This window comes from Populus trichocarpa, chromosome 12 (assembly GCF_000002775.5).
Source record: "Populus trichocarpa isolate Nisqually-1 chromosome 12, P.trichocarpa_v4.1, whole genome shotgun sequence".
Lineage (NCBI taxonomy): Eukaryota > Viridiplantae > Streptophyta > Magnoliopsida > Malpighiales > Salicaceae > Populus > Populus trichocarpa.
This window is the reverse complement of record NC_037296.2, coordinates 4,466,588-4,538,676: the sequence shown is the minus strand read 5'-3', so window position 1 is coordinate 4,538,676 and position 72,089 is coordinate 4,466,588. Positions and strand designations below refer to the sequence as shown.

At 32.1% G+C, this 72,089-nt stretch overlaps 4 protein-coding genes and 1 long non-coding RNA gene across 10 annotated transcripts; 3 read left to right on the top strand and 2 right to left on the bottom strand.

Annotated features, from left to right (window-relative positions):
- Positions 1-6,347: 6,347 nt before the first annotated feature.
- On the bottom strand, positions 6,348-13,047 carry LOC7493497 (mitogen-activated protein kinase 9). Its single transcript, XM_024582831.2, has 11 exons — positions 12,388-13,047; positions 10,907-11,315; positions 10,705-10,832; positions 10,126-10,185; positions 8,641-8,790; positions 8,256-8,411; positions 7,995-8,132; positions 7,832-7,905; positions 7,498-7,599; positions 7,002-7,251; positions 6,348-6,617 (listed from the first exon to the last, which is right to left on the bottom strand). Exons 1-11 carry the CDS (start codon positions 12,622-12,624, stop codon positions 6,549-6,551), a joined length of 1,773 nt encoding a protein of 590 aa, XP_024438599.1. The 5' UTR covers positions 12,625-13,047; the 3' UTR covers positions 6,348-6,548.
- Positions 13,048-27,011: 13,964 nt separating this feature from the next.
- LOC7493496 (uncharacterized) lies at positions 27,012-31,107 on the top strand. The gene is made up of 4 exons (XM_002318488.4): positions 27,012-27,327; positions 27,408-28,328; positions 30,272-30,364; positions 30,453-31,107. The coding sequence occupies exons 1-4, from the start codon at positions 27,169-27,171 to the stop codon at positions 30,699-30,701; spliced, it is 1,422 nt and encodes a 473-aa protein (XP_002318524.4). The 5' UTR covers positions 27,012-27,168; the 3' UTR covers positions 30,702-31,107.
- Positions 27,460-29,279, bottom strand: LOC112323636 (uncharacterized). Its single transcript, XR_002977123.2, has 2 exons — positions 29,149-29,279; positions 27,460-29,083 (listed from the first exon to the last, which is right to left on the bottom strand). It is a non-coding gene; the product is annotated as an uncharacterized LOC112323636 (long non-coding RNA).
- A 14,955-nt stretch (positions 31,108-46,062) lies between the features above and the next one.
- LOC7493495 (probable serine/threonine-protein kinase SIS8) lies at positions 46,063-58,317 on the top strand. 6 transcript variants are annotated; one of them, XM_024582249.2, is made up of 13 exons: positions 46,070-47,454; positions 48,744-49,200; positions 50,366-50,469; positions 50,679-52,000; positions 52,118-52,158; positions 52,708-52,776; positions 53,908-54,008; positions 54,791-54,869; positions 54,988-55,086; positions 55,205-55,273; positions 56,985-57,034; positions 57,119-57,295; positions 57,887-58,317. In XM_024582249.2, the coding sequence occupies exons 1-13, from the start codon at positions 46,985-46,987 to the stop codon at positions 58,002-58,004; spliced, it is 3,156 nt and encodes a 1,051-aa protein (XP_024438017.2). In that variant the 5' UTR covers positions 46,070-46,984; the 3' UTR covers positions 58,005-58,317. The 6 variants fall into 6 exon arrangements, with proteins under 6 accessions (XP_024438020.2, XP_024438021.2, XP_024438017.2 ...); XM_024582250.2 differs by having other exon boundaries at positions 46,071-47,461; positions 48,763-49,200; XM_024582255.2 differs by having other exon boundaries at positions 47,306-47,454; positions 48,763-49,200.
- A 2,550-nt stretch (positions 58,318-60,867) lies between these two features.
- Positions 60,868-62,554, top strand: LOC7486734 (peptidyl-prolyl cis-trans isomerase FKBP17-2, chloroplastic). The gene is made up of 3 exons (XM_002318485.4): positions 60,868-61,317; positions 62,017-62,061; positions 62,141-62,554. The coding sequence occupies exons 1-3, from the start codon at positions 60,941-60,943 to the stop codon at positions 62,493-62,495; spliced, it is 777 nt and encodes a 258-aa protein (XP_002318521.4). The 5' UTR covers positions 60,868-60,940; the 3' UTR covers positions 62,496-62,554.
- The last annotated feature ends 9,535 nt before the right edge of the window (positions 62,555-72,089 follow it).

Genomic DNA, 72,089 nt, shown 5'->3' with positions numbered 1-72,089 from the left:
ATCTGACTACTATTAACCCAAACTTTCAGGCCAAGTATCAAGATTCCTAAAAAGGTGTACTACCTATTAATGATCTAACGGTTCTTTAACCAATGTTGGATTGTATACTCCCTTGCTTGTACCTGATACTCCTTGGTTGGATGCTAGAATAGATTTTGTGTTAGGCTTGCCCTATATCCATTAGAACTATATACTCAGTCCTTGTCATATGTAGTAGATAGTTTTTTCAAGATGGCCCACTTAGTTATGTAATGAAAGCATTAAAACTACTTAGTCATCCCATCTATATTTTAAAGATATGGTTCATTTACATGGGGTTCCTAGGTTTATTACCTCTAAATAGGATACTAAGTTCATTAGCAACTTCTAGAAAAGTTTATGGAGTAAGTTGGAAACTTATTTGAACTTCAATACTTCCTATCATCTTCAAATACATAGGTAGATAAAAGTGGTGAATCATAGTTTAGGTAATTTATTGTTAAGCCTAGCAAGAAACTTGGATCAATGAGATATGGCCTTACCTTAAGAAAAATCTACCTATAATAGATCAAGGAATTGGACTACTCAATTGAGTCATTTTGATATTGTGTGTCGCACCCGACATCGCGGCGGCCCACAAAAAATACTTCTAGATTAAGGAAAAAGAACAGATTTCTGGCATCTTGTTCTTTTGGGGGAAAAGGTCTTGTTTAAGGAGTCGCCACCTAGTATTATGGTCACTAGGAACCCTAACTGGTCAACAGAGATTCTATGGTACGGGACTGGTTATGTAAAAGGAAAGATATTATCACCCCTTAAACGTTCTGCCTGAGGCAGACTGTATTGCTGGTTTTGTCTTAAATTGCTAAATATTTATTCTCTTATGCTATGATGATTTGTTTATAATATTCCTGACTCTGGCGCCAGTGAATATTCGACTACGGATACTTCCAACTCTGGCGTTGGTAAGTATTACGTAACCCAAAATAAAAATGAATAATGTTGCCAATAAAAATAAATTTAAATATATTCATGCATATTTTTTATTTTCTATTTTTTTAATTTTTTTAATTTTTTAATTTTTTATTGTTTTTAGGGCTGGGCCCAGCTCAACCCACATGGGCTGGGCTAAGCCCAGCCGGCCCAGCCTGGTCGCTGGCCCAAGCCAGTGACCCGGCTGGGCTACATGAGGCACGCGTGATCCAAATCACACGTACCTGGCCTTTGCTAATTAATTCAAAACAGGCGGCGAAAATGAGTTAGCAAAAACGCAAGGGAAAACAGAGCAGACTTACATGATTCTTTTACAGAGACTTTGTGCGAGGTTGCCGAAGATGACACTTCTGTTTTCGAACTGCCTCTTATTCCTTATGCTTGTATCTCACGTTGTATTTCTTTCCTGGGTCTCTGTTTCGTCTGCTCTCGTCTGAAAAATTATTCAAGTGCTCTGTTTTTTAAACTTTCTCTACTCTCTCTCGGTTTGTTTCTGTTTTTGTTGTTTTAAGGCCAGTATTGGTAAGGGAAGGGTTCACTTCTGGTATGGGGTTATAAGAACTTAAAAATTCGGCTGGTATCTTTGTGTTTCTCCCTTTTGGTTTCGTTCGTCCCTTCAACCTCTCTGTTTTTTTTTCCACCTCTCTGCTCTTCGGTGCTGCTCGGTTTATATAGGGCTCGGCGGGTTGATAACGGGCGGCAGGTTGAGGGTCGACCACCATTAAGGCGCCCATTACTGAAACCAACGGACGACGATTACTGTTGCAACGTTCGGCGTCCTTTACTGTAGAAAACGATCACTGGGTTAAAGGCGAAGAAGATGAACAGCGTCTTCAAAACGACGTTGTTCGGCCATTTGTCCTTTTGATCCATGCAGTTTTGAAAGTCTTGTAATTAAACCCCTGGTTTAAACTGTAATTGGCCCCCTGCATTTGCGCGCCTTTTTTAATGTAGTCCTTGGATTTTAATTTCGCAATTTGGACCCCCAATTAAACCCCAAACTTTGCTATTTCTTCAATTAAGTCCCTGATTTCACTAATTTAATTAAATCCAAAGTCCAATTAAGTCTAAAACTTATCAATTCTCTAATTAAGCCTCTGATTGGATTAATTAGATTATTTCCAAGCTTAATTAAGTCTCAAAACTTATCAATTCTCCAATTAAACCCTTGATTGGATGAATTAAATTAATTTCAAGCTTAATTAAGTCTCAAAACTTATCAATTCTCCAATTAAACTCTTAATTGGATTAATTAAATTAATTCCAAGCTTAATTGGATTAATTCCAAAGTTTAATTAAACCCCAAAACTTCCAATCATTTTGTCCTTAACCCAAATTTTAATTCATTCTTCATTTACTTGTTTTTCCAACATTATTATTTTTTTCATCATTTTTTTTTATTTTCAATAAATAAAATAATAATAATAATAATTAAAATAAAATGGTCAAAAATTGGGTTATGACATTGTGTATGGAAATGATTTATCAGGTATGCTTGAGTTATTACTTATCCTTTATGTCGGACATCTGAGTGTCCAAACTAAAAACATGGAAGTTTACTTTCATATAGTGGCATGTTCAGGTCAAGAAAAAAAATTACTGTAATGCATGGTAAAAAGCCCAAGCAAATTATCATTATAAGAATATCACTTTTGAAGTTGGTGACTTGGAACATGCAGCTTACTCATGATAAGTTTCTTGTGAGGGAGTATAGCAAGTTTAAAGAGAGAAAGATTGATCCTTGTGAGATGTTGCAGAAGATCAATGATAATGCATATCAACTTCATTTTCATAGTCATTTAAAGACCTTTAAAGTTTACAGTGTACAACTTTTATCTACATGTCTAATGGATTAGCAGAACTCGAGGTTTTGATACAAGAGAGATTAATTAGATACGGATTTATTATATTTGACTTGAGTGAAAAGCTTAGTAGATATATTTTTTGGACCAAATAGATAAGTTCAAACCCAAGAAAAGGCTTGATTACGCAATATGACAAGTCTAGTAGAAAAAGAGTATAACTTTTTATCCGACTACTGGATCGGACTCAAATGTTTTCAAGAGGTTTTACAAGCTTAGTTTTAACGTGGGTCGGCTCGTTATAACGAGCCGAGATCGGAAAGGCCTTCAAATTAGATCCAAAAGATATTGTTTTTGTTAATTGTATTATTTTTTGTTTAGTTTTTTATTTTCAACCTTAATTTTGGATTTTGTTTTTATTTCTCCTATTTGTTTAGGGATTCTTATTTTCCTTTCTTATAAAGGTTAGTTTCAAACCTATTTAAAAGTTGTAATCCTTTTTAGAGCAACAGACTATTAAAAAGAAATATTTCAACAATAAAACTATGAATAAGGTTTTTGTGTAAGATCTTTTTTCTAAAAATTCTATCTTCCTTGATCTTTGAATCCTAATCTCCTTAGATTCAGTTGCGTAACATCTTTTGCAATATAATTGGAGCTTTCTTTATCCCACCTTCCTAACTACTAACATTTACAGTTTGGCTACAAAGAAAGAATGTGAGGTTATAAAAGTAGTGTTTCATTATTATTTTTTTAAGAAATATTAATATTAATATTATTATAGAATTTACCTCCTATAAAATCTATGTGCTAATAAGCATCTCATGCATTGAATAAACAGATCAAGTATGATGATTAATACTAGTTCTCTACATGTACTATATTGTGGTTAGGAATTTAAGTTGATTTCTAATATAAAAAAAAGGAAGTGCTTGCGTTATGAATGTGTTTTCGAATATCATGAATTTTTTTAATTGACAAATAAAAATATATTATTTATGTTAACTAAAATAAATTTAAAAAATAGGAATATTAGGTTATAAAAGTAGTGTTTTAATTTTTTATTTTAAGCAATTCTAATCTTAATATTATTATATAATTCACCTACCAAAATATCTCATATGTTTAATAAGCTTCTTATGCATTGAATAAATTGATCTCAAATATGACAATTAATACTAGTTCCCTACCCATGCTATGTTGGGGTAGGAACTCAAGTTAATTTCTAATGAAAAAAAAAAATAAGTGCTTGTATTATGAATGTGTTTTTGAATATTATGAATTTTTTTAATTGAAAAATAAAAATATATTATTTATGCTTAATAAAATAAATAAAAAAATATATGAACCGATAAATAAAAAAAGTTATTAATGTTAATTAAATAACAAAGCAAGAAGCTAATCTCCCTTGTAAAAGAAAAACATAAATGCAAATGTAAATATTTTACACAAGTTTTCATTTTTATTTTATATTTTTCATTTGTTTTATCTTAGAGGTTAATTCTCATTGCTAATAACAAAAGTGTTTTTATAAATGTGTCATGCAAATACACCTTATTTATATAATATATAAGAGGAAAAAGTTGCTGATAATTTATTTGAAGTATCATAAAATTAAAAACAAAATAATCACCGTTTAAGAAAAAGTTCAACTCAACAATTTAAAAAATAAAAGAGAGGTTATTAATAAATATTTAAATAAAAAATATTAATTATAAAGAAAAGAAAAATATGTTAGGCGTTGTGAGCCTAGCAAGCTAAGCCCATTCACCTAAACAACATTCAAAAAGCCTAGGAGCTTCTAGTCCAGGCTTGTGCGCTTAGCAAGTGTTTTTTTGTCCAATTTTTATTTTTTTTAAATGGGTGACAGGTCATTTGTTGTGACAGATGACCTATCGTGTTTGAGTTTTTAGATTTAAAAAAGTTATTTTTTAACTTATTTTCACATAAAAATACATAAAAACCTCATAAGAGCCTTAATAAACTCATTTTCAAACCCAAAATACCCTTTAATCACTATAAAAAATGAAAATTAAATGCATCAAAAAAATATTATAGACCTCAATCTACTTTTTATAGCATGGCTATAAGAAAACACTATTTCTATTGAACTCCTCTCGAAAAAAACAAACTCATTCACATAAAAATCAATCTTTTTAAAAGTCAAAATACGGTCATTCGAGGACTTTCTCTCTCCTCGACATTTTCAAGAGACTTTCCAAAAAAAATAAGTTTGATATTGAAATGTTAATTTCTAAAACAACATGAACCAAATGATAGAAAAACCAAAACTCTAAGGATCAATTTGTAATTTTCCTATAAAAAATCTAAATGGATTTCGTTTTGTTGTTTTATGTTAAAGTTGGTTCTCTTTTTAATTTTTATTCTTAATTACAATTAAAGTTTGATCTAGCAAAATCAATTTTTAATTCATGTTTGAATATTTTTCAAAACTTCATGACAAAAAAAAACTATATTAATGTATCTTGAAAAGGCAAAATTATAAAAAATAAAAGCTCAATGATCGATATTAAAAGAAAAAAGAAATTGTAAACTATTCATATGTATACGGTACAACTTGCAAGTTATTTGGTGGACAATAAAATGGGCTTTAGTGAATTGCTCATGTAAGTTACATGGTATTAACAAAGTATAATGTGCGTTAGAAAAACATTGTTCATATTGAGTGAAAACATTGTTCATTAAAATAATATAATGATAGTTTTGTTTTTTCCTTGAAAAATTATTAAACTGACTATTAAGAACAATAAGATTGAACTGACTATTAGTGATAATAAGATCTTTTCATAAAATCCATTACTCATTACTAGGTTGAATAGGAACAAATATATCTTTTTGCATTTTAGAAATACAGTGAAATGACTACAATATCCTCAAAAGTGAAAATTCTAAACTTGATGTTTTTTATATTTTTCTACTGGTTTTTTGTTATAAACAAGTTGGCCGAAGGATAATTTGGTATTTGAATAAATATAAAATATAATTAAAAAATTGGCGGATGCGTGCAACACACAGTAGCATGTAGAAGGCGCTCATGCTTTTAGGCGTCACATGCAGTGCCTCCTACGACCAAAAATCCCCTTTCACTGTGTTTTTGAAATCATTGTGCTAAGATATTCCTAGTGGGGCAGCGTGTGACGGTGCGAGCGTGTGACGGTGCGACGCCAGTGATCTTTTTTCTTCTTATCCCCTCGAAAATCATGTTTTCCATGCAAAAGTTCAAAGTTATCCTCTTATTATTGATATTTCAACTCTAATCCTTATTCTTTTTATTTCTAATTATTGTTCTTGATACTTTTGTAAACTTTCGATTTGTTTTTAATTTCATACTTCATTTCTAATTTGTGACATGCTATTTTTTTTTTTTCAATTTGGTCCACATTTTGATTGTTTTATTATTTTATTTTTTGTTCTTTTGTTAAATTAATTTTTCTTTTTAATTTCACCTTTCAATAAAAAAAATTATAGTTGTCCTCTAATTTATTTATTTATTCATATCCTCTCCAGACCAAAACTCTTTTTTTTTTTTTCCAATCAAATAACACTAAGAAATGGTTTTCCCTATCAAATAACACTAAGAAATGGAATGGAGTACATTTTTGTATGAATGGAGTTACATTGACAAGAGGGGCAAGTATAACAATGGAGTCTAACAAGCTACTGCCTGATCTTCCGTGTAGGTCATTGCAAAGCACCCACTATCCACATAAAGCTGGAAAACAGGCAGGTCGCCAAAGGCAGCCATCTGAATCTCTACAAGGCTGCCACCTTTTCAGACAAGTCATTTACAACCTCATCATTGGCCTCAGTAATCGTTTCCTCCTGCCATAAGAAAAACTAGAATATGAAGAGGGGATGAAAACATGCCACAAGGCTTATAATATCCTCCTATGACTGCGTGCAATCACCCATTTAAGCAGCATTTTATCAAAAGAAAAGGTATGGGAAAATGAATATTTAAACAAAACTTCCACTACAGGCATGAAAATAAACCCTAAAATAATATAATAAGCATGGTAACCGAAAACTGCAAAACAAGTGATACCCATTTTAGGACTCTTATCAGTGTTAGCCGCACTAGTAGCAGCCAGTCTCCTAAGATTACTTGTCATAATTCCCTTTTCATGTTCATCACTTCTACTATGTAATGTACCTTCAACTCTTCCACAGATGGACAAACAGAGTACTTGTGTAAAATGATGTTACCTCTGTATCTCCTTCTGGTTTCACAACCACACATTTGGAGGCACTGATGCTAGCACTCTTCAATAAGCTTCGATTACTGTAATTTGGCTTGCTAGATCCATTTTGTGCTGCAGCTGTCGCATCCTCTGAACCATCTGGTTGCTGTGACCCTGGGAGGCTTTGAAGAGATGTTGCAACAGAAGCTGCAGTTCGCCCCTCAATATCAGTGTTTCGGGCTGCAGTCTCATCCTTAGGAGCAGGAACCCGCTCTCTGAAGAAGAGGTAACGTTTGTGGTTCATCAATATTCAGTAAAAATCGCACCATTAAATAGTTGAATCATTGGTGTTTTGCAAACGGAGAGCCATGATTCATTTGAAATTGGTCAAAATCAGGCGCACACAAACAATATATATATATATATATATGTAAAGATGGGGGAACCTTGCCTAATCATATGATCATATAGCATATAGCTTCAAATGAAAGAAAAAGAAAAAACTCATATCCAGCACTTACCTAGGCAAGGATGCGTGCTGTCTTTGGAGTGGAGTGTTTTTTTCCCCCTTACCATAGTGCTCCTCAAGATGCGCAAATTGTCGCTTGAATCGATCAACGCCACTATGGTAGACAGAAAGAATTAGTAAATAATTCATAAAATCAGGTGTTAATTTGCTAATGCGCATGCCAAATGCCAACTTTTAAACCTCTCTAAGGTCATGTTTCCTTGAGGAGAATTTTCCAGTTTCAATGAAGATTTTCTAAAATCAGGAAATTGTTAAAAAAAAAAATATTTACTAATAATTGTTTTCTTGAAAACATGTGTTTTCTAGGTTATAAACAACCATTCTACCTTGGATACATAAAGCTAGTCTGCTCTCCACCACGAAGGTACTCCTGCAGCATCTGTGGGTGATACTCTAATATCTGTTCACAGCAAACCAAAAGTTCATTTTAGTCGCCATGATGTGTGAAAGCCACAGTGCAAAAAAAGCAACAGATTATTACTGCCATACCTCTCTGTAGATCAGCTCTCTTACATCGTCTTTTGTTAATTTCCTCCTCTCGAACTCAAACTCCAATTTTGAAATAGGTTGAGTGGATGGCTCACGCTCAACATTTGACAAACCATTAAAGTAAGGATCAGCTAAAGCCTGGAAGCATTAGGCATGTTAGAATGTATCACGATTCAAAAACAACTTTCATAGAGACCTCTTTTATATTTTTATTTAATTTGAGTTTGAAATAATGATATCAAAATTACTGAATCTTAGTACCTCTTCAGCTGATGGACGATCTTTAGGATCAAATGCAAGCAGACGCTCCAGTAGGCGAAGAGCCAAGGGATCAACATTAGGGAACTTCTGAGAGAAAGGAACAGGTGGTTTCTTCCGCATGCTACTAAGATACCTCCTTGCCTTTTCATTTCGAATCTGCCAACATAATGGTAAGTAACATACAGGGAAAGCATGGATGAATGAAGGAACATAAGGAAACAACAAGCTACATAACATAAAAAGCAGAACAGCATCAAATTAGTGCACTTCCTTAAGACCAAGAAAGAGCAAATTACTGCAAAAGATTTATAACAATGACAGCATAAAAGTGTTTAATAGGTTTCTATTGACAAAAGAAAAGAAGTGACTAAAATGAGATACTAACCCTTGAAAGAGATTCAGGAGAAGGAGTGCCTAGCAAATCACTCATGAGATCCAATTGGTGAACCACATTTTTCCCAGGAAACAGTGGTTTTCCTGTAAGCATTTCGGCAAATATACATCCAATGCTCCAAGTATCAATTGCAGGAGTGTACTGAACAGATGAAACCACTTAGTCACTACATGTTTTCAACAGTTGAATGAAAATGAGGAGAGTAATTGCTTGTCAATAAAAGAATAAACTGAAATTGACCATTGAAATTGAGCAGGTAACATTTATCAATATGCGAGAAGAAAGAGAGAGAACATGCAAGTCGTCAAGAATGAAGAATGCACACAATCCCATACCTATCATGAGCACATGCATGTGAATGTGTGTGCATGCATATTATAAATAAAATACACTTTAGAATCAATATGACCATCTGGTCCATGTTGCAATATCTTAGCAATGGGCCTACAAATCCAGGCTCAATAACATCTTTTAGATCCAATGTACAACTAGCCAGTTAACCAAAGGTTGTGCTCCTAGTTTCCCAAGTATGGTGTGGATATCTGTCAGCCCCTTATATCTTGGCATCGAAAGGCAGAAAATCATGACAAAAACTTGGCTATGAGAATGTACATCCTAAGAGCTGTATATAGGTCGGGCTACAAGATATAAGAGTATTTTGTAATCTCTAGTAGACGAATAAACATTTACAAGTATCCAAGAAACATTAATACCAGTTCAATAAATATGCTATATTGGCTTGCTTCAACAGACATTCAAACAACTTTTCATGTACAAATACTTTGGTAACACCAAACTCTAGCATTGCCTTTGCAAGGTCTCACAGCAGGAAGGACTCAGATACGCTTGAATGAATTTCACTGGATGAAAATAATCAAAGGATTAAGAAAACAACGAAAGAAATGCCAAGATTCAGGCTTAAGATAGGATCCTATATACTTTAAATTGATAAAATACCAGCCACGATCCACTTGAAATGATATATTTATCATAAATGGCTGCCTGACAATATTGTTCAAGCAAGTTTTTCTCATTAAGGAGCAGTACCACTTGTTACTGACAGATTAAAATACTTGGCTGGTAGCATTTCAAACAGCTTAGATTGGCAAAACAGCAACTGAATTTCAACATATTTTAGGATGGATTAAGATCCTCATTGAAATCCAAAAGCAACTACAATGGGATAAAAGTTTATCTACATCAAGTAAATTGTTTAAAATTACCAAGGATAGGTCCAAAACGAGTGTCCTATTACATAATATGTTATTTGGGCATAACAAGGTGAAGTAACCAATGCCATTGATGCCCAGAGGAATAAATTGGAGAAAATGAAGAAAGTTGAAACCAACAAACAGGGTACCCTGATTTAGTTTCCCTGCACCACTCTTTCAGATACCTAAAGCTGTCGTAGCAACCAGAATAGAAAAGGAAAGTAATAAAAGGGGTTGAGACATCAAACAGTAAAAGGAAGCTTACTTTGGAGAAGAAAGAGCCACAGAGTTCAGGAGCACGATACCACCTAGTTGCTACATAGTCCTTCCAAAAAAAAAGGCATAAAAAGTTAGTATATTATAGACCTTACATATCCAACCATTTAAGGCACCAAAATCCACCTCCAAGAGCAACCAAATAAACATTTCACAAACCCACTTCCATGTCCAGCCAGTCAAGCATACGAGGAAAAACCCCTAGCCAGCAATAAAAACGTCAACATTCAAATGGTCACCTATCCATTAAGCCCATCTCTTCAATCTCATTACCGGGCTTGCAACAGCCAAACACCCAACACAACCAAACTTATTCCATCAAACTCATTACAAGTGAAAAAATCCGTGTAATAAAACTAAACCCAAATAGGACAGAACAGTGACAACAGGAAACAATTACAGCACCAAATCAAATACACAAACAGGCATTTATGGGAAAGCTTGAAAAATGAGCTAAAATGGAAAAACAAATGCATAATTACTTATTTTGTCATTTGAGGCCTAAAAAAGAACAGGAAAAAAAATAAAAAATAAAACAGAAGCTCGTGACTTGCATTAGAGAACATACTGTCCAAAAAATAGCTGATGGGGCATCATTGAAAGATACTCTAGCAAGACCAAAATCACATATCTTCAATTTGCAGTCAGCATTAGCAAGAATGTTTTTTGGCTTTAAATCTCGATGAAACACATTTGCTGCAAGAAGTGTAAAAAATGAATCAACTATCAAAAAAGGCATAAAAAGACAAAAGACAGTAAGTAACACATGCCTGTATGTATATATTTTAGACCACGAAGAAGCTGATACAAGAAAAACTGATAATGCTCAGGTGTAAGATCATCATTTGCCTTGATTACTTGATGAAGATCAGATTCCATCAACTCAAAAACAACATAGATGTCTCTGAATTCCCTACGCGAAGGAGGAAGCATAATGTGCTTTATTTCTACAATATCAGGATGACGAAGCAACCGAAGGAGTTTAATTTCTCTCAGAATACGTGTGGCATCAGAAACATGCTCAAAAACATCATTAATTTTCTTGATTGCAACCTTTTCTCCAGTATGAGTATCAATTGCTGAGCCAACAACACCATAACTACCTTTCCCGACGACTTCTTGTACTTGGTATCGATTACCTTCTCCATACTCGGTGAAGAAATCTGCCTCAGCCGAGCCCTGTTTAAAGAATCAAACTTACTTTTTATCAACATCAAACTGCAATTTACGTAGAGAGATACAGAGTAGAGGGTTGAAGTACATGTAAAAGGTATAGCATCACCTATCTCATGCAATCATGTCACTGGTAAAAATTGATCAAAGGAAGTTCTACAATGGGAGGTAATGTTAAAACCTATCTTTTATGGCTTATTAGTTCAAGTACAATGCAGCAAACGAATCTAAAACTAACACTCAGATAAAAATTGAAACTTCTTGATGAATTTCATAAAAGTATTTCAATTTCCATGAAACTCATGTGAGAACATCATAACTGTTGATTGAACTTCCAAAATCCACCAAATGGTCAGCTTTCCATTCTTACCATGTTATACAAAAGGAAATATGTCAGATGGTCAATAACATGCATCTACCACCATAATTTGAAAATTAAAAAATTGAATCATATCATAAGGAGCATTTTTAATAAAAAACTGTGTCACCTACAGATCCAGTCAAATAAAAGACTCTTTCACTAAAAGGAAGTAAGATTAACAAATGATTCCTAAGAACCAAATATGAGAAAGTGAAAAAGAGATTGAACTGCCGATTACGGTAATTGACTATGAGCATCAAATAACCATGCACAATAATAATTGTTAACACAATTGTGCAACTAATAAGCAAATCGACAATGACAACTGCCCACGCTTTAAAAAAACCACATTCTTCTGAACCCAAAAATGCAGATGAGTCCAATGAAGGAATAATACATTGTACCAAACGTGAAATCGATATCAAACACCATACAAGAACTCAATTTTCTCATTAAACCCGTTATATTTTTGCAATCAAAAGTTGAGAATTTAAGCACATTAAAACAGATTAACGGAGCAGCCAAACAAATCCCAGAAAACCCATTAAAAAAGAAAAGAAAAGAAAACATATTTAACCACATCATAAAAACAAAATGAAACAGTAGTTATCAAAGAAAACAAAGAAGAGATCAGGAACAAAACAAAGTAAAAAGAAAAACCCACAAGACAGAGATCTATCCATGTATATTCTTGAATGGGATTTGGATTTAGGTTACCTTCTTGTGAGGATCCATGGTAAAACCAGGAGGGAAATGGATGCGTTTAGGAACTCTAATAAGTTGGAGACCAGAAATATCAAAATCCTCAATCACAGTTAACTCCTGCTCCTCTGTCTCCTCTATTTCCTCCTTCACCTTTACCGATGATTGTGGAATACAACTACTATTATTATTGTTGCTTCGGCGTTGAAACCAGCGACGAACACCGTTCACGAGCGTTCCACTCCCACCCATATATATATATATATATATATATATATATATATATATATAAAATACTGGTGATTTCCCTTTCTTCTTTTACAGCCACCAACTTCCCAGCATTCCTCGCTCTCTCCCCCTATTTTCTCTCTCGGATTGCCATCTATTCATAAAAAACCTCTTGTCTTGTCACTCCTGGGATGATCTCTCTCTCTCTATATATATATATATATATATATATATATATATATATATATATATATATATATGTACGTGTGCGTGGTGTGTTTGGGTTTTTTTTCTCTCTCATTTATGTATGAAACATGGACTGGGAGACGCGTGCGGAGGAGAGGGAGAAAAACATGCGCCGTCCCTTGTCTGGTTGGCTACTCTTTAGGCTTGTGATTTTATGACATGACATCACATAATTAGCCTCATAGGACGGCCGGACGGACGGCCGGACGGACGGGGACATATTCTTGTGTCTTCAATTATATAACACAGTGGATAAATAAACTAGTACAAAAATAATATACGTGTTGCATTTTCATTTCCACAAGTTTTTGATTAACATTTGATTATCTTCACCCTTTAAAGAAAAAAAAATTAATGACGAGATTAGAATATAAAATTTGTACTTCAAAGAAATATTTTACCTAGTATGTGAACTAATTTCGTGGCACGTGTTTGTTTAGTTGTTAAGGTAAAAAGTAGAAAACCAAACTTTGATGGTCTAGTCTAGTTAGATGATGTAAACTCTTTTGGTCGTTTTGGGAAAGTTGTAGTAGCTTTTGAAAAACTATAAATCTTGTCTTCTCAAGATAATTCAAGGAAAAGTTGTCATTTTGCATTCAGAGTCTGTTCGTGAGTATAATTGCAGTTACTTTTTAAAATATTTTTTGTGTCAAAATGCATTAAAATAATATTTTTTTAATTTTTTAAAAATCATTTTTGATATTAGCACATCAAAACGATCCAAAACATACAAAAAAAATTAATTTTTTACAAAAAAACAAAAATTAATTTTTTTGGGAACGCGGTGCAAACCGCGTCCCCAAACATAAAAATATTACTAAACACTTAAAAGTTACAGTAATGGTTAAAAACAACAACCAAAGAATACTATTTGTATTTTAGGAAAGATAATTTTAATCTAAATTTTTATACTTTTAAAATAAAATGTATATAAAGGATATATATTTAAAGATAATACTTTTTATTTTTTATCTCTAAAATACCCATGTAAAATACATCTAATTCAAAATTATCCAACCAAAGTATGCAAGAATAAAAGTGACTCTTATCATAGTTTTATAACTCAACCTGAGACAAAATCAAGTTAACGAGACGAGAGGGTCCACCTTTGACCTAAATTAACCCTTTTTTTTTTTAAATGATCAAAATAATGTCGTTTTGATAAAAAAAAATCAGAAAAAAGTCAACAAGTTTTATCTTGGATTGCTAGTCAATCCAAGTTTTTTATTGAGTCTAGCCGAGTCAATTGTCACTATATTTTCTTTTAAGCCCGGATTAGTTTAGGCTCCTGGATTGTTGAGTCCCAGGTTAGCTAAGTCCTGCACTAACCCATCGAGTCGGTTCAGATTTTATAACTAGGATTATTATACTATTATTAACTCTAACATTTAGTATAAAACTATATATATATAAGTTTGATTGTAATATTGGGTTTCCCAAAACATATATATGCAGCGGGAAACGGTACATTTAAAAATTTTCAAGAGTCTTAAGAATCTTGTTAGAAAGATTTAGAGATGTTTAGGATTTATACGAAGATTACATGAAGATCAGATGTTCTTTTCGGCTTTGAATAATTGCTTTAAGGTTAGATTACCGCAAACCACAAGTCAATAAAGTATATAAAAAAATCTCTTAAATCATTTTAGGCAAGAGGAATTGGTATGCATTTGAGTTCAAGCTATTTTATTTCATATTTTTTAGGTGTTCTATAACTTATGTAGTTTTATGTATTATGTACTATATGAAAAATAAGATGCATAACATTTAATTTGTAGGGAAACCTGAAAACCCTATAAATAGCAAAATATTAATTTACCCCCTGAATAATATCACTTACATTATTTCAAGATAATTTTATAAATTATTCAATCAAGTCCCTACTTGATTTTTCTAGGTCTAGAATTGTTATTCCATGTATAAATTACACTCTAATCCTTAATTTCAAAACTTATTTATAATCAAGTCACACTTGATTAAGCATTCTATTTTAATTTCTAACCAATGATTCTTATGTGTGTTACTCATTAAGTTCCCTAATAAGTTGGCTCAAATATAAATTATAATCCTAAATAAAATAGGATTAAATAAATTAAAATTTTTAATTTATTATCAATTCAATAATTGATTGATTTATATTTGAAGATCAAGTACAATAGCAACCTACTAAATATTAGGAAAATCATAAGTGGTTTGACTTAACCTTTTAGTAACCAATTTCTCAGTGTAATCTTTATACCTTCATTAACAATGTTCTAATTTAAACATTATAGCATGGAGTATGCTTGCTATGTCAAATTATTTTTGTTCTTAACATCATAGTCATTAATTCTCTGAATAGAATTTGAAATTCTTTTCAAATCTCATTCTACCTTATGCAAGGATTTACAATCGATACTATTTGAGAATACATGTAACATTTTCTTTAAGTCACCTAGGGTGATGAATTCTCTCTTTATTACTTAAATATCTTCATATAGTTTATGTTATACCCAATATCTGCTAATTTGTTACCCTTGATTAGAACAATATATAGAGGGATCAAAACATAAACTCCCTATATAAGATAACTTAGTGATCTTAAGTTCAAGAATCACTTACACAACCATCACATGAGCCTTTTTATGGACACAAATGTTCTCTTCATATGAAATTATCATGTAAGTCAATTCAATTTATATGTCATCTGACAAGCACTTACATATTAGTTCTAGGTATCTCTCATTCATCAACTTATAAAAACAATTGCTTTTTTTCATAAAGGAAAGAACATAATATGTACCAATTTCAACTGCTCTAGTTAATATTCAGTACTAATAGAGCATTGATTGAAACATTTTCAGAACAATGCTTTGGTGCAATAAAAATCTCATAATTATAACAACTTCATAATTTTATTTGGAAAGCATTTTTATCCCAAGAACTTTATCTTTACTCTAAATTCATTAATCAAATATTAGATTCATTTATTAAATATTTGATGGATATTAAAGATAAATATGTCTATATTAATAAATTAAATATATTTACATGAACAAAATCAATGTTACATGTAACTAAATGATTGACTACAAGGCATATACACTTCCATGTAACACATATTAAGGGTTAAATAATTTTTTTATTTATTTTATTCATCATCAACTAATCAGGATACAAAGACATTTACAAAAGAGGATCTTTTATAGGTACTAGCCACAAGTCAACTTGACCTACCAAATATCAAGTACAAGTTATCAACCACCTTGCCTAAGAAGAATAGATGAGATTGCTAGGACCAATTGATTAATCGATTATCCAACCCGGGAGTCGTGTTCCTGAGCTACTTGGATTTTTAGGACTTCATTAGTGACGCCGTCTGTGGGAAACTAATAAAAAATCCATCGGTTTCTTCTTAAAACTTGTTTTTTGCATTTTCAAGTTATTTCATGGCACATAATCAATGCACACCTGGGCTAGGACGCGGGACAAGGCTACTCGTTGCCGCAAACACTCCTACCCACTAAGAGCTCTAACAACTCACTAGCCATGTGCAACTCCTCACCCTGATCGTGTTGGCAACCCGAGGGAAATGGAAAATCAAATTTGACATAGTAAATATTGGTGCATCATAATGAACATTTGTGCACAAAATAAAATATTTGTGCACCATAATAATCATTTGTGCATAATAAAGCCACGATGTTTTGTGGACAAATGCTCTTTTGTGGCCACTTCCAAATTAAAAGTGATATCCCGTTTTCATCTTGGTTATACTATTTTTATACCCTGCGATCCCAAACGAACTCTTGCCATCCTAGTTGCCCTCATCGAACCATTAAGTATGACTAGATTTTGATTAGCAGATTTAGAACTTGTTTAAAAATACATTAGAAATTGCTTTTCGTTTGAACATCCATTAAAAACTAAAAAAAAATAAAAATATAGTTAAACCATGTTACCAATACAAAACTTAACACATCTCTTTTTTAAAAAAATCTAAATTAATTTATCTAGGGCCCGACATCTCCTGCTTCCCGGGGGGGAATGTGGCACATGTTCAAGGAAGGAAGCAGCGGGTTTTCCTTCGGAAAATGTTTCCTCCAAGAACCGAATACTTAATTTGTCATGTCATATTGTCACCTCAAAGCACGCTGACCCCATCTCCCTCAGTGCAAGTTAGGTCTTACGAACTGTCCATCCCCATCAGTGCAAATCTGTTACTGCCCATGAACAGAGGCATCTACATCATCCGTGCTAGCTAGAACCATGAGAGGCACGCGGCTCAGACAAATGGAGGTGCACTTTACTAGGCAGAGAAAATGAGTGGTTGTGGGCCTATATTCCTCCTGTTTGTTAAGCTACAATGACTCTAAAAGAGGCTGGTAAGCGTGTGGGCTAGCTACTTTTGATAGGTTTGGTGCGTACAAGCTTCGGTGGTCAAAGCTTATGGCTTCGGGATCTTACTTGGGTTGCAAGTGTGGGTTAAAGACAAAAACATTTACAATGGGTTTATTTTACTATGATAGTTTTATTTAGATGTTTTTTTTTTCCTTACCCGAGGAGATCTAACCACAGGAATTTTTTGGGTTCGAGTTAATTTTAGGTTTTTAGTTGTTTTTTAAGTTTTTTTAGATCTTAAATAAATTTATCAAGGTATCGTGAGTCAAAAATAATTTGAAAAATGAGTTTTAAAGCCAAAAACACCGAAGTTCTATTTTTCCAACGACTTCTAATTACTGGATTTTACATAATATAGACAACACATCATATGTTATTTTTTTAAAAAAAATGGATAACTTAAGAAATATTTTTAAAAAAAATTACAACAAGTCGGCACGCACGGGCTGGGCTATTTTTTTTAATGTCCAGGCACATTTGGCCACTAGGCCCATTATTTGTTTTTTTTTTGTTTAATACTTTTTTTCCTCTCATTACAATTTCATCCTTCGTTGCCGATCATCTATTATTTTATTTAGCTCAAACCTAAAAGAATGCAAGATCACCTTTTATTATCAATGATGTACTATTACTATCTTGGCACCATGTGCCTATCATGATTTTTTTACTTCTAAAAAAAATATTTCATACAAAAAATTATCATGTGTTTTATTATTGTATAATTAAATAAAAAATAAACCTTGAAATAAAATAATTATTGAATCCAATGACATGCATGACTTACGTCCCGACTTTTCTTGGTTGACTCGAGTTTATTTAGGTTTTTTTAATTAAATTCTATTTTTTTACCGATTTCATACTTCAACATTGTATTAATTCAGAACCAAGCTTCTTAATTTTTTTTCTTTCAAGATTATCCATGTGAATTTCACAGGTCAACCCATGTTAATCCAAAAAGATCAAATTTTTTTTTTTCATCTCCGTATTAGATAACTCGTCTTAAATAATAGTTTGATGATATGATTGATAAAATTAATAATTTAAATTATATCTTATTACAATCCCAACGATTTAGGGATAAAATAAATGCCATTACACCCATAATTGAACAAGCTCGGCAATCCACTTTCTGTGGTCCAAAAACCAAATAGGCCTTATTGTACAAAAATTAAACGAAGGAGGACAAAGACGCTAGCCAATGCATTCTAAGGGTACAATTATTGAACACTGTCCTTGACGTACATCTCACTAGGATTCTTGTTTAGACAAATCCAATAATACCATACACCTACCGATTATTGAAGGAAGGAGCTGTCTACTTTGAGCAGCCCAGAAACCAAGAACGCCTGCCTAGTTCCCAAAAGTAATGCTAATGTTGTACGGGATAGAAAAGAAAAGAAAAGCAATGCTAATTATTATTATTATTATTCAATATACTGAAAGAAAATAGTAAGTGAAAGTAAAGATTGTAATTGTGTAAATTTTTCTAATTTTTTTTTCTTTAATGGTGACAAATTTATAATTTTTTATTTTGTTATTGTAGTGAAGGCAAAGTTGTAGCTTTTGTTTTTCTTTTTTGGAAAACTTTTTTTTTATTTTTTATTTTTGTCCTATTTTTTTTCTTTATACTTGGTATATTTATCACTTTACACTAATCTATTTATAATTATTCTTTTGTAATTTTCTTCTATTGTTTTCTATAAATTGTTTTTGGAAAAAAAAATAGTATTTCTTGTTATTGACATTTAGAATATTTATCACTCTACACTTGCAGATCCACACATGTACGCCTTTATTTTTTTTTCCTCCGAACAACACTCTACATTTGCATACCCATGCCCATGAGCCCTTATTTGTTTCATTTGTTAATGGGACAGACAATATGTCGTCCTTCTCTTTCTAAAATAAGCTAGGCGTGCGAACCTTGCTTACCAAGCCTAATAATACTTGATCTCTTATATATATATATATATATATATATATATATATATATATATATATATATATATATATATATAATTTTGTTTTTTAATTGATGTCTTTTTTTAATATGTATTTTTTAAAATAATGTTTTAATTTATTTTTAAATTAATATCCCTTCTTTTTGGTTTTTTAGATTGTTTATTTAGCCGTTTTAGAAATAGAGTCTTTTTTATTTATTTTATATGTATTTAATATTTTAAAGAGATTATTTTAATTCATCTATGATTTTTTTTATGTTTTATATAAATAAAATTTATTATTAAAAATAAATATTATTTATTCTTGATAAAAAAAACAATGACTTTTAAGATAAAAAAAATTATGTGCATCAAAGAGAAGAATTATGTTTAAATATCATACTTATTTATTTATTACTTTTACAAGGATGATTTTTTTTTATTTTAGAATTTCATTGTCATTAGCAACTTTATATCAGTTTCTTGGTTCATACATTTTATTATTTATTTATTTTTATGTAAATAACATTTTTACATTTCTCAATTAATAGAATCATCATATAATGAAACACACTCACAATATTGTTTTATTTTTGTACTACGTTAAAAATTAACTTGAGATCCTATATGTTTTTATTAGCAGATATGATCATTGTTCTATTATGTTAACAACAACTACATATTTATTTTTTTGCGTAAAAAAACATTATTTGACCCGTAGGGAGAAGAGTCAAATAGATGTGTTAACACTTTTTTTGTAATTATTGACATAAATAGTTCTCAATTTATTATTAGAATTTTTTTTTGTCAAAAGACACTTTAAAAATGCCTACATATTTGTTTTGCAGAAAAATTTTATTCAATTATCGGCGAAGTGAAAGCCAAATATATAGTACATATACTAAAAAGAAACTGTATTTTCCTATAGAAATGGCATAATTGTGCGGGTATTGTAACGGTGGCATATCTGTAGTTTTTTAGGGTGTTGAAAAAAAATTACTTAGGTTTTTTTTCCTTTTTGTTTTTATACTTGATATATTTATCACTTTACACTTGGTTTTTTATTACCATTTATTTTGTTCTTATCTTCTGTAACAACCCCAAATTTCTATCAGGAATATATATATTCAGTTGCACGCGCACTTAACTGAAATTTTGGCAGAGTTTCTTCTATAAATAGAACATCATAAATTATCGACTTATCAAATAACCACTATCTAATTATCTTGTATCATCATCCACATCAACCATTCATCAATTAAATCCAAACCGCACAACATCACATACAATTATTCATATGACACAATAATTATATATTGATAAGAGAAAACATAATATCCTAGCACACATAAACCAGGTCATTTAAAGTTCATAAGTCTACAACTGAAAGTTAAGAAAACAATTCTTATATGCTTAAACAAAGTTATATTACAAGTCAAAATTTACGATATTATACCTAGCTTATAAAAGCATAAGTGATAAGGAAATCTACTCTTGACGAGTATGAGATGATCTTGAGAAAAATTACAATAAACCAATATAAATAAATTATATAATCAAATTGACACACACACACACACACATATATATATAAAGTTACAGTCACATTCTATTTTCTTTATGCTATCATTATCCACTCTAATCTGGGTAACTAGTCAATATCGATATAAATTTGATATCATTAACTTTCGTTCTGATAATTAGCAAATCAAATTTTCTAATACATGTGGATGACAAAGAACTCATTGATATCATTAGCCTTCTCATTACCCGGAATTAGCTAATCAAGTTCATTTTCTAATTATATTTGTTCTATATTAATGTCGATACCAATGAACCTCATCAGTATCATTAGTTTCTAAAACCAAGAATAACTAATCAAGTCTAAAAAATATCGATACCAATATAAATCATTAATATCATTAGTCTCCCAACCAGGAACAACTAATCAAACTTGATAAATATTGATACTAATATAACTCATTGGTATCATTAGTCTTTGAAACCGTAAATGACTTATCAAGTTTGAAAAATGTTGATACAAATGTAACCTATTGGTATCATTAGTCTCTCAAATCGATAACGACTAATAAATTTGAAAAATATCGATACCAATGTAACTCATTGGTATCATTAGTCTTTTAAACTGGGAATGACTAATCAAATTTTAGAAATGTCGATACCAATACAACCCATTGGTATCATTAGTTTCCCAAAACGAAAATGACTTATCAAATTTGAGATATATCGATACCAATATAACCTATCGGTATCATTAGTCTCCCAACCGGGAATGACTAATCGAATTTAAAAAATATCAATACCAATATAACTAATTGGTATCATTAGTTTTCCAAACCTGGAACGACTAATCAAATTTAAGATGTGTCAATACCAATGTAAACAATTGATATTATTAGTCTTCCAAACTCAGAATGACTAATCAAATTCCTTAGTATTGTCAATTGTCCACTTTATCAATGTCGATGTCAATATACTCATTAACATCATTAGCCTCTATAACTTTGAACGACTAATCAAATTCAAGTAAATGTCGATATCGATGTATTATATTGATATTATTAGCTTCCAAATTACCTTGGACAACTAGTCAAACTCACATTCTTTTTCTCTTTTTTTTTACTCTTTTTATTCTTTTATACCTTACTCTTGATTTGCATATTAAAGAAAAATATAGATAAACATTTCAACCTACTCAAATAAAAATGTTATTGTGTAAAACACCTACCTGACACGTGGCTGTACGGATCCCATGGTCTTTTCTGCATCAACAGGATTTAGAATCATCACTCTGTCTTAACGAGAAAATCATCACAACATTTCATATTTTTAATCCCTTATGTTGACAACTTCATAAACAAGAAGTTACATACAAACCCACATTTTTCTTCTAATTCCTTCATTTTTGCATTTCAAATTATTAATAACCAATAAAATGAAACCTAAATATTGGAAAGGATAATAAAAGCTTTTAATACTTGGTAGTTGCTTCATCGAAGTGTGAGTATCTTTTACAAGTTAATAGTATGTTCTTTTTTCATGTATTCTTGATTTTTTTTTTCTATTTTCTTTTGAATTATAATTTATTACTCTAGGTTCTATTACAAATTTTTACCTTTCATTTAGTTACTTTACATTATAGGTGACACGTGTTAAAGATTAATTTATGCGTCAAGACATTAAGAAATTACACACTAAAAATTTGACAAAATGATAAAAAAAAAACTAAAACAAAAAAAATAAAATACAATTATAGAAAAAATATGCATACCTTAACCAACATTTTTAATTTCATTTTCTAATATTTAATGAATAGTATTTTAATCTCTAATTGTGGGGAAAAAAACATTTGTTACTTTTTCAAATAAAGCAAAGAAACAATTTACTGATCTTTACACCCAATTATTTGGTTGATTTATCTCATTTTAATTAATTTATAATTAAAAAAACTTTTTTTCCTAATTAGAGGAAAACATATGCATATTTTACCAATAATATTAATTTAATTTGTTTAACATTTATTTAATTTACAATTATAAAAAAAAACCCAACCTCTACTCTTATAATTTATAGTTAATTTATTTAAAATTCAAACATAGTTTTTTTTCTTTTTTAATTGTTTGATCATTTGTAATTTTCTTATGTCTTATTGATGAGATGTTTGATATATAACACCCAATGTAATTCAACTAGATGGAATGACAAGAACCTTTAATGAAAGAATCAAGTTATAACTAAGACAATATTAAAAAATAAAAATAAGTTATAAAAATGCAATTTTTAATTTTTTTTAGATATAATCAAGATCAAGTTACAACAAGGACTGTCAATGAATTGGATTCGGAGCAAATCATATCTAAATCCGATTTGTCTAACATGAAAGCCCTAGAGACCTATAAGGGGAAGTAAATTAAGTGACAGATTAAAAACATTCTAATTTCTTTCATAAACCTAAAACCCCAAATATCACTCCTAATAATAACACCAACACAATACAATAAAAAAAATTAAGTTGCTAAGAAAATTAAAGAGAGCGAGGAAGAGAAATTAAAGAGCTTGATTTATGCAATGATTTAACTAAACCATTTAGTCCATTCCTTAAATTAGGTTTAGATATATCTATTCAATTATTTGGTCCTCTTCAAGGGTGAGACTATATCTTTTTATAATAGTGATTTTTTTACAGACTTAAGATCACAACCTTTATAATCATGATATTTTTGTTGGCCTTAAGTCATTCAATCTCACTATAAAGCTTATTTCAAGCTTGAGATACAATTATAAATATTTAGGTATCACTTTCACCTTTACAAGTATTGAACTCAACAAAAGATGAGAATAACAATAACTTTAGTAGATATACAAGTTGAAGCATAAACTCTATCATTATTTAATTTGGCTTTAAAAGATCTCAATAAATGATGAAGTGAAGCAGCATGATTAAAACTAAGAGAATGATATGCTCACATTTTAGCTCTAGTAGAATTGGTGGTTCAAAATTGATATATGAGGTTTTGATCAATCAGATAGGGATTTATTGTATTCGAATCATCTAAATAGCTTAACATGTATATTTGGACCAAATAGACAAGCTCAAGCCCATGAAGAGGCATGATCGTGCCAAATGATTTGTCAGACTTAAAAGCCTATAACTTTAGATATGACCATTGGATTGAACTTAAATTTTATAAAGAGGTTCTACAGGTCCTATTATGTAGGGGCCTAACTAGCTTTGCCAACTCACTTTGGGAAGACCATAAAAAAAAGCCCACAAGATATTGTTTCAATCAATCTTGTTATTATCGTTTTTATTTTTTTAATCTTCGCTTAATTTTTTTAGTTTTATGTTATTTTTCTATGTGAACTAGAATTTTCATTATTCAAGGTTGGTTTAAAGCCTATTTAAAAGATTAAAATCATTAATTCAAGAGTAGACTATATATAAAAAAAGAATTATTACAGTAATAAAATATGAATTAGGGTTTTTGTTGTGACTTTTTTTTCAAGAATTTTTTATTCCTTGGTTCTTATTCTTTAGGTTTAGTTACATCAATTGGTATTACAATTGGAGGTATCAGAATTGATTCCTCATTAGGGGTGAATGTGTAAAAACATCATCTTCCTCTTCGAATTAAAATCCTGGTGATACTTATAATAGGACAACCCACACAGATATGTAAAAGACCCACAATGGGGCAACCCATACATAAAAATGCCTATTGGGTTTATGACTAAAATGTTATGATCAAGTGAATACAAGAATAAATTTGTTTACTCCCATCAATCTAGGCTTTTAAGAACAACTTACAATTTGTTCCTACATTAAAAATGAAAAATGATGAGCCTGTTTAAAAAACGAAAGATAAAAATATGAGTTATCTTGATTTTGAATAAATAGTTATATCGATATAGACAAATTAGGTTACTAACAACAATAAAAAGTGACAGGTTGATAAAACAAACTTTTTGAAACAATATTGGCCATATGTCAATTGATGATTATTTTTTCATGTGAGAGAATGATATATTTTGAATTTTTTTTCTCAACCAACTCTTTTTTCCCCTGCTAGCTTGTGTAATAGATTGTGTTATTGGATAAAAAAAACTTGACAAATGTCCTTGAAAAAAGTGAAAAGCTAAGCGAATAAGTGAACGCATCTAAAGAAGGTTTTATAGTCTTAACAAGACCAATTGCTCTTTGTTTTGATTATTGAAACCATTAATGTTGGATTAATTATGTTCTTAAGATCATGTGTTATATGTTTATTTATTGTTCAAACTATATCAAGTTGTTGGTATTGATGTATCTTGAAGATTTTATGACATGGAATCTTAATATGTTCTTAAGATGACATTAAGTACAATTTAGAGTATTAGTTATGAATCAAGTCTTTTTAAAAATCTATTTAACTCATGTGTCATCTGTCAGCCCAGATTCCGGTCACCATTATAGTAGCTGGAAAATCAAGCCTATGGGGTTTTAACCCAAAAAACTTATTTTTCAATCAATTTCAACCACAAAACACTTTTTGAATACCAAGAAACCAACATATCAACTCATTAAACCTAAAAAAAGGTCTAAACCATTAAATCAAACAAAAAAAATTGCATCTTTGACCTAGATCTGGTTTTTAAGCTACATTGAGACTTAAAATAACAATCACAAGACTCTCCTCACCTAGTGAAACCTGTCAACACCAATTTTAACTTGTTTGGTGGTTAGAATCATCACCAACGAAGATCAACTCAATGATAGGTTAATCTAGACTCTGATCTAGGCCAGATCAATTGAAAAACCAATTATTATTATTTTTATCAAAATAATATTATTTTATTTTGTAAAAATAAATTAAGAACTAGGTTGATCTAGGTCAATCCTTAACTTATGATCTGGACTTTGAATTGAGAGTACCTTTACTTAATTTCATAACCATAAGCTACATAACTAGCTAATCAGCATGAATAAGACTAGATTTGGTCAAATTAGTTATCTCTCATATGTTATGGTTATACCAAAAACAAAATTACATTATAATTATGCAAAAGTGACTAACATTTTGAAACTAAAAAAATTCCAAAGTATATCATAGAAAGATGATTGTATTTGCATTATAGAATAATTTATTTTTTCTCTCGTGTTATAAAATGTTTCTTGCTTTATATAACTTAATTCATAGATAATTGAAATCTCAATGCATATTATATTTGCCTTAATTTCAAAATCAATCTACTTTATTATATTAGAAACAACGAAAATTCATCGATCCTAATAAAGTTTAAGGATTTTGGTGGTCTCGACAACTTATTAACTTTGTGATTGAAAAGAAGCTTTTGGTAATTCTATAAAATCTTATGTGACATTTCTTAAGACTTGCAAGGAATTATAAAATTACTTGTTAATCACATCATCTATTGACTAAACAATTATGCACTAATTAGATAATAACCTTGCATTACACAACAATCTAACATCCTCATCCTCAACATTGGAATTATAGTTATTAAACTTAACATGTTATAACGGATTAATACAAGAAATTCATGATTTAAATTTTGACTTTAGCTAAATAAAATTACTAAACTTGATCTAATTCACCTGGATTAAATGTAAAAAAAAAAAACTTGGAATTGACCTAGTTGATCCTGGTAATTTTGACTTGTTTTTTTTGCAAAACAATGTTTTTTTATTTTCTTTAAAAATACTAAAACAATATCGTTCTAATTGATCCAAGCTAACTTGTTTAACTTATGACTCAAATCATGGGTCAAATAATAGACCGAATTGGGTTTAATAACTTTTAGAAAAAAATTTAAGCTGAATTGAAAAGGGCATTAATTTGAAGAAACTTGGTTATCCTAACTATATTTTTAGTGATTTAAATAACTTGATATTAATTAAAAAAAACTATTTAATAAAATAATTAACATAATATCGTGATAACCCAAACCGTTTTTTTCGAACAAGTCCCGCCTTGAACTTGACAATTATAAATTTATAATAGAACGGAGGATGCCTCCTGAAAACGAAGATGAGTTTGGGGTAATTTCCAAGGGGAGAAAGAATGACTGGCTCGATATGCCACAAGACATAAAGTAAAGGACATAAATACAAATAATAAATAGATTAGATGACGAAATAAAAAAAAAAAAAAAAAAGTAGCAGAAAAACAGCCCCTACAACGTCACCCCCCCTTTTATAATAAAATAAAATAAAAATAAAACAAAGCAAGTAAAAGCCATTTTCAACGGTTCGATTCCTTTCTCTTTTTCCGCATAATATATATATATATATATATATATATATATATATATCCACTTTATCATACAGTGCTCTCTATGCAAATTGCAATACATCATCGCCGTCGTCGTTTCAAAATCAATTTTTTCACAATTTCTCCCAAACACATACTCACCCTATCTAATCTCCTTTTCAATTTCTCACCCTTAAACGCTCTCTGTCTTAAAAAAAATTAAAATTTCCATGGACCCACCTCCTCCTTCATTATTGATCCCTCCACCAGTTCCGCCGTCCATCCCTCCACCACCATCCACCACCGAAACCCCCACCACCACTGAAACCCCCCATTTAGCTCCTCCACCCAACCCTACCCCCACCATAACCCATCCTTCCTATGCTGAGGTAAACAAAAAAAAGACTTGTTTTTTTTTTCTTGTTTCTTATAAAGTTCTAATCTTGATTTGCTTTTCTTGTTTTGCCAGATGATATATTCAGCGATTACAGCTTTGAAGGAACAAGATGGGTCAAGCAGGATAGCCATAGCAAAGTATATAGAGAGAGCTTACCCTGGTTTATCACCGAGTCACTCTGATTTGTTGACACATCACTTAAAACGCTTGAAAAATAGTGGGGCTCTTGTTCTCAACAAGAAATCTTACTTGTTACCCAGATCTGACATTAACACAGACATCAGTGCTACTATAACTACCACAGCTACTGTTTCTACTAACCCACCTCAAATTCAGCCACAGTATGTTGCTCCTATCTCTTCAGCTCCTCCTGAGCAGAAAAGGGGCCGTGGAAGGCCCCCTAAAACTAAGGCTAATGGGCTTCCTCCAACTCCTGCGTCTGTGCTTGCTAATGGGCAGCCACAGACTGGTCTTGGCTCACATGTTTCTGTTACTGCCCAGACTCAAAGTCAGCTTGTTGTGAGTTCTGTTGGGACTCCTATTGACTCCACCTCAACGGGGAGGAAAGGCCGAGGACGGCCAAAGAAGATGGTGGTGACTGAAGCTGGGCCGTTGGTGGTGAAGAAAGGAAGAGGGAGGCCACCGAATAGCGGGCCGTTGGGGTCCAAGAAGAGTCCAGGAAGGCCCAGAAAGCCTAAGTCTTTGGTGGGTGCTAAAAAGGGTCCTGGACGTCCACCTAAGAATCAGTTAAAGCCAGTTACTGTTCCTTACGCTGTTGCTTCTCCTACTGCTACTGCTACTGATGCAGCAGCTGTGTTTAATGTGGCATCACCAAAGCCCAGAGGCAGGCCAAGGAAGGGTGCAACCCCAACTTCTGCTGGCGCTGTTGTGATGGTGCAGGCTAAGCGACCGGGTCGCCCGGCTAAGGTTCCTGGGGTTATGAAGCTGAAGCCTAAGAAGAATTCTGGCAGGCCTGTCGGCCGGCCTAGGAAGGTAAATGTTCTTATCTTTACACGCATTAGGGTATAGATTGATTTTCTGTTGTTATAGTGTTAATAGTTGGTTGTTATTGGTAGTGTTTGGTAAATTCCATAATTGTGTGGGTAGTTTATCTTTTGTGCAAGAACGTATGTGTTTTCCTTTTTAATATGTGATAGGTATGAGGCATAAATAGGCATTAAATGACATCGCTACAGTTTAGCAAATAGTGAAGGAGTGTTTGTGTTTTTTCCCAGAGAATTATGTTATTTGTTATCTAATAATATACTGGTCTCGTCATGATTGAACAGATTGAGAATTGATTAGCATTATATCAGCTTTCTCAAATGGATTTGTTTGCTTGGTATATTTTAATCTGTACCAATTGTGAATTATATTTGTTTTCTGTGGGACATGATAAGTAGACTGTTATTAATTAATTTATAGGCAAGTTATATTTTCTAAACTCAAATTTCAAAACATGAACTAATTAAGAAAAAAAAAAAAAAAATAGGCAGCTTCTCTCTCACCCCTTCCGAAGTAAATCTCATCCTTCAATTTTATTTGCTTATCGATCAATCTCTTTTGGTATGATGGGGTTATTGAACATTAAAAATAATTAAATAAGAAAAGCTCATGCAAAAATCTTTAAATGAGACTGGAACTCAAACTTAACAAACAAAAATATATACCTCTTTCTGAATCTCTTGTTCCCATCCCTCTACATGGGGTGCCTCTTCTTGAATCTGTGGGAGTTCTACACCATGATCCTACAATATGGACATGACATTATTAATTAATGGTATTTTGAGGAATAAATGAAAAATGATCTAACCTGATAAGAAGCCATCTTGATCCTCCCGTGCCTCAAGCTCAGTTTAAGTTTTGTACTTTAAAGTGAGTCTAGACACTCCATATTTCAAGCCTGTCACACATGAAGTATGTTATTAACCACGCCAAATTAAGAGATTGATCGATAAGCAAATAAAATTGAAGGATGAGATTTACTTCGGATGGGGTGAGAGAGAAGTTGCCTACTTTTTTTTTTTTCTAATTAGTTCATGTTTCGAAATTTGAGTTTATAAAATATTTATCACATCCTTACTCAGGCTTATAAAGATTTGGTTTGCTATTTATGCTGTGTTTACAGTCATCATCATGTCATGGTCCAAAAGTTTTGAATTTGTTCTTTTTTTCTTTGCTGTTGTTGAGAAAGCACATTTGGTCTTGGATATTTAACATTAGATCATTTCAAATACTTGTCATTTGAGATGGATCTGTCCTGTTGAATTCAAGTTTCTCCAACCAACTGGTGCTGGACCAATATACTGGCTAGTTGCAAAATCAACCCCACCAAATAGAAAGAAAAATCTTGAAAAATTAAAAATATGCTGAGATTTTAAAGTGGTTTAAAAAATAATAACCCCTGTAATTTTTCTACTTAAAGTCTGGTCCTCATTCCTTTTAAATTGTTTAATATCCGCCATTTTATGTAACTCCCCACGCAAAATTCAAAAGTCTACTCCTTCCCCTTTTCAGTAACTTGACGTTGTGTTTAATTTGTCTTGTAATGGTATCTAGTATCTGCTAATATTGTGACATGTTATTGAGTTTCTGTCAAAAAATTTGTTGGGTATTGTTTTATTAATCAATACCGCCACCACTCTATGGAACAATGCCATGAATTTGCAAACTCAAGAAAAAATGTGGATAATATGGTCAGTCAGAAGTTCGAAAAATTAGTTGTTCAAAGGGAAGCTTTCTTCTAAATGCGTATGTACTCTTGTTTTCTAAATATCAATAAAGTGCTCTTTTGTAGTGATTTTTAAGTCAATCATATGATAAATTGCTACCTGTCTTGAGTAGAATTGCAGAAATCTCCATTTTTGTTTTTTATTTTCTCTTCATCTGTGCATGTTGAATTAATTATCATCTGTACTTCTCATTTTGGAAACAAGAATGCAAATGCACCATGGGCAATTAACAGGGCATCTCAGCTTCAAGCACAAGCAGAATTGCATGGAGATCTTAAGAGGAAACTTGAATTTTTTGTAAGTCAGACAACAATTTTCTTGCACTGCTATGCAATGTACTTTTCTTTGTAATGAACTACAATTCACTCTGATTATTTTGTTTCAGCAATCAAGAATTAAGCAAGCCGCTGGGGTCCTAAAGCCTCTTTTGACCAGTGCCACAATCAGTGCAGTTGCAGCAATCCAAGAATTAGAAGGGCTTGCATCAATGGACATTAATGTACCATGGAGAGAGGAACCTCAACCACAAACTCAGCCCCAGCCACAGCCGCTGCCCCTGCCCCTGCCCCTGCCCCAGCCCCAGCCGCAGTTGCTGCCCCAGCCCCAGCCGCTGCAGCAACTGCTCAAGAGTTAGGAGAAATGTACAAGGATCATGAATTTGTTCGTGATGTTAGAGAACCACATTTTCAGGATCAGAACTTTGCAAGAAACTTTCTAACCAAGACAGGAGTAAAAAACCTAAATGTCTGTAAAGGGAATTAGGGAGGACTAATTGTTGTGAAAATGAGGATGTAGCTTGTTATTTAAGCGACCATGGATTTCATTCTGTTTTAGATTTGACATATCATTACGAGTTTAGTAAATTTGGACTAGATTTGAATTGCGTTAGTGTTAGCAGTGATTTGTCTTAACGATCTCCAATCTCTGTCTCAAATGTGAGAATGTTTATGTTAGTTCTGTCAAAAAAAAATTGTAGTTCATATGTTATTGCCATAACTTCTCACTTTTTATCATAAGTTTCAAATGTGGTTTTGCTTTGAGTGTTGCTTGGAACACAAACCTATTAGCAAGCTGTTTTGACGAGTTTGAATGTTTGGTGTGCCTTGATGTACAGATTTCTTACTGCTGGCAAGTTGAGTGTAATCAATGTAGCTGAGCATTGATGAGCATTTATGTACGGGGTATGGGTGCCAACAGGTGGTTAGGTTTTGCTCTGTGGTATGGCTTTAATTCGTCTAACGTACAAAATCTGGAGTTCTCATCACAATGGTTTCAATTAGTACATGATCACTGCAGTCCTTTTTGTCAACGGCGTAAGCAGGATTGAGTATCAAGTTCATGTTTTAACACTAGCTGCATCACCAACCTGACTGCGTAACATTTAAATTGCATGCATCTTCTTCTGGCCCCTCGGAATTTAAGAGACTTGAAACAACATTTCTAAGCATTATTTACTTGATTTTGACTGATTTGAAACAGAGTTATCATCATCAGCCAGCAGTCAGAAGACACTTCAACGGGCAGTCCTAAAGGAGGAGAGCTGACACTGCCATAAGCCTGCGCAGCAATGCTAGAAATTTACTTAAAAAAAACCTTGTAAATTTGTGGATTGTGGGGCTCTGTTTTTCCTCTTTCTCTCCTTCTTGGAAGATTTGAATTCTCAGCGACTTGGTCAGGTTAATTGAATGGAAGGGGTTGGGGCTCATTAATACTTTAAGGGCATGGTCCTATCTAACGTTTGAAGTTTTAATTCCCAACCATAAATCACTCTTTCAGCTAAGTGACCACTGTGTCAGGCCTCCAGCCTAATGAGTTGCCGGAAGAAAATGTGTTCATTCAAACTGCAGAAGCACAAGCCTATCAACATGATTGTATCAACATGACTGTGATTGTATTTTAAAAATGTTTTTGAAAAAAATTAATTTTTTTATTTTCTTTAAATGATTTTTTAATATTTTTATATCGTTTTTATATGTTAAAAATAAATTTTAAAAAATTAAAAAAATTATTATTTTAATATATTTTTAAGTAAAAATATGTTTTTAAAAAAATTATTATCTCAATACCAAACAGTATCTTAACGTGATTGAAACTGGAAGTAACAAATTAGCTGTAATCTGTTCTTAGCAGCACCAAAGAAAAAGTGAATCCTTACTCGGGCTAGCAATTTGGGTCATAATTGTGGTGGTTGCCGTTTCAAATATTAGTGATCAGGAGTCCTCCGGCGTCACTGTCTTGCAACTCCCCCTCCGAGTAGGATGTGGTCTCACCTGTAAAGGTTCTAGCAGAGTGGAGTATCCTTTTTTCTCGTGAAGTTTTAGGCCTTTGCTTTTCTGCCATGGATTAGTTCCCTGTAAAATTTAATGAGAAAGAACTTTTGAGGATATTGATTTTGATGTTCCTTCTCCATGTGATCATAGTCGTTAGTCACTACTTGCATGATTTGAGCATTAATCACCATTGTTAATGTCCTTCGTTATCCATGTCTTTGTTGTGTAGATTAACTTACGGGCCTAGAGATCATAGAAGACGCCATGAGGCCGTCGTTGTCTCTTAAAGAAGAAGATGAGTTCTATGAAATTATCCCTTATCCATTCTTCAGTTGAAATCTAGCCAAAATTGTACTTGTTGTTCCTTCTATCTAATTTACCAAGTTATTTCATTGAGTGGCTAGCTTGGAAGACGTCTTTTTCACGATAGCATTAGATATAGATTACAATGAATAGTAAAATTATTTTCTTCTATTTTAGTGGGAAAAAAATAAATATCTAGTGTTGGAGGCAAGTTGATCTTTTTCAATTGCCTATTGATCATTAAAAGATTATTAGAAGATATATTTGATTTTTATAAAAAATTTAAACAATAAAATGACTTGTTTATATCTAATGTAAAAAAAAATTAGAATTGTTGATCAATAATTTTTTTTATATCTTTTTGCTTCTTAGAATCTAGAAAAAAGACATTTTTTCCCTTAAAAAATACAAAAAAAATAAGGCATGTGTTTAGGGGCATTTTTTTCCTTTCACACATTTTTTTTTGTAATTTCCCTACCTATGGAGGGCATTTTGGTCTTTTACATAGGATAATTAATTTTTATTTAAAAAATTTATTGGCACGTGCTCATTATGTGCTAGTGAGTAGGTGGCGTATGCACCATTTAGGCAGTGTGTGTCACATCTTCTAGTGGCCAAACATGTTCTTCTATCGTGTCGTTGGAAGTGTTAATGTGTTCTCTTCCTTCTAGTGTGAAGTGTGATGATGAATGATCAATTGTTTATCGTCAGTGGTTATTTTTTTTTCTCCCATTCTTTTCTCTCTTCTACCCGAAAAAATACACGTTTGTTCTCTTTATTTTTTGTGTTTCAATTTCAGTCGTTATTCTTTTGATTTCTTATTTTTGGCCTTGACTCTTTTATAAAAATTTGGTTTGTTTTCAATTCAGTCCTTCAATTACAATTTATTATATATTGTTTGTTTTAATTTAGTCCTTGTTCTTTTGATTTTTATTTTTTTCCTTGATCCTTTTGTTAAAGTTTTATTGCTTTTCAATTTCATCATTCAATAAAAATTTATGTCGTATTGTTTTTTCTAACTTGGCCCTCATTCTTTTGATTTATTTTTTCTTTTATTAAAGTTATTTTCCTTTTCAATTTAATCCTCCAATTGAAGATTTTTGGTTGCCCTCTAATTTAATCCTCCAATCAATATGTTCGGCCTTGCATAATTTTAATTTCTTTTATTTTATTCAATCAGTTTCATGTGTGTTTCTATTTCTATTATCTTTTATTGATTTTAATAAACAAATTCAGTAAACACAACCGGGTAAATGTCTTATTTTGCAGGATCAAATATCTTGATTTACATTTATCTCTCAATTTTTCTAGTTTTTCTTTTAGTTATTGCTAGCAATTTGTTTTCATTTATTTACATAGATAATTATCGATTTATTTAATTAAATGTTTACATAAGTTTTTTTATTTACACTTTAATATTTTATGCAAAAAAAAAACATTGAAATAGCTTGCATATCCAAATTTTCTTTTAAAAAACAAATATGCCACTTGCAACGTAGTGCAAGTTAAATAGTTAGTTGAATACGAAGTATGCATCTATTTTAAATGATCTTTTGTCATAAATAAGTCGTATGACTTGTATCCTTAATAGGCGAACCCATGACCCTACCAACCCTCTTTCTGGTCTAGGTCAAGTGTAAAAAAATTCAACCTTAGATTGGTTTTTTTGAAATAATTGACTTGATTGGTTAACTCGACATCCAATCAACTCAGTCAAATTAATTTGATTTTTTAAAAAAATATCATTTTAATTTATAAAAAAATATTAATTAACCAGAGTTAAACGACTCACAATCCAGTTCGGTTATCATGTCAAGATTAATAACAATGCTTCCATTATCTAGTTAGAAATTTGTTTTGCATTCCAAGAATCAACATCTGCTTAGAATACCAGAAGTAAGAGTTTTCTAAATAAATAAAAAACAGAGAGAGGGAGAGAGATACTAAGAACCTAGCTTCTGTTTTACTATTTTTTATTTTTTTACTTTTTTATCTACAGCGTTGCATCTTGGGAAGGCAAAAAAATAAAATAATACAAATAATATTATAAAGTGGACAAAGTGGTCCTCCAGCTTGTATTGCAGGATTGATTAACAATTATACGGCTAACTCACGGTCCAATCATCATCTTTGTCGGCATGTGTGAGAGTGTAGTTACGATTGCTTTTCAAAATGTTTTTTACTCGGAAAAGCATCAAGATTATGTTTTTTTATTTGTTAAAAATCATTTTTTATATTAGCGCATCAAAATGATCAGAAAACACCAAAAAATATTAATTTGAAGAAAAAAAATAAAAAATTTAATTTTTTTTTTTCAAAAACGCTTTTGAAACGCAAAAACAAACAGGTAAGCATGTCACGATGCACTAGCTCACTCTCATTTTAAAATAAAATCTTAAAATATTTTCATAGTGTATCTTTTTCACCTCAATTTTTCTAAATCGAGAGTAAATTCTTTATTATTGAATTTAAACAAAAAATATTCATGAGAGATTTTTTCTTAAATACTATTCTAGAAAACAATACAAAGAATAAATTTGCCTGCTATCAAAATGATCACTTAAAACATGAACATTTTCCCTCATAAAATTATATTTTATACTTTTTTTTTAATTGTTTGTATTTGGAGAGGTAAGAATACATAATTTTTTATTTTAGGGGGTCATTTTGCAAAACGTAATTATAATTATATGGAAATTAGGGGGTTTTGAGGATTTTCAACACTTTGAGGGGCAAACATATTATAGTTGAGGCATTTAACACTTGCTGACAAACCAAAGCCGGCCATCAACAATAAGTCCAAGCCGACTCACTAATTAGAGACGTTGACGTTTTCAATCTCTAACTCCTTTTTTTATTCCTTCTCTTCTGCTCGCTCGGGAGGCCAATTAAAATTGAGGGGTTCAATCGACACTTTTCAATTAAAAAAAACAATAATAATGCACTTGGAGAGTATAGTAATATAAATTTTTAGTGTTTTACTATCCCTGTATTCATGTTTTTCCGCGGAGTTATATTGTTTTTTTATAAAAAATAATATTTAAGTGACATGAACATGTTTAAAAACAAAAAAAAAATCATGGTTTGAGTTATACATCTGTTTGGATCGAATAAGTTAATTTTATTTTAATTAAATAAAAAAATAGACAATGATGGGAGATAAACCATATTTAAAAAAAAAATGATCACTATAACCTGAAATTTGTTTTTCAAATGAGAATAAATAATGTAATTTAATTCACAACCCATTAAATACGGATGATGAAATGAGGTAAAAAAAATAACCTTACAAAATCAGCCCTCGTCAACCTGACTTAGCATAAAAAAAATGTAATCTCGGTAATTAGAGCCAAGTCAACCTAGGAAATTTTGTCCAATTTGTGACCCAAATCATGATATTAGAATAACCCAAAATAAAATATTAATATTAGCTTTTCAACTAATTCAACTAATATTAGCTTTTCAAACCCGTGACCCATGTCATTAGACACAAAGCACCGTATATGGAAAAAAAAAACATGAAACTCAATTCTCAATCAATCAAATATTGAATGATAAAATTGAAAAAAAAATTCAATTATACATAAGGATAAAAAAATAAAGATCAAAATTTAAATGAAAAATAAATTTTATATTTGATTAAAGGGTAAAATTGAAAATAAAAATCAATTTAGCAAAATGATCAAAAAAATAAATCAAAAAAGTGAGGATCAGAATTGACATAAAAAATAAAAAAATGATTGAAGGGTAAAATTGAAAAGAAAATTAGTTTATCAAGAGAAAGAAAAATAAAAAGAATAAGGACCAAATTGTTAAATAATATACCATAAATTTGAATTGAAGAATAAAATTGAAAATAAATAAAGCTTTTACAAAAAAGCCAAGAAAAAAAATCAAAAATCAAAACAATGAGGATTAAATTGAAAAATATAATACCATAAATTTAGATTGAATGGTGAAATTGAAAACCAACAAAACTTTTACATAAAGACCAAGGAAAAAAATTACAAATTAAAAAAATAAGGATCAACTTGGAAAAAATAATATATGTCAAATTAGAATTTATGGACAAATTTGAAAACAAATAAAATTTTTATAAAAAAGCCAAGAACGAAAATTAGAAACTCAAAGAATAACTGAAGTTGAAATATCAATAACAAAGAGAACCAACTTGTAGTTTTTGCGGGAGGGCAGAGAAAAAAGAAGAAGAATGGCCCACCAGCTATGAACCTCTCCATTGTCGTCGACACGCGTCGTTTCATGAGAAAAATGACATGGCAGTGCTTCTAATGACGCAATGGAATGACATTTTTTGCCATCAAGAGGAGCTGCATACACCACTCGAAATGTATGGCATTGTACGTGACACACGCCTGCAACTTTTTCAATTTATTTAATATTTAAACCCTGCTAAAAGACTAAAAGGGCCTTGATGAACTTAATAATAACAAAAAAATCAAAGTGAAAAGACCAAAAAAGCTCTTGGATACTTGAATTTTTTTATTTCAAGGCTAAACTTGTCATTTATGGTATTTAAAAAATAAAAAGATATTACCACATATACCCCCTATCAATTGTTAGTTTGATGGATTTAGATTTGTAGGGCAAGTAGATCATTTTACTATACTTAAAAAAAAAAAACACATATACCCCCTATCAATTCTTTAATGACTAATTGATTCTGTGAAAATACTTAAAACCAAGGCATTTGTGTTTTTGTTGGGAAAAGTAAAGATGTTATTACATTGTTTTAGTAATAGGTATAAAATATCGACAAGTGTTAACTTTTTAAACCCATGATCCGGGTTATTAGACCAAAAACATCCTATTTAAACAAATCAAGCTCAATTCTCAATCAATTAAATATTAAATGATGAAATTAAAAAAAAAATTCAATTGTACAAATGGATTCAAAACAAAAAAAAATAGAAAATAAAAGAACAAGGATGAAAATTGAAATACAAAATAAATTTTCTTTTTATTGTTTTAATTTTTTTGGTTATTTTGTTAGATTGATTTTTCTTTTCAATTTTTTCCTTCAATCAAAAAACAAATTTTATTTTGAATTTTAATTTTGATCCTCATTCTTTTGATTCTTTAAATTTTTCAATAAAATATTAAAGGATGAAATTAAAAAAAATCAATTATACAAAAGGATTCAAAATAAAAAAAATAAAAAATAAAAGAATGAGGATGAAAATTGAGATACAAAATAAATTTTATTTTTGATTGAAATGTGAAATTAAAAATAAAAGTCAATTTAACAAAAAACACCCAAAAAAATTTAAACAATCAAAAGAATAAGGATAAAAATTGAAATTCAAAATAAAATTTGTTTTTTAATTGAAAGGTGAAATTGAAATGGAAAATCAATTTAATAAAAGGACTGAAAAAAATTAAAATAATCAAATGAATGAGGATCAAATTGAAAAAAATAACATATCACAAATTGGGATTGAAGGAAACAATTAAAAACAAATCAAGATTTTATAAAAGGACTGAGAATAAAAATAAAAAATAAAAAAAAATAAAAACTAAAAATAAAATCCTCATAAATCATAGAACAACCAAGAGACTTTGCATGACTAGCGTGTGTTTTAATGGGATGAGAAAGAAAAAAAATGTGAAAAAAACTTGCTGACAACATCACGACATCATCAATCACACATGCCATTGTAAAAAAAAGATGAGATCACAACCTCTTATATATTAGTGCGTGTGTTGCATGTGACAATTTTTTCTATTTAAATAATGTTTAATTTTTACTAAAAATAAATTTTTTTTATTCTACTTTGTATTAATAAAAAAAAAAAAGTGAAATAACTAGAAAACTTCTCATTATAATATATGCGATTCATTAGTACCAAGTATCATCATTATTGAAGGATCAAATTGAAAAAAATAACATATCACAAATTGGGATTGAAGGAAACAATTAAAAACAAATCAAGATTTTATAGAAGGACTGAGAATAAAAATCAAAAATCAAAAAATTAAAAACTAAAAATAAAATCCTCATAAATCATAGAACAACCAAGAGACTTTGCATGACCAGCGTGAGTTTTAATGGGATGAGAAAGAAAAAAGATGTGAAAAAAACTTGCTGACAACATCAAGACATCATCAATCACACGTGTCATTGTAAAAAATAGATAAGATCACAACCTCTTATATATTAGTGTGTGCGTTGCATGTGACAATTTTTTCTATTTAAATAATGTTTAATTTTTACTAAAATTTTTTTTTTCTTATTCTACTTTGTATCAATAGAAAAAAACAAAGTGAAATAACTAGAAAACTTCTCAATGAAAACTTTAAAATTTTTGCTTTTAAAGTAAAATTATCATTTTATTATATTTTAAAAAAAGTGAAAAAAAAAATGATTAAAGATTTTTTTGGGTAAGAATAGCCAAATCATTATACTGTTGAAGTAAATAGTGCTCACGAATCTATATGTACGATGTTTTCCAGACACAGTTAGCTTTGGTTAATAATTACAATTATAATTATAATTATAATATAATATAATATAATATAATATAATGATAATGACAACTGTTTCTCGGTACAGTGGAAATAAACATTTTACAAGTAGTGTCAAGCGTGCGAGGACAAAAAAAGCCAAAATATATACAGTAAGACGGATTGATTTTAACAAGAGGATTTGTACGATCCTCATCAGCATCCAAAAGTCGTGGCGGCTGAGTGTTACGGGTTGACCTTCTAAATTTTGCTTGCCCCAATTATCTCTTCGTAATGATGTTCTTTTTTTGAAAACAAATGTATTATTCAGCTTATCTAAATAAAAAAAAGTATGGTTCTTTTTTTTCTTTTAAATAAATATCTTTTATGATTGAATTTTTTATGTATTATATATATATATATATTTTTTTTAGTTTAACGTTGGTGTCCGAGCCAGCTTGCGCGCACCTCGACTAATCTCACGGGCCCTGAAGTTAACGACCATGTAAGCCTCCAGTGGCCATCATATGAGTAACTACAGGGCTCGAACCTGAGACCACAGAGAGAGCAATGTATTAGATGAGTTCTAGTAAATTTAGAAAGAACATATGGTTGACTCGGGATAAAAAATCTTAGCTAGATATAATTAAAAAACTTAAAAGTAAAATGGATTCGGTTAAATTTGGATGAGATCAACTCAAAATTCAGGTGACCTAACGTAATCCAAGTAAAACTTAATGTTTTTAGCCTATATTTATATAAATTATGATTTTTATTTTTTAAAATAAAAAAAAGTATGATTCTTTTTTTTTTCTTTTAAATAAATATCTTTTATGATTGAATTTTTTATATATTATATTGATTTGATGAGGTCTAGTAGATTTATGTTGGACGATTTTGGAGTTCCATTGATAATAATAGGTATAAAATGGGATTAACCTCATATCAGTTCCTAAATCCTTCTATGTATTAAATAAATTTTTAGTTTTGCTAATCTATTAGAACTAAAATGGATCCCTAATTCACAGCCATTAGCGGTTCCCACCTAGTGCCCTCTTTTTGCAATATATATTTCATATTCCGAACCAACACTGAGATTTGATTAAAAAGAGCACAAGGTTGATTCGGGATCAAGATTATTAACGGGGTCTTAAATTAAAAAATTTAAAGGTAAAATTAATCCGGTTAAATTGAATGATCTGTAAGGTCAACTCAAAACTCAGGTGACTTAACATAATCCAGGTGAAAATTGATGTTTTTAACTTACATTCACATAAATTATTTCTTAACTTTTTGATGTGAAATTTACATTTCTTTTTTATATCTTATATCCATATAAATTATTTTTTAAAAACTTTTTGATATGAAATAATTATACTAAATTTCATGTCTCACATTTTGTTTTTTTATACCCTATATCCATATACATTGTTTCAAAACTTTTCTATGTGAGATATTAAAATCTCAAATATAATTTTTTTATTTTTTCTAGTTGGCTCGAATCATCCTATATGACCTAGGACCTGGCTTCCTCGACGAGTCAATCCCAAATTAGGTTTAATAACCATGTAAAAGAGCACGGAGATGCATGAAGGGACTCAATTAATGATTTTTTATATATTGAGAATTCAATTGAGAAAAATTACCTTGGAGACCTAATTAGAATTGGTATCTAGATTAGGGATTTATACAAGTTTCTGTCTACTTTTTTCTTTTAGAATGAAAAATACTTTTATTAATTATTAAAAGAAACTACACCTTGAAAAAACACTATTCATTTAAACTCAAGGTTATTGTTCACTAAAATAGTGTAATAATGGTTTTATCTTTCCCATACAAATCATTGGAATGACTATTAAAGGTAGTTTAATCTTTTTACATGACTTATTAGTTATTATTAAGTTAATCAGGCATAACTTGATTTTTTATTTTTGATTTTTTCACATTCCTAAAGCTAAATGGAATGATTAAACTATTCTTAAAAGCAAGATTTTTACAACTAGTGTCTAGTGACTTTTTCGTATTTTCATGCATTTTTTTTTTGTTATTATCAGGTTGAATGAAGGAAAATTTGTTATTTTAATAAATATAAAATATAATTTAAAAAATAAAAATAGATGTTGGGAGGCGCCCATAATCTTTTAACGGCGTGTGCAATGCCTCCCAGCAGCTAAATTGTTATATATATATATTGTTGGAATCATTATGGTGTTCTTTTCTAGCTAGGGCAATGTGTGACATTGTTGGCGGAATGATTTGTCACCAAAGATGTTTTTTTTCTCTCTCTTCTCCAATTAATTTTTAAGGTGGCCTTTCAAAATCTCAAAGTTGTTCTCTTATTTATATGGATTTCAACCTTAGTTCTTATTCTTTTGATTTTTAATTTGTTTTTTGGATCTTTTGTAAAATTTTCATTTTCAGCCTCCAATCTTAATTTGTGATATGTTATTTTTTCAATTTGATCATCATTCTTTTAATTTTTTTTGTTATTTTGTTAATTTTTTTTTCAGTTTCACCATTTAATAAAAAAAATTATACTTGTCCTCTAATTTTTTTTATTTCAACTTTGATCATCATTCTTTTAATTTTAATTTTTTGTTTTGGATCCTTCTGTATAATCAAATTCTTTTTTCAATTTTATCTTTAAACATTTGATTGATTGAAAATTGAGCTTTGTGGTTTTTTCAGACATGGTATATCCAGTCCAATAACCTAAGTCACGAGTTTGAAAAGTTAACAGGGGTTGATATTTTTTTTTTTTACTTATTTTCTTTTCATCTTTCATCATTCAGCATTAATTTTTTTTTTTAAAAAAACAAGGCTTCATGATTTTTTTCATTCTCTTTTCTATCGGATTATCCCGATTTCATGACCTGGACAACAGATTTGACGGGTTAACCCAGATTGACTCGCTCTTATTACTCGGGTTATAGGTTTGTCATGCTAACTTTAGTTGACTCGAGCTAATTTTTTAACCCAATTTGTCTTTCTTTATTTAATGGGTTAATAATTGAGCTATATTGTTTCTTTCATTTTGAAAAAATATTTTTTACTAGGTTATTGTGACTTTTTTTTATTTGGTCAATTTATTGTTGTTGTTGTTTATTTTTTAATCATCTAATTAAAATAAAATTAACTTATTTGATTCAATCGGGTCTATAACCCGAGTCACAGATTTTTTTTTATTATTTAGAATATATTCACGGAACTTGATCAATATTTTTTATATAAAAAAACAAAAAAAAACTTAGCTCCATGGCAAAGCACATGTTCACAACTAGTAACATTCTTAAAAGAGAAACATCAATTTTTAAGTAAAAAAATAATAATTCAGCTATGTAGCGAAACATAGGTTCACAACTAAGTAATATTCTTAAAACAGAAATAAAAATTAAAAAAGATCATGAATCATTGAACTGTATTTTTATGTAGCCTAATGATAGGTTCCTCTAATGTTTCACGTGTGTTCTTGAAATATTTTCTTTCTTTCTCAATATTTAGCACCGTCCATCCTAAAAGTAAGTTAATATGAGTTTTATACTTGATTTATTAAAGCGAAATTGAGTGTTCGTATCACGTGGGATAAAAAAGTTTCTCATAAAACACCATATTATATATATATATATATATATATATATATATATATATTAACGTGGATGTCCGGACCAGCTTACACACACCTCGACTAATCCCACGAACCCTGAAGTTAACGACCATGTAAATTAACTTTCAGTGACCATCATATTAACAACTACATGATTCTAACATGAGATTATAGAGGGAACAAATCTCTTAATCAAAAACTCTTATCACTAGGTCACCTACTAAATAATTTATATTAAATTGATACTTTATATTTAAAAAGAAAAAAAAATTGATACTTTATACGAGGGGTGGTGGCCAGCTGCACTACATCATAAATACACACCCAACAATTAGTCAAGCAAGAGGAAACTCTCTCGTCGAGGGAAACAGATGAAGCTTATCAAAATTTTTGGATAATTTTTCTTTTAATACAGTGATGATGGGAAAAGAAAACATTTAAAGAATAAGTGTGTAAAGTCGGTAAAGTGGATGAGTATGAAGAGATATCCTTCCATGTGAATTAAATCTTTATGATTATATTAATAATGATATCATAGTATATAAATCTTGTTTTACAAATCTTATTCGAGATTTAAAGATCAAATTTAAAGATCTAATCGTGATTTATAATTTTTTAGGAGTGTTATTGTGGTTATGGTTGTTTTTCAAAGTGTTTTTCACTCGGAAATATATCAAAATAATATTTTTTTTATTTTTAAAAAATAATTTTTGATATCAACACATCAAAATGATCTAAAAATACAAAACAAAATATTAATTTGAAGTAAAAAAATATATGTAGAGCCTATTTGGAAATGTGGTTATGGTTGTTTTTCAAAGTGTTTTTTATTCGGAAATGTATCAAAATAATATTTTTTTTTTATTTTTTAAAAATTATTTTTGATATCAACGTATCAAAAACAAACTATGTCGTCATTTAACATCTAGCTAGGGACTAAATTTTATATATATATATATATATATAAAAAGGGAGATTTTAACTGGCTGAGGACTGCTCCCATCTTCCCGTTCGATGAGGGCATCATAATGGGGACAGAGAGTAAAGAAAGAAAGAAAGGTATATTTATCTGCAAAGTTGTCATCCTGATCATCTTCCTTTTTCCAAATTTGGACAAAAAGATGACACCCTATTTCTGTATTTTCTCCTCAGGATTCCCATAAATAAATAAAAGAAATCTGAAAGAATTGTTTTAGTTTTTGTTATCATCATGATTTTTGCAAACATTTCCTTGAAGAGCCTTTACCATATATTTAAAGAATATATTTTTTAAGAATAAATTATTAAAGGGTATTTAAGAATAGAATAATAGTTGTTTTTTAAAATACTTTTCGCTTGAAAATACATTATTTTTTAATTTTTAAAAATTATTTTTAATATCTGCGTATCAAAATAAATAATCTAAAAGCATAAAATATAAATTTAATTTTTTTCAAAACTATTTTTTAAACACAGATATAAACATAATTTACCTCCACCTAACTATTTTTTACCTCCACCAAACTTTTTTTACTCCACTTATTATATTATATTTTGCCCTCTGTACAGATTCTGAAAAAGATCGATTGATGTGTGATATTGGATAATGCTGCCTGTTATCCAATCCTGCAATAAAAAAGTCCTGTCACCTCCATCTAAGTAAGGAAAGAGGGATAATATTTTATATAGAGATTTAAAATTTAATTTGGAGGAGTACTTTATAAAAATATTGCAAAACAATTAGTTTGACCTTATGCTAGGGAAGTTAATATTTGCAAGTAAGATATTAGTTAGATTAAGAAATGTTTATCCATCTAGATTTATACTTGATTTGTTTTTGCGTTTTAAAAGTTGAAATTTGTTTTCTTTAAATTAATAATTTTTTGGTGTTTATAAATCATTTTGATACGTTGATATAAAAAATAATTTTAAAAAAATAAAAAAACATCATTTTGATGCATTTCGGCATAAAAAACACTTTAAAAAGCAACTGCAACAACACTATGAAAGAATTCCCTGAATATATAAAATAGAATGGACACCCATGAAAACAAACAATGAAAAGGAAATAATTTCAAGGATGTAATTGCATATATAATATTATCATATTTTTTTTGAAAATATAATTGTCTTATTAATATTATTTTTCTTGAGGATATAATTGTGTATACAAATTATTACAATATATTTTTCTTGAAAGTATATAAATTACCTGTATAATCCTTAACTGGTTACTTATACATCATCAAATGAAATTATCACGATACCCTAGCAAGAGGGTTTTGCATTCTTTATTTGATTTCTTTTTTCCTTATGTGATTCAATAATTTTATTAGAAAGTCTTTGATAAGATTGTCATAGCATTTTTTGCTTGAAAATATATCAAAATAATATATATTTTTTATTTTTTAAAATTAATTTTTTAAACCAACACATTAAAAAAATAAAAAAAACCAAAAACTCAAAGAAAAAAATTAATTCAAAATAGAAAAATTTAATTTTTTTAAAAAACACAACCACACCGCATAAACAACACATCCATTTAACCTAAGATTTCTTGTTTAGGTAAGAATAGAGTTTAAAGCTTTTCCATTTATAGTGCAAAAGGTGATCCGAATTAATTAAGATTAATGTCAAAAGTCAACATCCTTTCTCTCATAACCGAAGACCAGATTTTGTAACATAAATATTAAATAGCAAGAGCCAATCACCCCCACTCTAATCTCTCCTTCACACACACAATACAAAAACTCATTTTACAATATATATATATATATATATATATATATATATATATATATATATATATATAAAATCTGTAGATTCATGAATTGTTTTTGTAATAAATCACAAATCAATATGAGATAAGAAAATATAACTACTAATACATCTAATAATTTTTCAATTTAAGGATAATGACTTGTGATTTTTTTTTTATAATAAAAAACAAAATCAGATTAGTTTAGAAATCAAGATTTAATATTCTTTTTTGCATGACACCCTCTACCTTAATTGGATGTACTAAAAAGAGTTAATACAATCTTATTATAGACTAATCTCAAAAATTAAAAAATATAAAAATAATGTTATATAATAGTATATACTCTTAAAAAAATAATTGTAGCATGTAATGCTTTTTAAAATAATTTTTTATTTAATAATATATTAGAATAATTTTTTTGAATTTTTTTTTCTAACATTAGCCAATTAAAATCATTAAAAAAAACTAATTTGTTTTTTAAAAATCCGCTAAACATTAAAAAAGAAGTACAAATTCCTAAAGGTAACGGAAAAGGTTGCATTAAACACAAAACGACAAGTGAAAAAAATCCACTCGAAAACAACAAGTTGGGTCTAGGCTTCTAGCACCATTACTAATTTCAAAGGAAAATCTCCCAACTTGCCCATTCTATTCCATTTCTCACAAATGTCCAATTTAGGCCACCACTCATCACCATTCTCTTGGGAGTTTGAGACTCCGATCCCATTCCCATCAACAGAGATACAAAGAAAAGAGAGTTCAGTTTTTTGACCTTCTAAAGGGAGAGAAAGGCATAGTAGTTTTTGTTTTTTGGACTTTATATACGAGAGAGCCATTTGAGATTATTTCTGTTTGCCACCAAATTAATCTTTTTTATGTGACCTTGAAATCTTTGTGCCTCAAAAACTCCAAGTGGGTCATTCTTTCTTGTTTCCTGAGGTCCTACTATCCCCCTTGTTTGTCTTTGGCTTTGCTGTCTCTCTGCTGCATCTCTGACCTTTTCTTGTTTCCAAGCTTAACCCTCCTTAAGACTCTTTCTTCTCTCTTTTATGTACCCATCTTCTTATATCCAAGAAAGATCCATTCTTTTCTGTCCTGGTATTGGTGTATTCTTGTTGAAGGCAACAAAGATCAATTCTTGTTAGCGGGATAGTCATTTTTTGTGTATTGCATGTAAGTAGACAAGGAGTTTGAGCTGGAACTTTTGTTTCTTTATGAAGTAAGGGTGTTGCTGTTCCCTGGAAAAGAAGGTTTCTTCTTTCAATTCAAGCATCTGGGCGTTCTTGATATTAGAAAAGCTGAACTTGGTATTGCTTGAAATGATTATTCAAAGCTTATTGGATTTGATGGGTTGATTTTTGGTCAGTTAATGTTGTGGGGTTTTGAGGCCTTTTCGTTTGTTTGAACTTAATTTGTGTTTCTCTTGGTTTTGTTTTAGACTTTTAGTGATTGAGATTTCATGCTTGGTCCAAGGCAATGGAGAGGTTTATGGCCTGATTTTTATTGCTTTAGCATTGAACAAATCAGTATATAATAATATGAAGAACTTTCTTAAGAAGCTTCATATCATGCCCAATCAATCACAGGATGCAGAGGGGTCAAATTCTTCAAGAGGCCATAAGTCCAGTAATGAATCATCCTCTGATAATAAGTTTCTGCATTCTAGGTTGCAGGAGAATAAGCCCTTTTCTGGTCTTTCAAATTGGTTAAGTTCAGTTGCTAATAGGAAAAGTCCTAGCCCACCATCTTCAAATGTGACTAGAGGAGAGAGGGTGGAGCAACCGGAGTCGATTAGTAGTAGTGGTTTTGATGTTTCAGAAGGTGCAAGGCGTGATTCAGTGTCTTCCACCTCCAGGGATCCTGATGTTGAGGAGGAGTTTCAGATACAGCTTGCTTTGGAGTTGAGTGCAAGAGAGGATCCTGAGGCAGTCCAGATTGAGGCTGTTAAGCAAATAAGCTTGGGCTCTTGTGCACCTGAGCATACTCTTGCCGAACTCATTGCTTATCGGTACTGGGTTAGTTTGTCTCTTCATTTTCCTCTTGTCTAATCTATTCAAAGTTTCCTTTTTCATAATCTAGCACAGTAGAAAGTTATAAGGAAGAATTTTTGCTTCGTAGCTACTTTTTAAGTCAACTCCTCTATGATACAATGGTTTGAGGAAAATGTATATGAATGGAACTTATTCATTAGATTGTTCTCCTGACAAAATTGAAATTGCCAATAAATTTATAAAAATTGCTTCTATTAATTAGATTGTTTCTGACATAGTGATAATGGAACTGCGAAAACAAGAGAAGCAGGGCAAAATGGCCGATGAGGGTGTCATTATTATCCTATGTTCCTGTCTCCATCCTTCTTCTTATCTGTAATGAAAGAAACTTCTGAAACTATTAACCTATAGTATCATTATAGTATTATAAATAATATTGTTAAAGGTTCACTATAATGCTCCTTTGTATTATTAACTCTAACCAGCTGGAAAGCGGAAATAGTGGACAAATGATGAACACAATTTAGAAAATCTGAAATTTAGGTACATATGAAAGAAGAAAAGGAAAGGAGGAAGGAGTAGGGACTTTTTAACTTTTATCTAGTTAGTGGAGATTACAAAAATGCTGATTGGAAGAGAAAAAGTTTAAGACATGGAAAGCCACATCCTTCTCAATTTTGGTATTGTAAGTGAAGCTATGGTGGTAAAGACAGGAGTGTTCTTGACAATTGACTGTTTAGTTTCCTCTTTCGTTATCTATGACTGGACATTTACTAGTGTGTGAAGTTGGTTCCTCCATCTCCTGTTTTGTGTCCCTATTTTAATGAGACCAATTACTTGAAAGCATGCTTATTTTGGTCCTATTAGACATGATCTTGTTGGAATACTCACTGTCAAGGAGATAATTGATGGTTTTGTTCTAGAAATTGCAAACCATGGTCTTGAATACTGCAGTAATGGAGGATATATTATTACATGTATGGATTAGTGCCTGCTATTGGCCTATTGTCACTGGAAAATCATCTAGGAAAATGTCAGTGCTTTCCCAATGTTACTTTTCTCCACCTGGGAAACATAGCAAAGTTCGATTTTTCTCTTTCGACCATGACATCTGTTATCTTCTTTGCAGACCTGGTCTGCAGTCTCTAGATTTGGATCATATCTCACTTTGCTATGCACTGAAGATGTTTGTAGACTAATTGGAAGTTTATATGTTATATACTAGATTTTTTCCTTCAGTTGACATGTTTTTCTCAAACTTAATTTTTCATTGGTTTATTCCTTTCTAACCCATCTCATATCGTAGATTTATGCGTGCTTCACAGAATTACAATGCTCTTAGCTATGATGACAAGGTCTTGGATGGTTTTTATGATCTCTATGGTATCATGACCGAGTCCACATCAGACAAGATGCCTTCTCTTGTTGATTTGCAAGCAACACCAGTCTCAGGTGGTGTCACCTGGGAAGCAGTGCTGGTCAATAGGGCCGCTGATGCTAATTTGTTGAAACTTGAAAAGAAGGCACTGGAGATTGCTGTCAAGTCAAGGTCAGAATCTCAGGTTTTCATAGGCAGTGCTTTGGTGCGGAGGCTTGCTGTTTTAGTTTCTGATTACATGGGTGGAGCAGTTGGGGATCCCAGCAACTTGTCAAGAGCATGGCGGAGTCTTAGCTACAGTTTGAAAGCAAACCTTGGTAGCATGGTTTTGCCACTTGGTTCTCTTACAATCGGCTTGCCTCGTCATCGTGCACTGATGTTCAAGGTATTGCTCCAGTTTTCATTTTTTATTTTAGTACCAGATACTCCTAGTCTAGGATGCTACTTCAACTTTTAGGTAAACAGTGAACTTCTGCAGACAAATTTGAAAATTGTTCTGGACATTTTATCGAAGTTTGTACTTGAGCATTCTATGTCCTCATGCTGAGCACATATCTTTATCAACACTCTTCTAGCATCCAATAATGAGTCTGTGCTGTAGGAGAAAAGTTTGCGATTGTTATGATGGATTTGTTGAAATCAATCCTGAACATGCTATATAGATCTATGTTTAAGGCAGGCTAAAATACATCCTCCACAAATGAACCAAATAGGTCCTTGATTTTTTGAATTGCAAATATCTGCAATGATTGCAAACTTCAATAAACAATCTCTATCAGGTTCTTTAGAAAGTGACCTACAAAGAACATTTATTAATTAAACTTAGCCTCTAACCTCTTCAAAGACATGGATAATTATTGGTGTATTTACCAACACCATGGATATTCATGCTAATAGAAAACACTCACCTGGAGATAAGCTGGTTTTCACCTTCTCTTAGAGCAGCTGTTGCCAAAGATTCTGACGTGTGATCACTAATGATTGGCCTTGGCACCAGTGAGCAATGCAATTGTATTCTCATCCTTGTAGCAACAAAAAATCAATTTTGTTGATAGCAATCCTGGTTTGAACTTTCTGAAACTAAGCATATGGAAATATGGTGTCTTACATTGCAGAAGCAAAACTGCATACAGGCACTGGCATTGTTGAAATCATCTGAGATTTTTCATGGCTTGTCTTGCTGAAGCTGCACGCATCTTTTTTCCTTAGGAATGTTAAACAGCATTGAATTCTGCGTTTCATATTCTATGCCAATTTTTCAAGAGAGCAAAAATTTATACCAATCATCATTCCCTTTCATGTTTTGTTCTATGCTGAAAAGCATGCCTATGAATATTTAGTTCAAGTATCTTCCACATGTTAGTGTTTGAGAATTCATTGACATATTACTGATGTAGTCTCCTGACCAGTTACTTTTTTTCATAATTATGAGCTTTGAATTCGCCATATTTCATCAATTGTTTTGTATGAGATGGTTTGTACAGTTTGGAAGTCCTGGTATCTTACTAATTGCCTCTCATCTCTACCTTTTGCTATATATGATCGTGTAGGTTTTGGCTGATAGTGTTGGTATACCATGTCGGTTGGTAAAAGGGCATCTGTACACCGGTTCTGATGATGTGGCTATGAACTTTGTAAAGATCGATGATGGAAGGTAATTACAGTGCACAGTAATTTATTTTATTTTCCTTTCAGTACTGAAGTTAAATAAATTCTACTGGATTGTTTAGGGCTTAGCTCATTCTTTGCTGGTAATTACAGTGCACAGTCGTAAATTGCCTCTAAAATTTTGTAATATGTTGTAGGAAACGATTGAAATGCTTAAAAAGTGTTTACTAAGGCGATAGATGTTGCAAATTTCAGGGAATACATTGTTGATCTAACTGCGGATCCTGGCACACTTATTCCTTCTGATGCAGCTGGATCACATATAGAATATGATGATTCATTCTTTTCTTCCAGTCCTTTTTCTAGAGACATTGACTCTTATCGTATAGCTTCTTCTAGTAGTGGACACACAAGTTCATTTGAAGAACATTCAGAATTAGGGACATTGGAAAAGAGATTCAGATCGAGAAATATTGCTGCTTTAGGGAACCAATCTGATGTCAGAGGTGACTCTCATGAGGGTGCTAGTTTAACTAAGCTGAGCAAAGGTGAAGAAGAATCTACAATTTCCTTGAATGATTTTGGAAAAATTTCCATAGCTGAGAAGGTGCCAGTGCGGGAACTTCCTGGCAGACCTATTTACCCTTCTGCACATGCACGCTCTCCTTCTTGGACTGAAGGTGTTAGTTCTCCTTCTGTGCGTAGAATGAAAGTGAAAGATGTTTCACAATATATGATAGATGCTGCAAAAGAGAATCCACAGTTAGCCCAGAAACTTCATGATGTGTTACTTGAAAGTGGTGTTGTTGCCCCTCCTAATTTGTTTACTGAGATTTATGCTGAACAGTTAAATGCGTCTACTGCTGAGGCCACGTCCCCAACAGAAGGCAAGGATGGTCACAAACAGAGGACTGAAATCCGATATGTGAAGGATCAAGATGATCTTGTTCCTGCTCGATTTTTTCCTCTACTGCCTCCTAATGAACTGCCATATAAATCTAGTTCACCTGGTAATCAACCTGAGCAATCTAAACCTGTGGAAGGTTTAGGGATCAAACATCCTTTTGATACAAAGGAGATCACTGGACTACCCATATCATTGCAGTCTGAATTTACTCCTGTGAAATATGTAAAAAATGTTCCTGTAGCTGCAGCAGCAGCTGCTGCTGCTGCTGTTGTTGCATCTTCTATGGTTGTTGCTGCAGCAAAGTCAAGTACTGACTCAAACCTTGAACTACCTGTAGCAGCTGCTGCCACTGCCACTGCTGCAGCAGTGATGGCAACCACTGCAGCTGTCAACAAGCAATATGTGCAGGGTGCACGAAGTGATGGAGATGCAGATAGTGCTGGTTATGAGCCTCATGGTAGTGGGGACAAGGGAAGTGGGGGGCGTGGCAGTGGGGGCCGTGGCAGTGGCGGCCGAGAACACAAAGCTTTAGTTGTCAATTCAGAAGGCGAGAGAATATCCGACAGATTGGCTGTCAATGTTCGCTCAAAATCTGATGCTGGACTGGATGATGTTGCAGAGTGTGAGATTCCATGGGAGGAAATTACCTTGGGTGAACGAATTGGACTTGGTACTGCCATGTGCACATGCCATTATTTTCATGGCTTCATATCTATTGTCAATCTTGATTACTTCACTCTCATTTAGGTTTCCTCTGATTGCTTTTGGTGCATGCTTTGTGTTGCAGGATCATATGGAGAGGTATATCGCGGAGACTGGCATGGAACTGTGAGTATTTTCATGCTGACCTGAAAGCGGAAGCTTGTTTGCTATCTCTGTGTTGCATGGATGTGCTAGAAAGACAATAAATGACTTGTTGTTTTTGGAATGATATATGGGATGAATGCCAGAACGAGTACAGTTGAATTTGAAGATTCTTTTTCTCCGTTTCTTTTCTATTAGCTAACCTCCCCCCCCCTCCCCCCCAACAATAACAGCTACAATTTGAAATTTTTAAAATTGGGACCAACAATCTAAAAGACCTAGATCTGAAGGTTTTAACCAATTGGTATATAATTCTACTAGGTTATGTATACTCTTTAATTGTTTTTCATGTTAGGAAATTAGGTCCTCTTAAATCCTTATAAGATTCTCATCAGTTTTGGGAAAGGGAATCCAAGGTAGCAAGTTTTACCAAGAGAAAAAGTTATAGTGAAGTTTGACAGCTGGGATTGTGTGATTGTGCCTACTAAACAGAATATCTGCTAATGATAAAAAATACTCTATCTCAATGCTTATTCATGAAAATATATTTGTTTCTACTTGTGTATTTTGTAGGAAGTTGCTGTGAAGAGGTTCCTAGACCAAGATATTACGGGTGAAGCTCTTGCAGAATTCAGAAGTGAGGTATAAGCCCACTCTGTTCTTGCTGTTGTCTTAGTAATTCTCTCATTTGATATCCTCGAAAGCAAAGCTTAGTTGAATATTTTTATAATGCTTGCAGTTGAAGATGTCTTAACCTTGTGGTAATTTCTATGCTGTTAGAATATATCTGGGTGACCATGCACGTTATGTCTCTTTATTGCATGATATAATGCTGCATCCCAGGTATCTCTTACTGTAGATGATTTAGGTCAGCAGTCGTGTCAATTGATGGTATTGTGATTTTCATGCTCTGTAGCCAATCTGAAGAAACAAGGACAGGCTGAAGAAATAACTATGCTAGTATTGGGTACATGTTCCAGCAACTTAATGATAATTGGGTTCGTTAAGTTGATGCTATAGGTATATAAAATTATAAACACATTCACAGAAAATTCACACATTATGGGATAGTCTCCTAGATGCCACATTGAAATTGCAAATCATGATATGGTTATAGTACTCTCTTTTAAAATTTTTTCTTTTGGCTCCATTACTTTGGCAACAGATCATTTGTTCCAATCATTAGCCTTCTAATCTGAGATCTTTGGTATACCTTAACCTGCTAATAGCTAAACCAGTGAAAACTTTCTTCAAAGGATTTCAATGCTTTGTTCAGTATGCTAGTGCATCATGGAAACTGTAGTCATTGCATAAAATATATCTTGGCTGGAGTAGATGAAATGATTTCCAGGAATTGGTCCTTCATATGCGTGCAAAGAGGGGATTTTGGTAGGCATATATGGTGAAATGCTTTGCTTCTGTAGCCAAATTATTGATCATGAAAAATTCTATTCTAATGTTGGCTGCTTCAAATTCATCTTTGCAATTACAAAAAAAGGGTCCATGTTTGCAAATTAAGAATTTGTTTGACATTTTAAATTTTCGAGGTTAGACACTTATAAGTTTGCATGATTTAACTACACCTTTCTGTTCAGAATTTTTGTTGAGTTGTTTTTAAATTTTAAGGTTTAGCAGTGTTATGTCTTGCATCTGGCCATTTCTTTCTCTCTTTACATGTTAGCAAAATCTTTTCATACTTCTTACTAGGATTTGCTTAAAATATGCAAAGGAAATGTTTAATTTAGCAAATCTGCCTGTGGTTTGAATTGTTAGGTTCGAATCATGAAGAGAGTCAGGCATCCCAATGTGGTTCTCTTCATGGGAGCAGTAACTCGTGCCCCTAATCTTTCAATTGTTACAGAGTTTATTCCTAGGTATTTTGGTGCTCCATAACTTCCATGCTCTTAATTGTTTCTCATATTATATCATCTGCAATTAAATATTTGTTTTTTATTAACTGCTAATGGAACTTTTTGAGGGGCCATTGTTTGGTTCTATGATAACAATCTTGGACTTGTAATCGTAAGGTATGGGTTTGAGTTTTGAGAACAATCATTTTCTTGCAAACATGATGAAGGGTAGGACTGTCTCCAAATTCTCCCTCCCAAGAGTCCATTTATGTGGTATAATATGAGCCTTATAAAAGCACCGATATGGTTTATTCAAGTGCATGATGCATGAATAATCTTACTTCTAAGGACTTCTTGACCTGTTCTGCTCAATTTGGGTTTAAAATGAAATTTGTATGATGCTCAAGTACTTGTACAGTTCATTTTCCTATAAGATAACGTGCAAGTTCCGATGAAAAATGAGGTTGTAGCAAGATGGAAAGGAGATGCTAATACTCTATGCTTTTGTAACAACTGAAATGGTTTCATCAGAAGATTTTGTATTGGATCAGATAGTTTAAGGCACGTACACTGTTGTATTGGCTCATCAGACATGTTAATTTGTCACCGGAGCTTTCATTTTATTTTATTTTTTTCTGTTTTCTTAGTTGAACTCATGGTAATGTTTTTCTTGTAATCTGTATCATAGTTAATTGGCTAGATTTCAACAACTGTTGTGGTGCCCTTGCCTTTGAGTTAGAGTTGTAGTTTTTCTATACCAAATATTCATGTTAAAGGGTGTATTGAAGCATTCCAATGTTTTGCAGAGGTAGTTTGTATAGATTACTTCACCGGCCTAACAATCAATTGGATGATCGTAGGCGTTTGAGGATGGCTCTTGATGCTGTATGATTTTGTTAATCTTTATATATGTATATAAATTCAAATACCAGATAGCATAAATCTTTTTGATCCTGTTGAATTCATTGGAGATTCTCTCTTTTGCATAATTGAACCATTTCAGGCTCGAGGAATGAATTATTTACACAGCTGCACCCCAATGATAGTACACCGTGATTTGAAGTCCCCAAATCTTCTGGTTGATAAAAACTGGGTAGTGAAGGTGTCTATCCTTTCACCAAGATCTTTGAAAAAAACATTTGAAATATCTTCCATGCATTTATTATCTCCCAAGTTTCACCCAGCATGACTCTTAAGTTCCTTTTCCTTTTATTATCTAGGTATGTGATTTTGGGTTATCGAGGATAAAGAACAGCACATTTCTATCTTCAAGATCAACAGCAGGAACGGTAAGCTGTGCCAGATAAGCTGCACCTTTCTTTCACGTAACTATGCAGTATATATTTATGTATGTATGCCTATGTGCACAAGCAAGTACTAGCATTTTTCCCATGCATCACATGGATTTATCTTAAATTATAACATTATAATGATTATATTTGATTGTTCACTAACAATGATTTTTATTATATTTAAGAATTCGTACCAATATATAAAAATGTGTTAGGAATAATTAACTTCAAATCTAATAACCACTAATGAATTTTTATTAGTTGAAAAATATATCTAGAATTCTAGTTTTTTGATCTTAGCACACTCATCACATCAACACAAGGAGAATTAAGTACTGCCATGTGCTCACCTAATCATGGTTCATGATTTTGTGATTTTTGAGTTTTTATTTATGATTTAAAAAAAAAAGTTATGGGGGATGATTGTTGTTTGCTTTTTTTGTTTTAATGTTTCTTAGGGACATGGCCATTATTATAAAAAGTCATTTTGCATTCATAAGATTACATTGAATCTAGTCTATTGTTTATACTACATTTATCCATAATTAATGAGTAATCATAAAAACACACATGAATCTAACATACGTTGTGCAAACAAATTACTTGAATTTATGACATTAAATATAGGAGATTATCCTATAAGATACATTACTGCTGGTTCAACATGGGAACCTGTAGCAAAGCTAAGAGAAAAAGAAATTCTTGCAAAGGAAGAAAAAACTCAGGATACCAAACACTCTATACCATAACCAAGGAGACTATTTGAGCATCATCAAACAAAGGCATGTGGTTTTACTATTACTATCTCAAATCATTTTTTTACATAGAAATTACTACCATTCAAGCATGCATGGGTGTGTAATTAGCATACTAGTAGAGTAGAAGCAATTCCAATTGAAATCATTTGGAATGCCGGATTGACAAATGGTTGCTAACTAGGATGAATCTATTTTACTTAATGTTTGATTTGTTTAATGTAAATTACTTTTACTTTCAATCTCATCAACACAATAAAATATTACTAAAAATATGAAAATGTCATAGATGAAGAGTACACAAAAACATGAAATAATAAATTTAAATTCAACAAATTTAAAAAAAGATACAGGTATATTAATTGCCAAAAAATTGTGTTTTTTAGAGTGCATGTAAACTACTTAATGAGTAAGGAAACATAATAAAATTCCATCAAAAAGAGATGAAAATACCATAAATGAAAAGACACAAAAATATAAATTAATAAATTTAAATTTAACAATGCAAAAAGATGGATAAATAAAAAGAAGTAATCATATGAATTTCTAAAAGATTGTGTACTATATGATCAATATAATAAAATCTTACCAAATTTTAGGAAATATTATAACATTTGTTTTGATAAATATTATGTTGCTTTAGAAATGATTATTATTTGTTATATTTTACGTAAATGTATACTTTTATAAAAAATGAAAAAAAAAAAAAACATGTGCCACCCATGCAACAGTGGGTGATTGGCTAGTTTGCACTAGATAGGTGGTCCACGCAATGTCGTGGGCTGGGTCAAATTTTTTCTAATATAAGAAAGCTCATCTGTCATGTCATTTACATATACCAATATTTAGTTTGTAATCTGGTTTCTTATTTCCTTGAATAATCATCTTGTTGGTGTTTTCTTATTAGAATTATTACTTTTAAAAATTTAAATTCCTCTTATATGACTCTTTAGGCAGAGTGGATGGCCCCAGAAGTGCTAAGAAATGAACCTTCAGACGAAAAGTATGCGGATATTTCTAATATTCTTTCAGAAACCTCAGAAACTTTTCATTTTATGATTATATTGATGCAAGAATCAACATGCAGGTGCGATGTTTATAGTTTTGGTGTTATATTATGGGAGCTCTCTACATTGCAACAACCATGGGGTGGAATGAACCCAATGCAAGTTGTTGGTGCAGTTGGATTTCAACATCGCAGTCTTGACATTCCAAATGATATGGATCCTGCAATTGCAGATATAATTAGGAAGTGCTGGCAGACGTGAGTATTCGGGTCCTTTTATCCTCACTGTTTTAGATATACCTGATTTCTTCATCTCAATTTGATACCATAGTTTGGAAACATTCATTGCTTTATATTTCTGGTTGAGTTAAGCTAGAGTATAAACAGTTTCTACCTATGGAAGCTGTACTAATGCTAATGAAACTGGTGGCTTCAATGAGCATATTGTAATGATTTTTAAAGGCCCAATCTCCCCCTCTTTCATATTTGAACCTAACAAAAAGAAGTAAAACATCTCTTAGAAATTATCAGTTGTCGAGTCTGGGTCCTTGTGTCTGAAGCAGCGACCTCATCTGTAGAGATTGCATTTTGATCACTGACTTGCCACTGGTATCTCCAAAGGAATTAATTCAATCAATGCACGTGAAAGAATAGATGTTATCACTACCATGTTTTTGTGAAAGTAACACAGCTAGTTACATGTTAGAGCTTGTGAGCATATCATATAGATCAAATTTACGCTGCTATGTATCATGTCAGTGCATGTAATTTTACTTTAAATGTGTTCTTTATCTGTTTAGTGAAGTGAATCAACATAAAATTGACGTTAGACATTCCTTGAAACTGTAGAGATCCAAGACTGAGGCCAACATTTGCAGAAATCATGGCTGCGCTGAAGCTATTGCAGAAGCCTATAACTGGTCCACAAGTGCCTAGACCAAATGCACCGTTGAGAAGTGGGCATTAGAAGGGTCAGCTGTCGCAAGGAGCTGAAGACCAGGCAGGTTAGCAGAGCAAGTTGGTGCCTAAACTGAGCATTAACTTCGTTGGATTGCCTAAATATTGAGGCAAATCGCAGACTGCTTGAGACAAGAACGAGAGAGAGATTGGTCGAAGACCAGACATATGCTTTGATTTGAGATGTTTGTGGTTCTTTTTGTGTTTTCCCTTTCTTGTTTTATTTTCTTGTTCAGCCGTTCTCAAGGTTGTATATTTCTTTGTAAAAATTTTCACATATGAACTGGAGAAGCAACAACATAGTTGTAAACCATTTTTTTTTAGCCATGGAAACTGAGGCAAGATCTAAAATGCCGTCAGCTTTGTGCTGCTGCTGCTGCGAAGAGCAGACAGCAAAGGGCAATGCTCCAACTCATTGGGTCCCAAGCAAAACTTGGGGACTAACCTCACCCTTTTTCACAGGTAGAAAGTATGGGTATTTGCCGAGGTTAAGGAGGTGGTGGCGGCGGCAAGATCGCACTGTTGGAAAGGAAAGCTATTTCCTGATGCTGGTAACCCCCAAAGGGCACAAAACTTCCAAAATTCACCTTTTTTCTGGAGACTTCTCAGTTAAGTTCTAAAGCAATGCCACTGCAAATTGAAAATGTTACATTTCTGCCCTACCAGACACCACATTCTGGATTTGCGCCTCCCTGCAACGAAAGAGATACTGTTTAATAAGCCTCTTCATTGCCATCCCTTCTCATCATCACAAAAACAACACAAAATTATCTCAAACGCTAACGCCCTAGCCCAAACCCTACCATCTTTTCTTTTTCTATTTTTTCTTTAAACTCCTACTCCCTCAAAACCTTTTTCTATACTTTTCATTGATGTCATGGCTGGTGAAACCCGCCTCGGCATCAACAATCTACGCACTACCATGCAGAATATCAAACAAACCACGGCAACCTTCAATACCAATTTCTTCACCTTAATCCTTCTCTCTTTGGCTCTTCACTTTCCGTACTTTGGTCGAAAACGGGACCCGCAATCTCACCCGCGACGCTTCCCTCGATTCCTTTTTCTCCCGCCTCGACCTTGCTGACCGCAACAACCGTCGCCTTCATCCCCTCCGCCCCACCTTCGACCGTGACGACCCCTTTACCGGGAAAGACAATGCCGGCTCTTCCTCCCTCTTCACTCTCCCTTCCAATGGTAGTTCCGTCATTCTCCAAAACATTGAATTTGATGGAGTTAAGCTCCCTGAAATCATACATTCTGGAATTGAATTTGATGCCGAGAAGAATGCTTAAGGTTTTGAAGATGATGATGAGCCAAGGAGGAGATGATGAGGAAAATGGGTTTTCGCAGCAGGATATGAATTTGCGGTTCCCTTTTGTGTCTGGTTATTATCTCCTAACGATCGTAGGATTTACCGTCTTATATTCTTGTATTTCAGGGATTGTTTTTGTTGTTGTGGCTAATGATTTGTTAGGAAGACACGATTCTTGCATTTCAGAGGTTGTCTGGGTTGGGGCTGAAGTTGGGGTTAAGAAGCTAACTTGGTTTTTCTGCTTGAGATGGTCTGTAAGAAATGCTGAAAGTCATGGGATTGGTTTGTTGGTTTGTTCCTCGGATTTATGATCGGTATTTTCTTTTTAAGCTTTTTATATGGCTGACGTTGATACCGTTTTCGATTGTGTTTCCATGGTTTTTCGAGCTCGAGAGGTACATGCCGATGTAGTTCCTTCTTTGGCGGGCATTGGATGAGGTGGTGGCGTTGGTAGTTGCGTTGGTAATGGCGTTGGGTTGCTGGATCACGATCGATTCTTCCCGGAGGACTGGTTTTGAGATTATGAAGGAAGGTGTGATTTGATATCAAGGATGTGGCATCAGGCAGTTCTGATTAAATGTTATGAACATGTGATTGTTGAAGGGACAGCTGCAAGATATCATCTCAGTCGGGTTCTCGGAGAAGACTCAGCTTCCCGGACAAGGTGTACGGAAGGAAGCTGATTCAGGTGGAAGGAGGTTCGGGAGGAAAGAATTGGAGGGATTGATTAATGGCCTTAAATGATACTAATCATTTTTCCATTTCTAATTTCTAACTTGCAACTGTTGTTGTTAATTATCTCTAGTTTCTGGATGTTTGGATGGAAAGGGACTGGTTTAAAGCATGAGATCATAACCAGCCATGAATTACAGGCACTTCTATCAGGAGGCAATAACTAGTGTGATGCTGTTGCTCATGAAGGAATTGGTTTTTTGGTGTGTGAATATTACCTAAATCCATTTAAATTTCTGAAAGATTGTGATTACAGAAAAATTCGGACTGTTTGTTTATTTGAAAAAATTTAAATTTTTTTTTATTTTTTTATTAACTTCAAATTAATATATTTTTAGTGCTTTCAAATCATTTTAATGTGCTAATATTAAAAATAAATTTAAAAAAATAAAAAAATATAATTAATATAATTTTGACACGAAAAGTTATTTGAAAAGCAACCGCAACCATGCTGTCCAAACAAGCTTGAGCAGACATGTAAAAGTAAAAGAGAAGGCTGTGATTTCCTTTCAGCCTTATGAGTGTTTGTTAGTGTGTGTTTTTTTTATAAAAATATATTAAAATAATAATATTTTTTTTTTAAATATTATTTTTGTTATCAACAATTTGAAGTAAAGAAAAAATAAAATAAATTTAATTTTTTTTTAAATTTTTTTAAAATATAAAAATAAATGATATGGGAATATTAGTTATGGCATGAGGGGGATCTTATCAGAACGTTAGGGGAACTTTATGGATTATAATAAAAATAATTGGTAGCAATGAAAGAGAGAGAGATCCACCATTTAAATTCTATCACATAAAAGGATAGGGTAGGACCAAATATTTATACTTTCAAAGAATCTCCTTTTTTCTTCATCTCAATATCTTAACCAAGAAACTATCTTGAAGCCTAAAAGATGGCTACCTTCTTTGGGTCTCCACCATTTCTTTCCCATCCGTTAACAAGAACTAACTTTTCTTCGTCATCACAAACACCTCCGCCTCCCACCCCACCTATCCCACCCTCGCAGCCAAATCCATCTCCACAGCTAAGCAGCAGTTCATCTGAGCAACCGCAGCTACCAGCCTCGGTTAGAGTGCAACAGCAGAAGCCTGCTAAACCTGCTGGCAATTCTGCTACCAAAGTTGAAACCACTGACTGGATAGCTTCCACATTAACTAGGCGGTTCGGCCTTGGTGCTGGCCTAGCATGGGCAGCCTTTCTTGCAGTTGGTGTGGTTTCAGAACAAATCAAGACCCGCATCGAAGTCTCCCAACAAGAAGCAAATACAAGGTCTGTACCATAACTTTTCGATCAATCCATCACGTTATTTCACTTTGATGCTGACCTTATTCATATTGCTTTCCTCGATTGTCCAGCGAAGAGTTGAAAATTATTATAGGCACATGAATTAAATTAAATGTTCATCGAGTTGCAGTCTTGCAGAATTGTTTGAATTTCACTGAGAAATGAATAAGCATTAACCCCCTTACTGGCTTGATGTTAGAAATTGTAATTGAAAACCTCCATTGTGACCATAATGAACTGGGGGCTTTCAGATTCTGAATGTTGGATGACAGAATGCAGCAAGTACAAGTACACTAAATTACAGTGGGTATTTATTTAGCAACATGAATCCAGCAAGCAGGGTAATTTTAGTGCTTTGAGAATTGGTGAAATCAGAACATTATAGGCACAACATTTTCAGAAATATTGCTTGTGATTACCATCTAAAAAGAAAACTCTGCCACCATTAATTCTAAACAGTTTTGATACCAGCACCACTTTGAAAGATTTGACACGATGACATGCCAGTGGGTGTCATTTTTACTTGTCCATGTACAGTGCAGTAACTCTAGTAACCATCGAATGAATTGGATGGCTCATGGCTAGCTGAAATATACTGCCAAGATTCCTTAATGATTAGAAAGCCCCACCATTTGTATCAGTCTTAAAACCATGCTGCTACTAACAAGATTCAGTCTTGTACAGAAATGTTGGTAAAGAGGAAGAGGTAGCATTACCTAATGGCATAAGGTAATTGTTTCCAAACTCCATGAGACCCCCGTGACATATGTTCTTGTCCTGAAACTCATTGCACTTGTTATTATAACAGGTACTATGAGTTGAGAGTAGGTGGCGGGGCTTCTCCAAAGACAGGGGACTTAGTGGTGATTGATCTCAAGGGGAAAATTGAAGGCAGTGGAGAAGTGTTTGTGGACACATTTGGCGGTGACAGGAAACCATTGGCTTTAGTAATGGGGTCAAGGCCTTATAGCAAGGGAATGTGTGAAGGGGTAGAATATGTACTGAGATCAGTGAAGGCTGGAGGCAAAAGGAGAGTTATAGTCCCTCCTAATTTAGGTTTTAGAGAGAATGGTGCAGATTTAGGCACCGGTGTGCAGATTCCACCATTTGCAACTCTTGAGTATATTGTTGAGGTTGAGAGAGTTTCCATTGCACCAGCTTAAATGATCGTGATCCGGAGAGTGCACTCAGTTTCTGTTACAATATTTCAAAACATTTCCTTCCCCCCCCCCCCCCCCCCTGAATTATGATTGAAAAAAATACCGAACATAGTATATATTCCATTTTATAATATAGAGCTATAATAATAATAATAAAAAATAATAATAAAAAAAACAGAATGGCTGCAGGTAATTCTCACGAGTAGACTATCATGGTCTAGCTAATCTACCTTGAGTTTAGCCAAAATAGGTAGAGAAAACAACGGAACTAATAATGAAGAGAAAGAACCATAGTACTCTTATACAACTCATATACATTGCTAATATAGGAAAAGGTCTCGTCTAAAAAAAGTAAATTGACATACTAGCACCTAAATTTTAGGACTAAATTATAGTAATTACAACCTGACTCAATCAATCACTGAGATACGATCCACAAATTAAGTTTTAATTGTTGTTGATTCTGAAATTCCAACAAGCCTCCTCAAGCTGAAGCATAAATGTCCAAAGTTCCTAGCTTGCGAAGTAGTGTATGAAATAATAAGCTATCAAATGGCTTTATGAATATATTTGCTATCTGCCGAGCTAAAGAAACATGAATTGTCTTGATTAAGCCTAATTATATTTTCTCATACACAGTGTACTAGTGAATCTCAATGTGTTCTGTGTATTTAATGGAATACAGGGTTGGTTGTGATATGTAGAGCAGCTTGGTTGCCACAATATAAGAGAGCTGACTGCAAGTGTGTCACCTGCAGGTCATGTAAAAGGTGTTTGAGCCAAACTAATTCACAAGTGATGCGATGGATTTGTATTATAATTTTGCTGAAGAACGTGACATAATCGATTATTCTTGCTTTTCCAAGATATGGGTGCTCCTTCAAGAAAAACACAGAAGCCAGTAACCTATCGTCTGGTTGTTGGGCAACTTGCCCAATCAACATCACAATACCTTTTCAACTACAGCTTCCTATATGATGGCAATAAAATGCCTTAGCCCGATGCTTGCTTTAAGTAACGCAGAACACGATGAGCTGTATCTAGGTGGGTTTTCCTTGGATGCTGCATAAATTGGCTAAGAACGTAGACTGAGAAGGTGATGTCTTGACTTATGATGGTGAGTTATAAAAGACGACCAACGAGGCATTTATATTGTGATGGATATTTGAGTAGTTCACCATCTGAAGGGGTGAGTCATTGGTTTTATTCCACTGGAATTTTAGTTGGTTTTGCCCCAATCATACATGCATCCTTAAGTGTATCTAGAGTGTATTCACGTTGGGAAATAACAATACTTTGCTTGGAGTAGGCAACTTCAATTCCAAGAAAGCACTTAAGATGGCCCAAGTCCTTGATTCGAAAATTATTGTGAAGGAATCTCTTAAGCTCTTCAACTGTGGCATTGTCATTTCCTGTGATGATCATATCATCAACATAAGGTAATACTGTTGTAAAAACGGCACCTCGTACCTTAGTAAATAAGGAATAGTTTGCTTAGGATTATTGAAATCCAGCTCTTTGATGGTTGTTGAAAATTTAGAGAACCAACATGATGCTTACTTTAAGCCATATATGGACTTCTAAAGTTGACACACCATATTCGCCCTCTGTCGATGAAGGCTAGGGGGAGGTTGCATATAAACCTCTTCATTCAAATCATCATAAAAGAAGACATTTTGGATGTCGAGTTGGTGCAAGGGCTATTTACGGACTGTAGCAACATCAAGTAAGCATTTGAGGGCTACTAATTTGGCTACAGGTGAGAAGCTGTCTGTATAATCAAGACCTTCCATTTACGTGTAACCCTTGGCGACTAGGCGAGCTTTGAATCGATCAATCGTGCCATCATAATGGTGTTTAAGCTTATTTAAGCATTTGCTCCTACTGGCTCATTTTCCTGCTGGCAAGAGAGATAAAGTCCATGTATGGTTCTGTTCAAGGGCTGTTAATTCAACTTGCATAACATCGTTCTATCGGGGATCAGATTCAGCTTGTGCAAACGATATTGGTTCGTATGGGCAGAAAGACTTGTAATAAAACTACGATGAGAGAGATATATGACATAAGAAACAAAATTAGATAAAAGGGTGAAGGGTACCTCGACGAGAAGATGATGATCCAGGAGGAAGCATGATGGCGTTAAAGCAGTGGTAATCTTGAAGATGTGGTAGTCAGTGGCGATCATGATGTCTACAACATGGAATGATAGGTGACATAGACTTTATTGATGATAAAGGCGTCTTAATGGTATTATGTATAGGTGTAGGAGATGGTAATTCCCTAAGGGAGAATGATTGTATGATGTGGCTTGGGGAAAGAGAAGGCGTGAGAAAGGTTGCTGTAATACCGTGTGAGGAATGTATTGGCAGCATGGTAGGTAGGGCATCTGATAGGTGTAAGGAAGTGGGTAGTGTATGTGGGTAAATGACATCTAGTAAAGGTAATGGTAGTATTGAGGGGTCTGACTGACTAGTTTATGTATTTGAAGGTTGAGTAGAGAATGGAAATATAGATTCATGAAATGTGACATCGTGATTAGAGAAAAAGGTTTAGGTGGAGAGATCATAAAGATGGTATGCCTTTTATCCTAGAGGATAACCCACAAAACACATCCGCGTGCCCTAAAATCAAATTTGTGGGAGGGTGTAATGTTGGTGGCATAACAAAGATAACCAAAAACCTTCACGTGATGGTAGTTAGGTGTGGTATTATAAAGCTTTTTATTTAGTGAGTGTTTGGAAAGAACGGGTGTTGGTAATCGGTTTATTATATAGGTTGCAGTGAGAATGCTTTCCCTCCAAAACTCAAGCAATATATGAGCTTGGAATCGTAGAGCATGAGCAACATTTAAAAGATGATGATATTTGTGCTCTATGATTTCATTCTATTGTGGTGTTGTTAGACAAGAGTGTTGAAAAGAATTCCTAAGTTATTAAAGAGAGGTCACATAAAAGTAAACTCGCTCCCTTCTATTATCCACTCTAACTTGGTTAACATCACATTGGAATTGTGTTTTGACAAATGCAATGAAGGATTTTAGTAAAGTTTGTGTTCTGATTTAAATTTTATAAGGTGTATCCAAGTGCAATGTGAGAAATCATTTATAATTGTTAAAAAAATAGCGGGCACCAGAATGTGAATGAGTGCAATGGGGACCTTAGATGTCACAATGTATAAGATCAAAAGGTGCATGTGATGAAATGGAACTCAAATTGAAAGGTAGTCTGGTTTGTTTTACCATAAAGCAGATTTTATAATGCATATTAGGATGAAAAGAAAAATTAGGAATTGTCTTAGATAAAAATTGAAATGGTGCAGTAGAAGGGTGTCCTAGACAGTAATGCCATAAATCTGGAATGGTGAAGATGGCGTTGGCTCAAATTTCTGATGGTGGCTTGATGGTTATGTGCTTGGACAGGTAGTATAGGCCATTATGCTCCTTCTCGAGTCCAATCATCTTCATTGTGCTCAGGTTCTGTAAGATACAAAAGTTAGAATGGAAAGTGATAATATAATTTAAATCACAAGTAAGTTTACTGACTGAGAGCAGATTAACTTGAAATGAGGGTATGCGGAGGACATTATTGATGTATAAATATGGATTAACTTGTACAAAACCAATTGATAAAGTGTCTATGTGCGAGCCATTAGGTAAATGAACAATATCATAGTATGGTGTTTGAGACAAAAAATAAGAAGAAGAGGATTTATGATCACTTACACTGTTATTAATGTACAAGCTTTACAACATTTGGAATTGTGTTTACCTGTCATATTTCCACAAAACTAATTTTTACCGAATAACGCCTTTATTTGATTGTACTCTTCTTCTATGAACTAAAGTACGGTTTAAAGTCCATTTGCTGTAGTGTTGGGTTTGATCATGATGTGGGTATTATTGGCTGGAAATCATTTGTTCTAGTTTGGTAGCTTGACATCTCTACCATGAAACTTGTGCCCTGGAAAAAATCCATTGATATAATAGCAACGATCAACTATATGTGTCTTGCCCTCACAATGTGTACAATATAAGGATTTGCCTTTGCTATTTTGTAACCTTGTAGGTTGCTTATTCTCTGTGTTCCTTGTGTTTTTCTTCACATTTATGGCATGAATAAGGTTATCATGAGCATCAGCAAGTTGTCACTGCTTTTCTTTTTAAAGCAGAAGTGAGTAGATTTGTTTTGATGTTGGGAAGTGGCTGCATCAACATAATTTATCCACAAATAGCAAAGTATGTGTTATTCAAGCCCATGAGGAATTGAAGGATCTGCTCATGTTCTTCTCTTTCAGCAATCTGCTTTAATTCTGCACAGTTATATAAAGGCGAATCGTTGTATGATTCAAGCTCGTTCTAAAAAGACTTGGGTGTCGTATAATAAGCTGCTATGGTATGTTATTGTTGACGATGCTCAACAATCCTTTGCTTTAGTTTAAAGATACATAAAAGATTCCTTTGTGAGAGTCGTTCACTAAGATCTGCCCAGACATTAGTAGTTGTGTCAGAGAAGATTATGATATTAGTTAGGGATAGGTTGATAGAATTGAGTATCCATGATTTCACAATCTAATTGCATCTTCTCCAAGCTCTATATTTAGGGTCCTTCTTTGAAGGTGCTTTGATCGTGCCATCAGTGAAGCCAAGCTTATTTTTGGCTTCTAGAGTCATCATCATGGCATGACTCCATGTTGTGTGGTTGTCACTTTCCAGGGATTGAGTGACGATAGCATGACTGGTGTGATATGAGGGATGAATGTAATAGAGATCATAAAAATTCATTATCTTTGTTAAATGCTTTTCTGATGAAGTTTCAGTCATGATGATATTGGCGGAAGCAAAAACAATGAACAATATTAGGCACTAGACCTTTGTTCTGATACCATAAAGAAAACAAAGGAACTAATAATGAAGAGAAAGAACTACAATTACTCTTATTTGTTCATTATGCTTTGTACAACTTATATACATGGCTTATATAGGAAAAAGGTCTCGTCTAAAAGAAGTTAACTGACAGACTAGCATCTAAACTTTAGGACTAAATTATAGTAATTACAATCTGACTCAATCACTAAGATATGATCCAAAAATCAAACTTTAATTGTTATTGATTCTGAATTCCAATAATAGGGATAGAGCTTCCATTCTAGTACTATTATGTTTATGCTTTTCTAACTCATCCGCCTCCATCTTTTCGATCATAGTAGACTGCAGCTCTGAATCTTATCCTAGAAAAAAAGAATTCATCATACAATTAATGTTTTAAAGAAAGGATAAGCCGATTACAATTCAAATTCTACAAATGAAAATATCAAGTTGAAAGAATCGAAAGCACTGACCACCAATATGTTGTGCATGTTGACCAAATCACTCGGCAAATCTATAGTTTACTATAATATTAAAGCTAGTAGGTCTATGTTCTTTAAGTTTAAAGCGAGCTGGGTTATATAAGTAAACTGGATACTATGGCTCAAGCAGAACAACACACCAAAGTAACCATGAAAAGAACATAGCTACTCATCTCTCATGACTTTTAAATTCTAGAACAAAGAGCTTTTGTTGTATAGCTACTACCATTAAAACTATAAACATTGTTATTAGTATTAAACACAAAATCAACATTCAATTTTCCTTTATATTCATTGCTAAGGTGATGTGTTTTCTTCTTTAATTGATCCTTTAAAGACATAAAACCTTTGGCTTTCTTCAAAAGATTAAACTTTTCATCGTCAAGTTTTCAACAATTCTGCTACTTGTTGATAGATCTGAATTGTTGATCATCAAACAAGAAAGGAAAATAATAATAATAATAATAATAATAATAATATGCTTATTTGATTTGGACATAAAAGCATCATAATAAATGAAAACAAATACAACAATGTCTCGCCCAATCTAGTATGGAAAAGGAATAAGCCAAATTGGTGGTGGCCAAACAAGATTAGAATCACATTTATAGCTTACCAATGACTCGATTCTTTTGCTATTCAAGTCATACACCTATATCAAAGCCTCCAGATATTCTTTCATAGTGACAACTAAACATGTCATCTGTAAAGTATATACTATTTCTTGTAAGTTCAGAAAAATCCAAGGATAATCTTGACATTGAAGTGTTAAACAAAATCTAAAGTATATACCATTCATCCACCTAATTGATAGAGATAAAAAGAAAAACAATTATAAACTTAAGTAACACAATCATTTTTAATATTTTTGTGTCACATGCATCTGAAACCCCCCCTCTCTTTTTTTTAAAAGGATGTAGGAAATGAATAAACAAGAGATGAGATATGATATCATCAATACAAAATTTTTTTTCTTGTTAATAATGTTTAAAATCATTTACAAAAAATATTTATATGTTAGATTTTGGAGGGAATTGTTGACACAATTTTTATCATTTTATTTTCTCTATTTTATTAAAAATCTTATAAAAAATAGCGACAATGGAATATATTATATTGCTATTTACATAAGAAATTATTGATGTAAATTTTTTATTGCTATTTTTATTGGAAATTGTTTATAGAATATTTTTTTATCAATATTTTTGTCATTATTTACTAATTTTCTATTAGTGTTAATAATATCCTCATCCTCACACACATCTTTGTATTTTTTTTTTTTAAGATTTCAAGAATTGCACACACAAACTTTATATGCATTTTTTCCATGCAAACACCATTTTTTTTTAGCCAAAGACAATGTCATTAGCTAAGGTCATAAACTCTCCACTAATGGTAAGTATGGCACATCAAATAAAATATTCTTACCAACATCTCCACCAATAAAAAATATAACACAGCACCCAATAACTCAATATTTCATTAAAATATTTTCTTTCTCCATATAGTAAGTTCAATGATAGGGTATATAAATATACTCAGTCAACAAGTAAGAAAGCAAGCCCATCCTTAGCCATATAGATGTAAGGCCATATTATGATGCACAAAGCCTTGACCATGCAACATACAAGTTTTGGGCAATAAAAAGTCAGAGTCAGTTCTTGACCATACAAGAGATAAGTCCTAGAAATACATACCAAGACAATCTTTTCTATGCTACACACATAAATTTTCTATTCATACATTTCTCTTCACACACACACACACTACATTTCTCCTACACTTGCTAACTTAAGCATTAGAGGGTCACATGTCTCAATACATGACTTATTTTATAAAAAGCTCATGGACTTGCCAAGCCTAGTCACTCCATTAACCTAAGAGGCAGCCATGAAAAGCCCAATTATGTCTAAAATTTTTTTTGACCTCATCAATGGCGCTATCTATGATAAATTAAACAAAAGCTAGTTCATTTCCTTTCACTCCTCATCAAAAGTATTTTCCATGGCTAATAAAACTATAGTAAAGAATAGAATAACTAATCTCTCCACCGTAGAAACTCTAACCCTTATAGTCTCTAACAACTCTCCCATCAACTCCAATTGCTCAATAATTTTGTTCAAGCCATTCAAGAACAACTTTGCACTCGTCTATTAGAAATACAACATGCAACTCCATTACGTGCACCAAATACTGATGAGTGTTGAAGTCGTGCAAATTTAAACCCTTAAAATCAATGATTTGTAGTATACAAAATAAAGGTATCATACCACAAAAATATAAGTATTAGAACTTAATTACTCAATCAAGACAAGCTATTTAAATTTAAATTAAAGCAAATCAAGTAAAATTGCACTAAACATACTTTAATTGATAAGTAAAAGATGAGTTTTTTTATGATCTAAACTAACAAAAACATCTTAGAAAGTTAGGAAAACAAAAGAAATCAATTCTGAAAATTAAGAGATAAATTGACATAATGTAAAATATATAGAGAAAAGGTTTTAACATCAATTTTAAAGGAAGTGTTTCTTAAGGATAATTTAACATCAATCATTGAATTATATATGTTTTCTAATATAATTTATGATCATAAGTAAATCAACTATGAAAAACAAGTTTTTCTACTTATCCTTGCTTTTTAGTTAACGTAACATACATGCATTAATTAACCCTAATCAAATTATAACTTTTATTAAGCATGCAAGATTTAATTACACGTTAGCATTAAAATCAAGATAGGTGCAATTGATTTATGATAATTAATCACATATGAGGAGTTAATTTAATGAAGACTTACGTTTTTCAAGTAATAAATAATCAAACATGGGTTTGAAAGTTAAATACTTCTGCTACTCAAGTTAATTAGTCATGAATTCATCATAAATTAATCACTAGAAATAGATTTAAACCCAAAAACATTAGCTATACACCGTATAAAATCTCAGTCATCAATCATTAAATTTAATCATAGAAAACATAAAATATACATGTATCACAATTAGATATAGAATGGTTTTAAACACAAACCCTGATTTTAAAATTGAGAACTAAGTTTGTCATAAATTCAGAAAAGGAAAACACATTTTAAAAAATGAAAAAAAATAGATACCCCGTTATCTTCTTCTTTGTTCTAAATATGATCCTTTTTTTTAGAGGTTAAGATTGATTTTATGGATTTGAGAAGGTGAAGAAGTTTTCTAGTTCATAACTAATTCCTATTCAGATTACTTTAAGGTTTTCTTATAATAATCTGATTCTAATGACTCGTGCATTGAATTTGATATTTTAGATAGGTTTCCTAGTCATGTGGGATCCTTGCCATGTTATTAATGAGCTGACATGTCATCATCCCAACATAGAAAGGTTGAATGGACTTGTGTTAGTCTATTGGCAACTTTAAAGCCTAGTTTCAAAGATATCGTTCTTTATTTTCTTAAAGAGTTACTAAGCATACCATATATGGATGGAAAGCTTGAGATTTCTAGTTTTTATCCTAATTTTAATACAAAAAATGCCATATATAGCTTCAGATATGGTTCAAAGAGTACACAGTGGTCCAATCTAGCAGATTTTCTCTAATTAATCCTAATCCCACTAGGATTCCATGTTCATGTTGGATTTCTTATGCAATTAGAATTTACACTTCTTAGCTCCTATGACTCATCCTAATATGCTATTTCTAGTCTTTGAAATTGTGTTAAAAATGCTTCATTTAGATCCATTTTACATGTTATGTGTCCATAACACTATTAAGCACAAAATAAGTTACGTACGCTATTGTAAGACATATATCTTGCATAAAACACAAAGAATAAGGTACTAAAAAGATAGAATAATATAAGTATATCAAATACATAAAGATAACTCTATTTCCTTAAAAGAACAAGACAAAATGATGTGTGGAGTATGCATGATACCCTAACTATTTAAATGGCCCACTCTCACTAAAAAAAGCACTCCTCAACATGTCCTTGCCACATTCATAGTTATCTCCATTAATCCTCCTCTAACTCTCACTTGTATACTCCCCGACAAAAAAAAAAACCAGACCCGAGACGAGATCAGTTACCGCATGACCTCCTAAAAATGAACACTACTTCCACCATGTGATAGACTATTCTCTTTGTCATTCACCTCTTCAAAGAATGTGTCTCTGCAAAGATCAACTTGGACAACTACGACGGTTTTACAGATCCTAAAGAGCACATCTAAAACATCACAAACATTCTAGAACTTAAGATACAAAAG

Bases quoted from the DNA above. Each gene is read 5' to 3' on its own strand.
- LOC7493496 (XM_002318488.4), top strand. From the start codon at position 27,169: ATGGACCCACCTCCTCCTTCATTATTGATCCCTCCACCAGTTCCGCCG. The intron at 28,329-30,271 runs GTAAATGTTCTT...TTTGGAAACAAG, and splicing joins CTGTCGGCCGGCCTAGGAAG to AATGCAAATGCACCATGGGC. The intron at 30,365-30,452 runs GTAAGTCAGACA...ATTTTGTTTCAG, and splicing joins AGAGGAAACTTGAATTTTTT to CAATCAAGAATTAAGCAAGC.
- LOC7486734 (XM_002318485.4), top strand. From the start codon at position 60,941: ATGGCTACCTTCTTTGGGTCTCCACCATTTCTTTCCCATCCGTTAACA. The intron at 61,318-62,016 runs GTCTGTACCATA...AGTCTTGTACAG, and splicing joins CAACAAGAAGCAAATACAAG to AAATGTTGGTAAAGAGGAAG. The intron at 62,062-62,140 runs GTAATTGTTTCC...TTATTATAACAG, and splicing joins GCATTACCTAATGGCATAAG to GTACTATGAGTTGAGAGTAG.
- LOC7493495 (XM_024582249.2), top strand. From the start codon at position 46,985: ATGAAGAACTTTCTTAAGAAGCTTCATATCATGCCCAATCAATCACAG. The intron at 50,470-50,678 runs GTAATTACAGTG...TGCAAATTTCAG, and splicing joins GTAAAGATCGATGATGGAAG to GGAATACATTGTTGATCTAA. The intron at 55,274-56,984 runs GTAAGCTGTGCC...ATGACTCTTTAG, and splicing joins CAAGATCAACAGCAGGAACG to GCAGAGTGGATGGCCCCAGA.
- LOC7493497 (XM_024582831.2), bottom strand. From the start codon at position 12,624: ATGGGTGGGAGTGGAACGCTCGTGAACGGTGTTCGTCGCTGGTTTCAA. The intron at 8,412-8,640 runs GTTAGTATCTCA...TTATGTTGGCAG, and splicing joins CTCCTGAATCTCTTTCAAGG to ATTCGAAATGAAAAGGCAAG. The intron at 7,906-7,994 runs GTATGGCAGTAA...TGCTGTGAACAG, and splicing joins GAGAGCTGATCTACAGAGAG to ATATTAGAGTATCACCCACA.